This window comes from Eschrichtius robustus, chromosome 3, assembly GCF_028021215.1.
Source record: "Eschrichtius robustus isolate mEscRob2 chromosome 3, mEscRob2.pri, whole genome shotgun sequence".
Taxonomy (NCBI): Eukaryota; Metazoa; Chordata; class Mammalia; order Artiodactyla; family Eschrichtiidae; genus Eschrichtius; species Eschrichtius robustus.
This window is the reverse complement of record NC_090826.1, coordinates 99,683,546-99,755,634: the sequence shown is the minus strand read 5'-3', so window position 1 is coordinate 99,755,634 and position 72,089 is coordinate 99,683,546. Positions and strand designations below refer to the sequence as shown.

General features: G+C 39.9%; 1 protein-coding gene across 1 annotated transcript; it reads left to right on the top strand.

The window, feature by feature from the left end:
• Positions 1-29,737: 29,737 nt before the first annotated feature.
• SLC16A1 (solute carrier family 16 member 1) lies at positions 29,738-68,695 on the top strand. Its single transcript, XM_068540529.1, has 5 exons — positions 29,738-29,997; positions 49,564-49,824; positions 54,602-54,745; positions 60,023-60,874; positions 63,143-68,695. Exons 2-5 carry the CDS (start codon positions 49,608-49,610, stop codon positions 63,418-63,420), a joined length of 1,491 nt encoding a protein of 496 aa, XP_068396630.1. The 5' UTR covers positions 29,738-29,997; positions 49,564-49,607; the 3' UTR covers positions 63,421-68,695.
• The last annotated feature ends 3,394 nt before the right edge of the window (positions 68,696-72,089 follow it).

Below are 72,089 nucleotides of genomic sequence, written 5' to 3'. Positions count from 1 at the left end.
TCCACATTGTCTGATAAAGAGCATAAAGAACTATGTAATATGTTTTAGGACATTATAAATCTAATATGTATAAACTTGTTGGTATTTTAAAAGTAAGCTTCATATATCTAGAAATTTCAGTTATATGGAAGAGAAAGGACAATGCCTTCACTTGTTCATGTGTCGGTTCAAGGAAGGTTTGATTGCATATCTTTTATGTTTGTCTTAACCATTCCTTAAAGGACCCACTTTATGTAAGATTCCTTCACCTCTGGGGTGATTAACTCATCGAGGTTTGCATGAGACTTTTCCTAGTTTAGCACCCTTAAGTCCTGCACCCCAGGAAACCCTTCCCTCAGTCCTGGGAAAATCAGGATAGTTGGTCACTTTACCTTCACAATACATGTGGGTGCTTTAAGGTTGCTTTTGGATGATGGTGATGATTATAAATAGGATCTGATAGGTTTGAGTCCTCTCTTGGGGAGAAAGACATAAGTTGTTGAGTTTCTTTTTCTCTGGAGCACCTCAAGTGATGGGGAAACTTTTTCCTGAAACCTCATTTCATTTTTAGTTTTTTGTCACTTTTATACATTTCTTTTGCATCCTGAACTAAAAATCTATCTCAGTGAAGCTTCCACTCACATCCCCATGTGATTACACATTAAATATTTAAAGAAATCAATCATGCCCCCCAATCTTTCACCTTCAAACAACACGTCTCCTAACAATTCAACATTTCTCATATTCTTTTACCATAATGATTACTCTCTTCTGAATATAGTTCAGTTTTTTTGTTTGTTTGTTTCATTTTGGTTTTGTTTTTTTTGACTGCGCCAAGTAGCAAGCAGGATCTTAGTTCCCTGACCAGGGATTGAACCCGTGCCCCCTGCACTGGAAGGGTGGAGTCTCAACCACTGGACCACCAGGAAAGTCCCTGAATACAGTTCAGTTTGACCCTAAACCCTCTTATATTGTCGTTTCTAGGAAGCTGATCAGCAGAGTATGTCACCTCCTTTGTCTAGAATCTATGCTTCCTTAATTCAGCTTAATATCTTAGTATTTTTCTTGTCAGTCATTAACTTAGGTTGAGTTCCTGTCTACTAAAACTTCCAAGCATTTTTCTTATGTGCTTTTGCTATGCTATATTTCTTATCCTGTACACGCAGTTAATTTTTTCTAGCTCAAAGTAAAGCACCTTACATTTTACTCTGTTAAATTTTCAATCCCCTTCCCCTTTTCTAAAATCACCCATTCCCAGCTTTGATTTCCAGGTTTGATGAGCATACTTTTATGTCAATAATAGAACTGTTAAAAGGACAAGGCCTTCACTGGGGATCCTTCCTTATTTTATATTAATCCACCAATTAGTCTTCAGTTACAATAATTCAACCATGTGAAATTAATCTAATTTGTTAATAACAATACATATTTACTAACTTCACCCCATACAAAACCAATGTGGCAGGAGAGTGAAGTCAGCAACAACAGAAAACGCTCTGTGATGATGAAGTATTTGCTGCTTCTGACAAAACTGTAGAATTGCTTTCTAGACTGCATGTTTTTCGACCAAAGAAGGCATTTCTCATTGTAATTTTCCGCTTTATTTACTGGGCTTGGCACTGAGTAAGTTTTGTTATTAAGGAAGACCAAATCTTCTCTTTTTTTTTTTTAAAACACATTTGTTTATTTATTTATTTATTTATTTTTGGCTGTGTTGGGTCTTTGTTGCTGCGCGCGGGCTTTCTCTAGTTGTGGTGAGCAGGGGCTACTGTTCGTTGCGGTACACAGGCTTCTCATTGAGGTGGCTTCTTTTGTTGTGGAGCATGGGCTCTAGGCGCACGGGCTTCAGTAGTTGTGGCATGCGAGCTCAGTAGTTGTGGCTCACGGGCCCAGTTGCTCCGCGGCATGTGGAGTCTTCCCAGGCCAGGGCTCGAACCCATGTCCCCTGCATTGGCGGGCGGATTCTTAACCACTGCACCACCAGGGAAGTCCAGGAAGACCAAATCTTCTCTTAAAGAACAAAGATTTGCCCTTGTTAAGGGTGTTCCAAAAATATATCACAGATTTCTCAGGTAAGTCCAAAAGAGGAGTTCCGAATAGGCTTAGGAAAACATATACAGTCTTCCAAATGTATTCCTCTCAAGGAGAGGACACTTTTCGGAAGGGTAAGTTTTGCTGTGTTTGTTAAGCCATCAAAGACAGTTTAACCTAGTAATCAAATACATTAGCTTTGGCCTGGTTCAATGCCCAGTTCTACCACTTTCCAGCTGTTTGACTTTGGGCAAATATATCAGCGCTTAGCATAGTGCCTGGCATCTAGTGAGAGCTATAAAAATAAAAGTAACTACTATTTATTAAGCATCACTTTATGTTAGGTACTGCATGAAGTGCTTAACATGCTGTCTCATTTTTTTCCAAACAATTCTGTGTTGAGGACACTTTTGTTATCCCCAAATCACAAGTGAGAAAAATTGAAACAGAAAGATTACACAATTTGCTTAATTTAAAAATGGAAGAAAGGATATATACCAAGTCTCTCTGACTCCAGACCAGGATCTCAAACACAATTTTATCCTGCCAGTCCCTGAATATAGATAAAATGTTCACTAGGTCTTATAACTTTAGGAGTATGAGTAGGAAGGATACTGACCACCAACCAGTCAGGGAGCTTCCAGGGACCCCAAAAGGTCCTCCACGGCATAGTTTTACTTTGATGACTCACCAGGGTGCAGTTCTGGTCCTCAGTCCTATAAGCTTAGAAATTCAATCAATTAACACATAGACTGTGGATTCATCTCCCAGAGCAGACTCAAGCTTCCAGAAACTGGTATTCAAAATCAGAGCACCAGTTTATTCATAATGAAAATTATGAATAGAAACAGAAATATAATAGCCAAGGGCTAAAACATTCATGTCCTGTGACCAGCACCTGAGAATCAGATTGTAAGAGTAGGTTGCTTGCAGAGCATGGAATCAGAAACAAGGGTGTCTGTTTTATGTATGAATGTTTGATAGAACCAAACTCATCCAACTCCAAAGCAGCAATTTACTTGCCTGTAGAACTGAACAGATAACCCAAACACCTAGGATGTACCTGCACAGAATAGGTGTTTAATAAGTATGTGCCAAATAAATGAATGAATGAAGTATTAGCTATATGTTGGGAAGCACTCCAATCACTTTTTTTTTTTTAAAGAGTTACATTTTTTTTTGTTTTTTAATTTACTTATGCTGTGTTGGGTCTTCGTTTCTGTGCAAGGGCTTTCTCTAGTTGTGGCAAGCGGGGGCCACTCTTCATCGCGGTGCACGGGCCTCTCACTATCGCGGTCTCTCTTGTTGCGGAGCACAGGCTCCAGACGCGCAGGCTCAGTAGTTGTGGCTCATGGGCCCGGTTGCTCCGCGGCATGTGGGATCCTCCCAGACCAGGGCTCGAACCCGTATCCCCTGCATTAGCAGGCAGATTCTCAACCACTGCGCCACCAGGGAAGCCCTCCAATCACTTTTATATACAGCATTTCACTTAATTCTCACCCCCAATCTTTCTTTTTTTTTTTTTCACCCCCAATCTTTGAGCTAATTCCTCTTATTACTTTCTTTTAAAAATGAAGAAATTGGGCACAGAGAGGTTAAGTAATATACCCTTCATCACATAGCAAATGAACTAGGATTTGAGTCCAGGTGGTATCATTCCAAAGCCAACAATTACTACTATATATATAAATACTATATATAAAACAGGCAAACAATAAGGACCTGCTGTATAGCACCGGGAACTATACTCAGTATCTTTTAATAACATATAATGGAAAAGACTCTGAAAAAGGATATATATTATATATATACCTATATATTATATATGTATAACTGAATCACTTTGCTGTACGCGTGAAACTAACACACTATAAATTAACTATACCTCAATAAAAAAAGAAATGATAAAAAATTAAAAAAAGAAAAAAAAAAAGAATTGAACAGGCCATTGTAACCTCTCACCTAAAAACACTTGGATAAACACCGCCAGCATTTGCTTCTTTTTTTTTAATTTTATTTATTTATTTTTGGCTGCATTGTGTCCTTGCTGTGCGTGGGCTTTCTCCAGTTGCAGCGAGCGGGGGCTACTCTTCATTGTGGTGCACGGGTTTCTCATTGCGGTGGCCTCTCCTTCCTGCAGAGCACAGGCTCCAGGCACACAGGCTTCAGTAGTTGTGGCACGGGGGCTCAGCAGTTGTGGTGCATGGGCTTAGTTGCTCTGTGGCATGTGGGATCTTCCTGGACCAGGGCTCGAACCCGTGTCCCCTGCATTGGCAGGTGGATTCTTAACAACTGTGCCACCAGGGAAGCCCCAGCGTTTGCTTCTTAGACCCTATTTTCTTCCTGTTTTTAGGGATGACCAATTCTTTCCTGAATTTAGGTTAATTTTTTTTTCAGGTTACAGCATAATTCTTCTTTTACTAAGATTTTGATTGATTGATTGGATTGATTGATTGCCGCACGGCTCCCTGACCAGGGATTGAAGCTGAGCCCTTGGTGGCGAAAGCGCCGGAGTCCTAACCACTGGGCCACCAGGGAATCCCCAGATTTTGAACGACTATACTTTGATCCATTATGCATTGATTTGAAGGTTTAAATCTAAAAGGGCAAATTTAGTTCCTGGTTCTTAGGGGAAAGTCCTCTCACTGAGGCCCAAAAGTACTGACAGCGACAATAAGAGACAAGACCCCTCTGGCGGAAGCTGCCTTCTCCTTCCTGAAGGTTTTGTTGGTTGGCTCTCTAGCTTCAGAAACAGAGACTGTTGCTATCCATTTTCGTCCATCTACTGAAAACTAAAATGTAACAAAAACACTGTTCTGCAGCTACTGTAGAGATAGACTGCTTGGAGGAAGATTTACGTGGCTCTGCAGACTCCTTCGGCTGTGCCAGCTCTGGGGGAGTCGGGTGCACACGGTGTTAAGTGACTTTTTTCCTTGGCTCTTTGCTGTAGGTCCAGGCAGCTACAGCAGCAGCAGCCATTCCTACTCTCATGTAGAGCTTCCAGAATGCCTGGGAGTCTCCTGCTGATAACAACGTGGAATTTGTGAATTCCTTGCAACTACTGAAGAGAAGGCTGGAAGCCCTACTGGCTAGAGCAGTCAAGACTTAAAGGAGGGAGCGACTTCCCTGGCGGTCCAGCGGTTAAGACTTTGCCTTCCAACGCAGGGGGTGCGGGTTCAATCCCTGGTCGGGGAGCTAAGATCCCACATGCCTCCTGGCCAAAAAAGCAAAACATAAAACAGGAGCGATATTGTAACAAATTCAATAAAGACTTTAAAAATGGTCCACATCCAAAAAAAAACCCACAAAATCTTAAAAAAAACAAAAGAAAGACTTAGAGGAGGGGAGCTGCCCCCGGAACCTTTGGGCCCAGGGTAATTGCAGAGTTTAAAGTCAAGTAATGGGTGCCTCACTGCCTACATGTGCTATGCAGCAGCTCTGAACGGCAGGTGATGACAGGGAAAGAATGGTGTGGACAAACTCCTCTCTCTTCTCCTTCTGCAGGTGAGGGTTTTACACATCTTCAGGGTACAAGGAAAAGGAAGAGGGTCCTGCCAGAGCAATATTTTACCAGCACTACTGGGCTGCCACATTGGAAAGGTCAAGAACGGAAGCCCTTTCGAGGCCTACCATTCCCAGCTCCGTTCTGCCGGATGGAAAGAATTTCAGGTAGACCCAGAGCTCCTGGTGCATAAACGCAGGACACTGGGTAGACTCGATAATAGCCACAGCCTCTCCCTGGAGAGATCTCTAGATGGTGCTGGGAGAGGGGTAGGGTGAATCAGGGAAGTCAAGCCACTGGTACTGATTCTCTTCACTGAAGGCCAACCAGGGGACCAGACTGTCAGGTCCACCCCCTCGAAGTATCATGATTTACCATATCCCACCTTTCCCCAACAATCATACGTTAAAATGACGCTCCCAACAGTGACTGGGGGTTAACTGAGTAGAAGACTTGGCCCCTTTATGACTCCAGATTCTTGCATGGAGTTTGTTTTCTGAACATTCGTCTCTGTACGCTCCCCTCCCTACCCACTGAGGTATATTCCCGAGCTTTCTCCTGTATATTTGGCTTGGCTCAAGCCTCTGATCCCTCCACTGTGGAGACTAAAAGCAGGGAGACGGCCAAAATAGGCAGTCAGGGAAGAGCACAGGCATTCCTATGGCATCTGCTCAGTCTCTCAGCAATCCTCGTGTCAGGGAACCGCTCAAGTCTCCAGGCTGGGGACAGAGAGAGACGCTCCCCTTCTTCACTCCCGGTGTGAGACATGGAGCAAGGTATCTCAGGGTCTGTCTCCTGAGTGCGGAAAGTCATAGATACTGGTGTTGAATGTGGGTGTTCTCCGGCGCCTGCCTTCTGGATGTAATCCCTCAAAGCTGTTCCCTGGGTCTGTTTGAGGCAGGGTCGAATGACTGTGCTCCCAGCGTGACTCCTTGCCCTTTCTCTCATTGTCATTGGCTCTCATGGGAGTTGTTGCTCATGGTTGCACAGGTAACACCTATTATTGTTGTTGTTGTTATTTTTAACACTCCAAAGAACCAACACGCAGGGCTGAAAGATTTCCACAAAGCCAGGCAGTAACGACAGGCGACCACTTTGGCAAGGCTTGCTGGACTGACTGATTTATCAAAAATACTTGTTGAGTATTGGCATGTGCAATGTGGATGTACAATGTGATGATGTGGAGGGAAACAAAGATGGGTGAGAAAACAAGATTCTCTTCTCCAGGAGGCTGCATTATAATGGAGGCTTAGCTGCACATATAGATCACTGAAATATAAGGTGAGGACAGAAAGGCAGGTCACAGTTAACCCTCTCCACACCTGGAAAAGTTGAAGGAGAGCATTTTCAACTGTCAGGCCACCAGGCAGATGCCTGTTCATCTCCTGGGGTAGTCTGATTCTGTTTTTGCCTAAGAAGCCAACACTAAGGCTAATAAAGTCAATTGTAACATGTTAAGCACCATAAAGTAAATACTTCGTAATGCCCTATGTGCATATAACAGGAGCTCAGTGTGTTATCACTTTCTTTTAAATGGATCTCTTTCAAATTAATGAAATAGGTTGACCGCCATTCACTTCCTTTTTATGAAAGGGAAAGAGAACTAGAAAAATAGAAGTGAGAAGTAGAAGCTGCACTTCCCTTCCCTGTTCCTCAGGGCAACTAACAAGAGAACAAAAAGGATTCAGTACCAGGAATAACGTTGACTCATACTCTTAGGCTTTCTCTCCTTTTAGAACACATTGATTGAAGACTTGGAATGGGATAACATTCATTCTCATAGGGAAACAGATGAAGTCGCCAGGGAAGAGAGGGTAAGGAGGGAACAGGGAAAATGAGGTGAAGGAACAGGAGGCAGCGGCTGCTGCACCGCTTTTGACAGTCTCTTCATCTCAGAAGAAAAGGCTGCCCCCGGGAAAATTATATTCCAGGCAGAGTGATGAGGATGAGTAGAAATCATATATATTCTGGCCCAACATCCTAGGGGAAGAAAGTAAGTCTTGGGACAACGTGAATAAATACATCTTTGTGGCCTGGTACCAGCCCAAGGTCCACAGGTCTAGAAAACTGAAAAACAAAATCAACAAGAGTATAGGCCCTAACATACAGAACTAGTAGTAAAGAGAGGAGGTGGACATTTCCCAAGGCAGGAATCACAGTGAGTGCCATTGAGTAACCTTAGGTCAAGAGATGAGAACCAAACATCCAGGAGATGGCCCAAGGTACATGGAAGACTAATATAGGACAAGGACATCATACCTCTTCCACAAGTGCATCTCAAAATAGTAACATGAAGGAAAACAGGGCATGGGGAACTCTGACACTGGGATCTGGCTTTCTAGATAAAGCGGTAAAAATGATGTCTTATCCTCCAGTAAACTCATTTTTTCTGTAACATCTGTCAGTTGCCTTTACACTATTTAAATATTGATGTTTATTTTTATATAAACTATAAACTACTTGAGGGCAGTGATCATATATTTGTACCTTTGATGGTAACTAGCTCAGTGCCTGTTCTTATTAGGTCACTAAGAAACTTTGTTTGATTTAATGTTATAGGAGAATTGGACTTCAAGGGTCAACAGCTGCAAGGGCCAACAATCCATAGGTCTGGCCAAGAATTTCCATGAGGCAAGGCAACGTTTGGCAATTACAAGGGCATTCCAGTGAAGTGAAGAGGAGTGCCAGATTTTGCAATAGTTCTGCAAATAAGATAGATCTTCTGGAGTGGCTGGTTTCTCGGAAAATTATGTGCTGAATGGCAAAAAGTAATCTAGGTTCTCATCTTTAGAGAGATCATATGTAATCTGCACCAGATTCAAATAGGAAAGGGTGACATTAATAAGTTTTCTTAGATCTATATAGCATTATGCTAGGTACTGCACATGTAGAACATTTTATTTTATTTATTTTTGGCTGCATTGGGTCTTTGTTGCTGCTCACGGGCTTTTCTCTAGTTGCGGCGAGCGGGGGCTACTCTTTGTTGCGGTGCTCGGGCTTCTCGTTGCGGTGGCTTTTCTTGTTGTGGAGCACGGGCTCTAGGTGCACGGGCTTCGATAGTTGTGGCTCGCAGGCTCTAGAGCGCAGGCTCAGTAGTTGTGGCGCACGGGCTTAACTGCTCCGCGGCACGTGGGATCTTCCCGGACCAGGGCTCGAACCCGTGTCCCCTGCATTGGCAGGCGGATTCTCAACCACTGTGCCACCAGGGAAGCCCTGTAGAACATTTTAAAAAGTAAGATGCTATTACTACCCTCAAGCTTAAAACCTTAATGTAGAGTCAATGTAAATATAAACTAATCAGAGAACAATATGAGCGTTACACTGAGTTATAAATTAAACATTACAGCACTGCTGTTGGAGGTGTCCTAAGATGGTGGCCTTGATATGGGTCTTCAAGACCCCCCAGTTTTTGTGGCTCTTTGCCCCTTTGAGGCTTTAAAAGTTATCCTGTGGACATCTGAAATATAATAAAGTTTATTGCTTTAGACCCCACCCCACTCCACCTCACTCCCGCCTATTTGTATTTCAAGATAGCATTTCATGTACCTGGTGTAACAATGTGCTTAGCTCTTAACTTTGTAACGCTCTAGGCTTTGAGCTTGAATCTATAACCCTAACTTGTAGTTTCAGCTTCACTCAATTCAAGGACTCAAAGTCTTCCTGCTAGAAGAACATGAGGCGACTAGGTCACTAGTTCAATGATTCAGTCTCAAAGGTAATCGAGCTTTCAGGGGATTCCGGTCTTATACTTCTATTCCCCAGAACTAGATTTCTTGCTGGTAACTTCTCCTCCCATGAATAGAGTTACAGCCCCCAAAACTATATTCTTGTCACTGGGGGCTCTGTTTTCTATGGTTTTTTGGATGCCAACTTTATGCACATCTGAATCGGTTCACATTGTCTAATGCTCGCTTAGATTAACACCCTGAATCTTGGATCCATTTTGGACTTTTACCATAAGTAAAAACTTTCTGCATGGTCCTCGGGGGCTAGTTTTGGCACCAGAGTCACAGAGAAGGCAGTACACTGGTAGCACAAGGGTCTCTTACTTCAAGTGTTTCTGGCTACAAGGCAAGAAGAGCAAGTAAGAGGCTGCAGTTCTGTGACAGGCTCACAGTCATCAACTTGTTTGTGATCCAAACAGTAGCACAGATGATTTCTGCTTTAAGGCATGAGACAAGGAAAAGAGGTATTTTAGGAAAAAAACTTAATACAGCATTAAGTGGATTAGATAGCAAGATGATCAAGATACTACATGCCTCAGCATTTACATCAGATCAAACGAGATACTGCAAGCAAAGTACCCAGCACAGTTCCTGGCCCTCAACAAACATTAGTTCTTTGTCCTCTGCATATAAATTTTACAGTTAAAGTGCTTTTGCATACATTAAATCCCCTCCTAAAACCTTCGGAATTAGGTATTTCCCCAAAGAGTAGTGACTTGACCCCTGGAGCAGCTCACCTGAAAAACCACAGGGCTGAGAGTCAGACTCAGGTCTTCAGACACTAAAGCCAGTTCTCTTTCCTCTTAGCCCCAGACCCTTCTTAACGCATTGCCCTAGATTTAAGATTGTGAAGGCTTGGACTGGAGTGCTAACAATGGGATGGAGATCAGAGAATGATGTGAGCTCCTGGGTAGCTGAGCTTTTTGGGGACTTATTATTATATATCCTTATCTGTAAAAAAAACAATACCTTATCTCTTCCAAGATACATCTATTTTCACATTTTAACATCTCTGAAATTGAGACAATTGGTCTTTTTCAGTTGTTTTCACTGCTCAGCAGTTTCAGTGTAGTTGCTATTGTCTGCTCATCCACAAACTTGGTCGTTATTCCTGATGGTGTGACTGGATAACTGAAACCCATGGACGTTTTAGTCAAAAAACCATTTAAGCACCATTAACACAAGAAATACAAATCTTAGTTGTTGCCTGAAAACCTTCCCTTGACACCTTCCAGTAAGATCAAGAAAGCACCAGCATCAGAACATGTAGAATGGATGTCAGAAGCTTGGAACAAAGTCTCAGAAGAAAAATGGTGGAGCCCTGCTTAAGGAATGCTGCATCACCAGTGCTCTTGATGGCACAGAGGGTGATACTGTATTGAAAATACAGACATCAGTGGCTCAGAGTTGAAAAGTGATTCAGAAGAGAGACTCTGGGGCTCCCCTGGTGGCGCAGTGGTTAAGAATCCGCCTGCCAATGCAGGGGACACGGGTTCGAGCCCTGGTCCGGGAAGATCCCACATGCCGTGGAGCAACTAAGCCCATGTGCCACAACTGCTGAGCCCGCTCTCTAGAGCCCGTGAGCCACAACTACTGAGCCCACGTGCTGCAAATACTGAAGCCCGCGTGCCTGGAGCCCGTGCTCTGCAACAAGAGAAGCCACCACAATGAGAAACCCACGCACCACAACAAAGAGTAGCCCCTGCTCGCCACAACACCTAGAGTCAACGAGAAGGTATTTGGGTAAGAATGTATTTGAAGTTGGCAAACTCTTTCTCAAAGTAATTAGATCACATGAAATCTTTTCTATGGGAGCTTAATGATTCTTTAAATTTACGAAAATATTAGGAAACACAGTACTCAACTCTAAAGCCGGTTTGGATTCTAAGTTTTACTGAAAAATGAACACAGACTGCAATCTTCCTAAAAATGATTGCTTAGGGAGTTGGAGATAATTTGCCATGATGATAAGAATTCAGATTGTGATATGAAAAGGCAAACCGTAGTCAGGTATGGGGAAGAGAACATTGTTTAACAAACAACTTGATTAGGACCACAGGCCATATTCCTTACCTTTCAGGGCAGAGCACACAATTGTCTCTTTCCTGACTCAAAACAGTAGCTGAGCCAGTCACCCTTTGTTTTTGTTTTTTTTTAAACTAATCAATTAATTAATTATTTTTTTGGCTGCATTGGGTCTTTGTTGCTGCACACGGGCTTTTCTCTAGTTGCGGCGAGTGGGGGCTACTCTTTGTTGCAGTGAGTGGGGGCTACTCTTCATTGCAGTGTGCGGGCTTCTCATTGTGGTGGCTTCTCTTGTTGCAGAGCGTGGGCTCTAGGCGCACGGGCTTCAGTAGTTGTGGCACATGGGCTCAGGAGTTGTGGCTTGCAGGCTCTAGTTGTGGCGCACGGGCTTAGTTGCTCCGCGGCATGTGGGATCTTCCCCAACCAGGGCTCGAACCCGTGTGCCCTGCATTGGCAGGCGGATTCTTAACCACTGCGCCACCAGGGAAGCCCGAGCCAGTCACTCTTATAACCCACCAGGCACATCAACCAGCCATGAACTAGACTGATTTAATAGATATAAATTTATAGCCTGTTTCACAGTGTGCAGGATGAGAACTAAAGAGCCCTAAATGGCTTTCATGCAGGAAGAGGGTAGAGTGTAGTGGCCGAGAGGGAAGCTTCATTGGTGAGAGCCAACTGCTAAAAGCAGCTGCTTGTGACATTTCCATCAGCAGTCCTCCCTCCTTCATTGTGTATGAGATACACATCAGATGTTTTGGTTTATGATTTCAGCTTCAGAGGACATACCCTTTGAGATCTAAGCTCATGTATCTCTCCCTGGCATGGTTCCTGTTCATTAACTGAATACTAAGCCCATCTGAGACTGATAACTAAATGCTGAGAATACTGGAACCCCTTTCTCCTACCTTCAAGGAGGTCTGGGATCTTGTGGAGTGGTTAAGTCTTTGGCCCAGGTACCTAGTTGCTGTACTTGCTAGAAAGTGACAAAGCACAGGCTACCAAAAAGATTCTGTCCAGATGCCAGAACCATGTCAGACACAAGGTCACATACAGCTGCTGTCTTCTGTTTACATCAGCCAGAGGACAGTGTATTTTGTTTCCTTTGGAAGACACAGTAGAGACTAACTCATGGAGGTCCCAGGTAAGCCCCACTTTATCTGTTAGGTAGACCAGACCTATGGAGGGCAAGTCTGTGCCTTTTCATATTGTGTACACCTCTCCAGGTAAATAAAGTATAAAAAAATCTATTATTTACAGGGGAGATAACAGAGGAAAGCCCTTACAGGCTTTTGCATCTTTGATTTAAGAGCACAGATCCTGATTTAACTGAGATGTCAGCAAATGAAATGATAAGTTTGCATACCACCTAAGAATCTCCAAAAATTTAAAAGTTCCTGATATTCTGATCATTTAAAAATATATTACTTTAGAGACTTCCATTAAGTATTGGTGTTGAAAACTGTTACTTGCTTCCAAAAACACTGGGTCAGATAATCGCTTGGATTACTTCCCCAAATTATCTCATGCGACTATGAAAACCATTGTAAAGTAAATGACAAAGGGTTTTCTTTATAAAGAACAAAGATTACATAATGTTGACAATAATCTGTTCTGATCTAAATGACAGCAGTCTCTGAGCACCAAGGCTGCTTGCTTTATCGTTAGGAAGCCACATTTAAATGAGTTTTGTGTCAGAAATCTTTTCATAGCCAGATATTAGACCCAATTTGAGGTGACTTGAATGATGGATTTGCTTTGAAAGGAGGGTGTTAAAGTGAGTAGTGAGGTGATATCAGGGCTTCTTAGTCCACGTTATTACCTCTTATAATCAGTCTGTGGCCTTGAGGAAGGTAGCTGGGTAAAAAGGGAGGATGTGAGAGATATTTAAATCAGCATCATGAAGTTGTATTTATAGGTGTTGTTTCAAATGGGCTACTCTGAAGATAACTAGAGGGTATGGGTATTTTTTTGGGTGGGGGAGGCAAGTGCCAATTCAAAAACAGGAAGAAAAGCTACGTTACTATGTTATTTAAGATACAGTAAAATCTTAAAATTTTTCCATCTCTTTTCTCAGACTTAAAAGAACACAGTTGCCGACTATTACATTATACAATAAGTAGAAAAGCAGAAAGATGAGATAAAGATTCTAGGAATTAGAAAATCCAATTATTGTTTGGATTCTAAACACTATCTCTGTGCCCTTGGGTAAGTTTAGACTGTATTTTTTCATCTATAAAATAAAGGGAGTTGGATTAATTATTTCTAACTCATCCCCCAGTTTGAATAGTCTATGGTTTCATCTGACAGGCAAACTCTCCCCCTTTGTCATCCTTGTTGTGGTATATGGAATGCTCAGTCTTTTCCAGTTTAAAAAAAAAAAAAAATCACTTACCACAGGTGCTTAAAACAAAATAGCTCCCTTATATAAAGTGTATTCCTTTTTTTTTTCAGGTAGTCATGGCACAACTTAAAAATTATAAAAAATATCCAAATAAAGATATAAAGAAAATAAATACCACCCTATAATCCCACCACTGAGTAACATTCTTAACATTTTGAGTTATAATCTTCTAATGTTACTTTTGTGCTCATACTTTACTTAAAAAATAAAATCGTGATAGATTTGTACTTAAGTGTTTTGCAGCCTTCATTCTTTAATAATACATCATAAATATTCCCTATATTTTTCTAAAGCATGATTGTTTTTCACGGCTACATTTGTAATCCAACATTTAGAAAAACCAGTTTTTTAGAAAAATATTTATTTATTTATTTTGGCTGTACCAGGTCTTAGTTGTGGCACGCGGGCTCCTAGCTGTGGCTTGCGAGATCTAGTTCCTTGACGAGGCATCGAACCCAGGGATCCTGCATTGGGAGCATGGAGTCTTAACCACTGGACCACCAGGGAAGTCCCAAGAAAAACCACAATTTAACTCACCTATTATCGTTAAACATCTAGGTTATGTATAGTCTTTATTATAAATAACTCTGCACTGAAAAAACTTGTACAAGAATATATGATTATTTCCTAAGGATAAATGCTCATAACTAGAATTACTCCTACTAACAATGTATGGGAGTGCTGGTTTCCAGATACCCTTGCGAGTTATAAAACTGGTTTTATAATTTAAATACATCTTTGCCAATATGTCTTGTGAAAAACTCTTACATAATTTATTTATTTTTTAATACAGCAGGTTTTTATTAGTTATCTGTTTTATACATATTAGTGTATATGTGTCAATCCCAATCTCCCAGTTCATCCTCCCCCACCCCCGCTTTCCCCCTTTGGTCTGGACTTTGTAATTCAAAGAAATCCCTGTCGATATCCATATCTGATTATTATTGAATACTTTTCTGTATTTTGCTTTGGTCATTTGCATTTCTTTCTTTGGTTAAATGTCTATTCCCATTCTTTTGCCCATTTTCCCACTTGCTCACCACTTTTCTTTTTGAGATATCCTCAAATGCCTCATTATTTTTGATGGGGTAGAGTTTAGAAGGTGCCCTGCAGATTCAGGGAGATTCAGGTTTTTAAATTTTATTCATTTTTTATTAAAGTATAGTTGATTTACAATGTTGTGTTAGTTTCAGGTGTACAGCAAAGTGATTCCCAACTAACACAATCGGCTATGTAGTACTGTACTGCAATAGGTTTATATTACTTTTAGCACAAATAATACATAAAAAACAAACACAAAAAAATAAAGAAAACGTTTTCAATCTTACAGTACAGTATCTTGAAAAGTACAGTAGTACCATCTACATCACTGCTGCTTTTAAGCTTGCTTCCAAACATCCTGGGCTTGAAATAAAGATACTGTACTCTTGTATTCTATATGGTACTGTACAGTAAAGTACACAAAAGCACAACTACTTGTAGAGGGTGAACATGTGACAATGTACGCCAGACACGTGAACCAACTTATGTGATTGGACATGGGAACGTATGTTCCCATCTTTGAAAGTTCGCAACTTGAAGGTTCGTACGTATGGGACTTACTGTATGTACACTTTTTCAGATTCTTTTCCATTATAGGTTATTACAAGATACTGAATATAGTTTCCTAAGCTATACAGCATCTTTCATTGCAGCGCACAGGCTCTTCGTTGCGGTGCGCAAGCCTCTCTCTAGCTGTGGTGCATAGGCTTTGCCCTGTGGCATGTGGGATCTTAGTTCCCCGACCAGGGATCGAATCCATGTCCCCTGCATTGGAAGGCGGATTCTTAACTACTGGACCACAAGGGAAGTCCCAATAATGAAATATTTTTAATCTTATTTATTTTTTTGTTTTTGGCTGTGTTGGGTCTTCGTTGCTGCTCATGGGCTTTCTCTAGTTATGGCGGGCGGGGGCTACTCTTTGTTGTGGTGCGCGGGCTTCTCCTTGCGGTGGCTTCTCTTGTTGCGGAGCATGGGCTCTGGGCGCGCGGGCTTCAGTAGCTGTGGCTCGCAGGCTCAGTAGTTGTGGCACATGGACTTAGTGGCTCCACGGCATGTGGGATCTTCCTGGACCGGGGATTGAACCTGTGTCCCCTGCATTGGCAGGCAGATTCTTATCCACTGCACCACCAGGGAAGTCCCTGAAATACTTTTAGTAAGATATTAAGACTTCATTAATTTTTTGCATTGAACATTAATAAATCTTAAACATCAGTAAGCCAATACTGGATAAACTGGAGGAACACACATTGCAGGTATTCAATTTTTAAATGTACAACTTCCTAGACTGTATCAAAATTATGATGGCAGAAAAATTTACATTCAGATATTTGACAATTTGACTCATCAGATTATGTGGGTGGACTGGCTAGATAAATAAAAAGGCAAAAACCTTGTAAGTCGCTACCTTCGTTAGAACTTTCTAAAAAACAAAACAAGACAAAAAGCTTTCAGTAATCCTGACAAATGCGGTGCTCTTTAGACCCCTTAGAAAAAACACTAAGCTAGGAACAATGGAAACCCACAGAACCTCCTTGCTGGACTCTGACTTACTGGCTGAGCAGGTTATTGTTGATAGCTGATAATTCAAAAGAACAACCTGTAACACGTACAGAATCACAAAGCACATTCACATAGCTTATTGCCCCTTTACCTTTTTCTGAGCCTATACAGATTCTTTTCTGAGCATGTATTTATTATTATTCTCTTTCCTCTTTTTTTATTTTTGTTTTTTGTTTTTTTGTTTTTTGGTTGTTTCATGTGTATAACTATATTTACAATTTATTTTTTAGAAAAGGTAGAAGTTTGTGATAACTTTTTGATTCTGTAACAAACACTGTCCTATTGACTTAAGGAAATCATTTCACGGTCTTTTCTGGGGCATCGTTTTACTAAAACTTTAATATTGAAATGTGCTCGTCATGATATTGAAATTAATCTAATGTACCCAAAGAGCAAAAATCTTATCCATTAGAAACTGTTAAGTGAAAAAAGGAGAGGAACAGAATAGTATATACAGTATGCTACCATTATATATATATATATAAATCTATGTATATACTTATATATACATAGAATATCTCTAGAAGCATATAAAAGTAACATTAATAAAAATGCTACTGGTAATATTAGTTGACTGTGGGGAGGTGAGGTGAATGGCTGAGGAACTGGGATGTAAGATTTCTTTTTCGCTATATATTCCTTTGTATTATTAAAATTTTGTCCCATGTACAGGAATTAACAAATTTTTACAAATAATTTAATTATAAAAATCTTATTACACATAGTAGGTATTCAATAAACATGGAATGAATGAATAAATGGATGAATTAAGTACAACGAATGAATGTCTTAAACATGCACTTGGATTACTAAAGCCTTGTGGAATCCATAAGTATAGCAGTGGTATTGCTGAAATGGATGTGCCAAAACGGTAGCAAACTTTCTGTAAACACCTTCAGAAATGGCAGAAGTGTGGTGCAGCTAGGAAAAGTGCTTTGGTTAATAGAACAACAACATTTTTATAATTGGTTCTAGGCTAGTGCTTTAAAAATTCCTAAGTTGGGACTTTCCTGGTGGTGTAGTGGTTAAGAATCCGCCTTCCAATGCAAGGGACACAGGTTCGAGCCCTGGTCCAGGAAGATCCCACAAGCCAAGGAGCAACTAAGCCCATGCACCACAACTACTGAGCCTGCACTCTAGAGCCCACGAACCACAACTGGTGAGCCCACGCACCACAACTACTGAAGTCAGCGCGTGCTAGAGCCCGTGCTCTGCAACAAGAGAAGGCACTGCAATGAGAAGCCCGCGCACCACAACGAAGAGTAGCCCCTGCTCACCACAGCTAGTGAAAGTCCGTGAGCAGCAACAAAGACCCAACACAACCAAAAATAAATAAATAAAATAAATAAATAAATAAAAAATTCCTAAGTAAACAAAGCCAGATTATCTTCCATCCCCTAAATCTACGGAAGAATTACTAATTGGCAAAAACACCTCTTGTTTTTGTCAGGTGTCAGGTCCCGGGACTTCCCTGGTGGTCCGGTGGGTAAGACTCAGCACTCCCAATGCAAGGGGCCTGGGTTCAATCCCTGGTCAGGGAACTAGATCCTGCATGCATGCCACACTAAGAGTTCACATGCTGCAACTAAAGATCCCGCATGCTGCAACGAAGATCCTGCGTGCCACAACTAAGACCTGGCACAGACAAAATAAATAAATATAATTTTTTAAAAAAAGGTCCAAGCTTGTCTAATGGCAGTTTTATCAAACTTCTTCTCACTGCTAAACAGTGAAATTTCATAATTGCATGAAACTAAATGTCTTAGGAAGAGAAATAAAGTCTGAATTGGAAGAAAAAAACTAGTCATTTTGTTAGATACTAAATTGAACCAATCCATTACTCTTTATTACATTACCAGGGAGTAAGGAACTTTCACATATATATATATATATATGGCATATATTTGCTGACCTGGCCAATATTTTTCCGAAAAATTATGAAAGGTAGAGCAAGCAAACTTCAAATCAACATTTTTACTGCATCTTTTACTTCAGTGAAGCTAATCAAGGATTTATACCAAGAGCAAAGTTACTTGAGGCTTTGTTTGCTGCTTTCTATGCTAAGATAAGCAAACCAACTACCAGCTGTGTCCTCAGGTCAAGTCTTGAGGGCAAGCGTGGATCTAAAAAGTGATAGTTTATTGGAGTCAAAATAATAAAGAGACGACACTGGAATTCTAGTTATTCTTGTTGGGGAGGTGAAGGCTGAATTGCGGAATTTACTGCAGCACAGATTTTTAAAGCGTTTTGCCAGAAAAGTAAAGACAATCAGATAAAAGTGGCTTTACATTAAGCAACTCCACACAAAATGCTTACAACAGTGCCTGGCACAGAGGCTGTGCTATATAAATGTTAGTTGTTATTTACCATCATTATTATGCTGACACCACTTTGAAATAATCAACCAAGTTGTATTAGCATATACGTAGGTTTATATAAAGCAAAATGTATGATACCAGGAGAAGAAACAGTCCTTGTTTGTAAGAAGCTTAGAGCGATACATTGGGAAGGAGAAAAGATAGAAAGTTAAATTGTTAAAGAAAAAAATATTTAAGTTTCTTTGAGGTAATGTCCTTTGCTAGTTCAGCTGGAGTCCTGCATCAAAGGTTGAGAGAAGTTCATAGCCTATTCTTTTTTTTTTTTTTAACGTTTTTTTCGGAGTATAATTGCTTTACAATGGTGCGTTAGTTTCTGCTTTGTAACAAAGTGAATCAGTTATACATATACATATATCCCCATCTCTCTTCCCTCTTGCATCTCCCTCCCACCCTCCCTATCCCACCCTTCTAGCTGGTCACAAAGCACCGAGCTGATCTCCCTGTGCTATGCAACTGCTTCTCACTAGCTATCTATTTTACATTTGGTAGTGTTTATATGTCCATATATACACTACCACTCTCTCACTTTGTCCCAGCTTACCCTTCCCCCTCCCCGTGTCCTCAAGTCCATTCTCTACGAGGTCTGCGTCTTTATTCCTGTCTTGTCCCTAGGTTCTTCAGAACCATTATTTTCTTTTTTTAGATTCCATATATATGTGTTAGCATATGGTATTTGTTTTTCTCTTTCTTACTTCACTCTGTACGACAAACTCTAGGTCCATCCACCTCACTACAAATAACTCAATTTCGTTTCTTTTTATGGCTGAGTAATATTCCATTGTATATATGTGCCACATCTTCTTTATCCATTCATCTGTCGATGGGCACTTAGGTTGCTTCCATGTCCTGCCATAGCCTATTCTTTCTCAAACGAGTTTAAAACAGAGATCACTGATATTTAAAATAAACAGAAAATACACAGTAATAATTTATTGCTTTTCAACAATTTTCATGTCATAAAATTTTTTTTTTTAACTAGCATCTATCTAGTCTTTTTTTTAATATAAATTTATTTATTTATTAATTTTTAAACTTTTGGCTGCATTGGGTCTTCGTTGCTACGCACGGGCTTTCTCTAGTTGCGGCGAGCGGGGGCTACTCTTGGTTGTGATGCGCGGGCTTCTCATTGCGGTGGCTTCTCTTGTTGTGGAGCATGGGCTCTAGGCGCACGGGCTTCAGTAGTTGTGGCGTGCGGGCTCAGTAGTTGTGGCTTGTGGGCTCTAGAGCACAGGCTCAGTAGTTGTGGCACACGGGCTTAGTTGCTCCGCAGCATGTGGGATCTTCCTGGGCCAGGGCTCGAACCCGTGTCCCCTGCATTGGCAGGCAGATTCTTAACCACTGTGCCACCAGGGAAGTCCCCATGTCATAAAACTTAACTGAATGAAACTCCATATGTATTTTGAATATAGGAATAAAAATTCCCAGAGAGGGGCTTCCCTGGTGGCGCAGTGGTTGAGAATCCGCCTGCCAATGCAGGGGACACAGGTTCGAGCCCTGGTCCCGGAAGATCCTACATGCCGCGGAGCAGCTGGGCCCGTGAGCCACAATTATACTGAGCCTGTGCATCTGGAGCCTGTGCTCCGCAACAAGAGAGGCCGTGATAGTGAGAGGCCCGCGCACCGTGATGAAGAGTGGCCCCCGCTTGCCACAACTAGAGAAAGCCCTCACACAGAAACGAAGACCCAACACAGCCATAAATAAAAAATAATAAATAAAATTTAAAAGAGATAAACAAAACATTCTCTCTATAAATTTGATCTTTAAAAAAAAAAAAATCTAATTTGTTTAAAAAAAAAAAAAAATTCCCAGGGAAGTCAGGTCCTTGAGTGGGGGCCTACAGAGTAATTTTTTTTTTTTCCTGATAAGGATAGAATGCCAAGAGGAAGAGGCCAGGAGGAAGGCTGCTAGAGACCTGGATACGTGGGAATGTCTTTAGGCTTCATCTATGTTTGCCTCCATTTCTGGACACCTTTTACCTTTTGATACCTTCCAGTCTAAAAGACAAAGGGAGGAGGGATAAAAGGAACTGTACTATAGCTGTATTGGATAATCAAGAGGTGGAAAATGTGCTTCAGTGAGTTAAAATTATCTTGCAATCTCTTTGAAAAGAAGCAAGCAAAAATCTTTTTGAAGAGGAAGTCCCAATTTCTAGTACAGACTGTCCTAGAAAGGTTAACTTTCCAAGTTGACAGAAAGTCATACCAAATGCTAACAAAGAATTTAAATGTCCCTCCAATACATAGATAGAAAATTCTTGGGGCATTAGGCCTTTTTAATCTACCTTAAAAACATAACCTTTCCTTCTCTCTCCCCAGCTTTCTCCCCTCATGTGAAAATAAAGGAGAAACTTAATTTGCTTTGCTGACCTGAGGAAAAGCTTTCTATATGAAAAATGTATAAATTAGATCATAAAATTTTTATATGGCTATCTAATACTCTTAAGATATTTTCTGAATTCTATGACTTGCATTCTTGTTAGCTGACAACACATTAGAAGTTTGGAATGCCTGAATTTTAAAGTACAAAGACTGCAGCCATTTTTGCTTGAAGTCCTTAAACCTTCGGGAGATCCACTAACAGCCTAGCAGAGCCCTTCTCTTGGATTGGCAAGGCTTATGAATATGTAATGTTTTAGAGAGAGCGAGATATGGAATTTAATTATCAAGCCAAAGCTTTTTCCAAAATAATCATGTGCCCACCGGCAGGAAATAGGAAATGAAACACATTACATTTAATTTGGATTTGGAGGTGGCCTTCCTAAGCAATTTATTAAAGTGTAAACAGTAATTATGTAGAAAGAACCTGGTGAGTAAATATGATAATTATGAAACTTATTAATTCACATTAATTAGTGGGGCAGCTAAACTGGATTACAAAGAGGTTTGAATTATACAATAGAATTACTAAAACTACTCCCTAGTTAGTCTGCTTCTCTTTCATCTCCGTGTTATTCTGAATACAGCTCACCTGGTACACGGAGGAAGTGCTTTCTCTGAAGAAACAGCATGTACAAAGGCTAAGGCTCAGGGTTGGGACTATAAAACAGCCATCTATTTCCTGCCTCTTATCCTCCTCATCCCCATCCCTCCCTGTGACCTCAGAGTTTTAGATAAATGAAAATCGTCCAGCATTTAGGAGCACAAGCTATGAGACCTAGGTTTAAATCTCAGCCTTTTAGTAATTATAAGCTAAAAAATACCCACTTTATGACTAAGCCTAAGAATAGCTTAATAACATACCTATAAGTTTGGGGGAATGGGATGAGATTTTCCTAGATTCTTGGTGGAAGGTCTTTGTTAAGAAGCATGGTTGCAGCAACAAGGAACTCCTCCGGAAAGTCCTGGTGTCCATACGTCACTCATCCCATTGGATTTTGTAAGTGGGCTTGGTAATCAACGTAGCCTGCATTATATATTCCCGTTATGGTTGAAGCATATTTGGGCTGTGTTTCATGCATGATGTGGTCTCACCTGGGTTGGTAAATGAAATGACTAGCAAACCAGAGGGGATACATATGAAGTTGGAAGGCTCCAAGATTAATTTATCTTTTCATTGCAAAACAGGAGCAAAAAACCCATTATTTCATTATTATTGTTTTGGCTTGATGCAACATGAAAGGTATACTTAATCTTCTACATGGATGGTTGCCCTGATGTTTGTTGCCTGTTTGCAGTTTATGGCTTTGTGCCTCCTGTTGTTGTTGGCATGTAACTTCTCCAGATTCTGGTTCCTGGTGATGCGGCTATGGCAAGCATACATGAGACAAATCAATGAGGGAGTGGTGAAAAAAAAAAAAAACACCACAGCTGCAGTAGAATGGTATATTCTGAGTTTGGTAAGAGTTACTATGCTTCTGGTTTTGGGGCACTGAATAGACCAGGCATCCCGGAGGTAGGTATCATAGAATAAAGGATATCCTGCTACAAGATATTCCAGTTTCTTTTTTGCTACTAGATTAGAAATGATAAACAGTAAGAGGCATTATGTAGACCTAGAAGACTTAAAGAGGGCTCTCCCAAAGCAGGATAAAATTAAAGCCCTCAGTCTGAGACCATGAGTTTGAGACACTAGGGAGAAAATAACTTGTCTTTAGGCAGTTGGTCTGGAGTCTGGGGCTGGAGGCTGTCCATTGCAAATGATGAAGCAGGCCATTTCAGTTACTGTGGCCATGGTGACCAAAATGGAACCATGGGCCTGGAATGGGAGAAAACTGTGGGTGAAAACGTAAGGCAACCCACAGGGTCTCAAACTTGAATCCTGATCTGCCAAAGGTCGTAATGGAAGGAGAATCTCCTCATAGGGAGGGGACTGCCAAATCTTGTTACTAAGACCTCTGTTCTGAGACTAAGCTTTTCCTTGAAGATCTTTCATAAATCACCACTGACACCATGGGGAGGACTTGGGGGCCAGGAAGGAGCACTCCCCTTTTAGCCTGCTTCTTTTTTTTTTTTTTTTAAAGAAATTCACGTTCTTTTATTTATTTATTTATTTATTTATGACTGTGTTGAGTCTTCGTTTCTGTGCGAGGGCTTTCTCCAGTTGCGGCAAGTGGGGACCACTCTTCATCGCGGTGCGCGGGCCTCTCACCATCGCGGCCTCTCCCGTTGCGGAGCACAGGCTCCAGACGCGCAGGCTCAGTAATTGTGGCCCACGGGCCCAGCTGCTCCGTGGCATGTGGGATCCTCCCAGACCAGGGCTCGAACCCGTGTCCCCTGCATCGGCAGGCAGACTCTCAACCACTGCGCCACCGGGGAAGCCCTAGCCTGCTTCTTAAATCCTTCAGCAGAGACCAATCTGGAAGAGACTAGCCTGCTGCAATATGTTTGCCCTACTCCCCATCTGCCTACCCGTTCCTCACTTTCTAACCCCCACACAATTTCCTGTCGTTGTTTTCCCCTTTATATTGATTAAATATAAAGTGTTAGTAATTTAAAGAATTCTATTTTCTTCTGAATTATCAAATAATGTATTATGCAGAAATGTCGAGCAAACTTGTACTGTTAGTGCTATACGGGAAAGTGCTTCATTTGAAACACGTGAACTTGGATGCCTAGATGGATAGATTAAACTTGACTTAAGTTCAAGGATAAGTAGAGTGATGCATCAATAAGCAGACTAACAAAACATGAATATTTACCTTCATTTTTGGGTCTCCAGGAAAACCTCTTTGCCTGGTTCCTACTAGGCAGCTCTGTGGCAGAGGCCATTTCCCCAGAATCAGTGAGGAGGGCCCTCAACATTTCTTACCTCCTGTAAGTCCAGACCCTAAGAAAGTAAATCCAAAAGTGCCATCTTGCCTCTTCCATGCTGCAAGTTTTCCTGTGTGAGAATTCTCTTCTTCTTTGAATGATCGATGGTGAGAACATTTACCTTATTTAGGGAAATCTTTACACCCTACCCAGAGGGGTATGGCCTTATTCTATGACCACAAAAAATAAGGCTGTCAGGGTAAAATACAATAGGCATGACATCTGAACCCATGATTTGTGCAAAAGGAAAGCGGGTGGAGAGAGGCTTCACTTTATTAATACACAGCTCAGAAGTGAGGTTGACAGCCCTGGACCTCACCTGGGCACAGGTGTCACAGGTGCTGTATGGTGCAGGGCACTGTGGCAGATTCAGCGTTCTCAGAGGTCACCACAGATTGATTTCTGTGCTTTATCCAAGCCTCATCTTGTACACCAGTGCAGCAGTATCAAGGTCCAGTTAGAACACCCAGGCCTGACTCCCCAAGCAAGTGGATACATAAAGTTAGTCATTATGAGCTAAAAGGCTTCCTTTGCTGCATACACCCCTCTTCTGAGTCACACCAGGTTTGAGGTACAGCTGTTCAAGGAGTTCCAACTGCCTGCTGCTGCTGTTGAGTGAGGGCCATAAGGTCCAAGTTCTCACGCTGAAAGATCTCACAGTGTGGAATGTGGGTGCCAGGACACCCAGAACTTCCTGGAATATAGGTGATCTTAAAATTTAGCTGTTGAAAAAGATATCCCAACATCTCCACCCCAACTTAGCTGCCCAGAGGTTCACAACTACCCTGATTCAGATAAGCAAGGGGTAGTTCCTTTTGAACTCTCTAGTTTCAAAGGCAGCTTCCATGGCCAACAGTTTTTTTGTTTTTTGTTTTTTGGCTGCACTGGGTCTTCGTTGCTGCACGCAGGCTTTCTCTAGTTGCGGCGAGCGGGGGCTACTCTTTGTTGTGATGCGCGGCCTCATTGAGGTGACTTCTCTTGTTGTGGAGCATGGGCTCTAGGCGCACGGACTTCAGTAGTTGTGGCACGTGGGCTCAGTAGCTGTGGCTTGCGGGCTCTAGAGCGCAGCTTCAGTAGTTGTGGCGCACAGGCTTAGTTGCTGCGCGGCATGTGGGATCTTCCCGAACCAGGGCTCGAACCCGTGTCCCCTGCATTGGCAGGTGGATTCTTAACCACTGCACCACCAGGGAAGCCCTGGCCAACAGTTTTTGTAATGACTGTTTAGCTTCACCAGGGGTAGAAGCAACCTAGAACATGGTCTTCCGAGGATGGCCTTCAAAGTCTATTGATTAGTCTCCTATGGTATTATCAGTTACAAATGACAATTTCTACTCATATATTTATACTGAAAACTAAATAATGACTACTTCCTGTTAATTCCAGACAATGCTGATTATGTGACTTTGGGCCAGTTACTTAACCTCTCTGTATGTTACCTCTGTAACTCTGTCTGTAAAATAGGGATTATACTAGTACCTAGTCCAGAGACTTCCCTGGTGGTCCAGTGGCTAAGATTCTGCACTCCCAATGCAGGCGGCCCGGGTTTGATCCCTAGTCAGGGAACTAGATCCCCCATGCCGCAACTAAGAGTTTGCATGCTGTAACTAAAGATCCCGCATGCCGCAACTAAAATATCCCACGTGCCACCACTAAGACCCGGCACAGCCAAATAAATATTTTAAAAAATAATTTCAAAAAATAGTACCTAGTCCATAGCATTTTTATGAGGAATCAATGATTTAATATGTGTAAAATGCTTAGATCGGGGCTTCCCTGGTGGCGCAGTGGTTGAGAATCTGCCTGCCAATGCAGGGGACACAGGTTCGAGCCCTGGTCTGGGAGGATCCCACATGCCGTGGAGCAACTAGGCCCGTGAGCCACAATTACTGAGCCTGCGTGTCTGGAGCCTGTGGTCCGCAACAGGAGAGGTCGCGATAGTGAGAGGCCCGCGCACCACGATGAAGAGTGGCCCCCGCTTGCCGCAACTAGAGAAAGCCCTCGCACAGAAACGAAGACCCAACACAGCCAAAAATAAAAATAAATAAATAAATAAGCAAATATGGTTAAGAAAAATATATTAAAAAAACAAACAAAAAAATGCTTAGATCGATGCCTGGCATATACTAAGTATTCCCTAAATCTTAGCCATCATCAATTTATTGTTATTGTTATTCCCCCACCCTCAGCCCACCTGCCTAGAATACTAAAGACAGGAAGGGAGGGAGGGAGGGCGGGAAGAAGGAAGGAAGAAAGGAAGAGACAGGAGAGAGGAAAAAAAGAAGGAAGGGGCGAGCTCAGGGTTAGCCAGGGTCAAGGAAGTAGACAGGCTGGCAAATATGTAGGACCATGCCTAGAAGGAATGCTTGCTAGGAAAGGTCCTAAACAGTGATGTAGGTTACAAACAGCATAGGCCAAAACTAGCCTGTGCTGGCAGAGACAAGAAGCAGGAGACAGAAGCCATATCAAGACCACTAAATGGAATAAGGGTATGGGAACTGGACTGCCATAAAGAGAGCCTTATGCAGTTTGGCTGAAAACAAATTGAATTAGAGAATAAATAGGTCAAAAAGGAATATTCTTGTTACTTGTTCCCCATATGGAGTGTTCTGAAAATTTCATTTTCCACATTCCCAACTGCTATAAATGTTAAATGGGGGAATGTTCTTAATCTATTAAGTATTCTTGTGTTTTAAAAGAATCCTTTCCTGCTATTTCCTACGTCACAGAAATGATGGAATAACTGAGGGAATGTAAATGAAATATGCAGTTGAATTCCAGAGAAAATACACGGTAATTTTATTATTCTCCTTTTCCAGATAAAGCAATTGAGTAACTTTCTCAACTTGAATAGTAACTAGTTGTTACGAACTTTCAAATTTTGCATTTGCATGTCTCATCTCATTACTAATTTCTGAAGTTATAACTCTTACCTTGAAATCTTCAGAAGTTTTGCTCACTTACTAACAAGCTTGCAAATAGTCTATCAACCTTTAAAATAGAAAAGTGTACCTAGAAAATTTTGTGATGAAGCCAAAAGCCACTAGAGAGCACCATACCTTCTCTGATTTTGAAAGACCCCATGATGAAATGTTTTTATCTTAAAGATTGCTTGGAACCATAAGAACCTGGAGCCTAGAGATCTGGTTCTTCTGATCATGCCATTTATTAGATGGGTGGCCTTAGAAAAGTCTTTTGGCTTCCCTAGGCCTTAATTTCGCTTCTGTAAAATGTAGGGGGTTATGCTAGATGGTTATGCTCCAACCTCCTCTCAGCTCTAATTTTCTGATCTTATGCTTACTAGTTTACCTCTTCAGTGCCTCATGGATTAATCAGGAAGAAAACCTGGCAGAAAAGCAAAAATTTTACCTGTGTCATTTCATTATTTTTGCCAGCTCACCCACGCCGTTTCTACTTTTTCAGCTAAGAACCCTGGAGTTGCTTTTTTTTAATCTTTTACTTTGTTTCCTTTATTTATTTTTTGGCAGCGCAGCATGTGGGACCTTCGCTCCCCAACCAGGGATCGAACCTGCGTCCCCGGCATTGGAAGTGCGGAGTCTTAACCACTCCAGGGACAGCCAGGGAAGTCCCACCTTGGGGATGCTTCTGATCTTTGCCTCTTATACACTTTATGGACAAATTATACCAATATTAATTCATAAACATTTGTAGAGCACTTTCCAAGTTTCACTGCTTTTGTGAATACTATCTTATTTGACTCACAACAGCTCAGGCTGGTAGATATTACCTTCAACTTATCTGGTAAGAAAACTGAGGCCAGAATAGGTCAGTGAATTAACTGCCTAAAGTAACAGGGATAGTAAGTTATGGGAACAAGTCTGATTCCAAAGCCTATGTTCTTTTCACAACACTACAGATCCTACTAGGAGCAGATCCAAATTTTATGGGGCTTGAGGTATATATAATTTTGGTGGACAGTTTCAAGAAAAGGAATACGAAAGTACAATACAACACTAAGTATGATCCTGTGATTACACTGTTAGGACCAAGTGAGGGACCTTTAGAGTTAATCTTTAGGATTCAATTTCATGGTTTTCCATGGTTATACATTTATTTAGTGCTTACTATATGCCAGACACTAAAGTAAATACTGACTTTATTATAACAACTCTATGAGGAAGGTACTGTCCTTGTTTTACAGAGCAGAGAATGAGGGAGGCTCAGAGAGGTAAAATGATTTGCTTAGGGACAAAGAGCTAGTTAAGTGCCAAGTATCAAAGTTGGAATTCGGATCTGATCCTGGCTCCATATCGTGAATCTACCACACTATGCTCCTCTATAAGCCTTCTTTTGAGGTTTCCTGGGAATCATCTTATTCTACTACTTCCCACTACATTCCATTGTTCAGGTCCTGATAGTTCACCTCTGAACTAGTCCTAGTTTGTCTCCCTAATTCAACTCTCCTACCATCTACCCTGAATGCTGCTACTACCCTAACAGTCCTTGAAGCACTGCTGTTCTAAATCCTGACCACCCGAAACACCTGAAGAGCCTTCCTTCTCTGCATTTATCAAAGGTAAAAAGCGATTACTGCTTATAAGCAGTACTTGGCTATAGATTCCATACTGTCTTCTAATGTGCTGAACTGTTATTGAAAGCTTTTTGTTGTGTGAAACAGAGGCAGAGTGGGACAGAGGAAGAAAGCACACGGAAGCGTTCAGAATTTTATCCTTCAATCCCCACTCCATCACGATCTAGGTTCCTCACTTGCAAAACAAAAAGCTGAAGGCCAACCTCACAGGGTTGTAGAGGGAATTAAGTAAGGAGAGGGGGAGGGGAGGAGAGGAGGGCAGGGTTAGGGCAGGCTCCAAGTACTTGGCAATGTTGGTGGATTTCTACCTGACTCACCCTCCCCCAAAATTTGTAAGGCAGGGGCCTTGATTCGTACATTCTTGGCACTTCTCAAAAGAAATACCTCTGAGACATCAGAAGCACTCCATGATTATTCAATTTGATCACTTCAACAACACCACAGGGTTGTGAGGATAGTTCAGGTGAACTGCTAAGAATACAATCGGCCCTTCAGAACTGTGAGCTATAATTATACTTTGTCCCAAATCCTCAGCATCCATAAAAAGTTGGCCTCTCTGCAGTCTCATTTCTTCATATTTCCGACACACAGACCCTCCCTTGGGACCAGTGTCGCCACCGTCAGACGTGCTCTTCTCTCCCGACTTCTGCCTTTATACCCACCATTCACCAAATGCTACAGACCAGGCTCTGTACGAAGAAGGTTCCATAAATTCTCTCATCAAAGCCACCAAAAGCCCTTCTGAGGTCGCTTCTACTACTGTTGCCATTTTAGGGAGCAGGAAACAGGCCCTGAGGGTTTGAGCGACTTCCCCGAGGTCACGGAACTCAAGCAGCGAGCCCACAGCCCACGCTCTTAACCTCTAGCCCTCGGCCTCTTCCCGGGTCGGAGGTGCACCCGCGTCCACTCAAACCCCGCCCAGTCCCCCACTTCAGTCACTTCCCCGCTCTTCCGCGCGCCCATCTCCCCCCACACCTGAGTCAGGCCCCGGGGGGCACGCCCCATCCGTCCTTAGCGGTTTCCCTCTTTTCTCTCGCAGAGACTGAGGGCGAGGTCGACGTTGGTGTCCCAGATGCGAGGAGGTCACCCCGAGGTCCTCCGACGGCTGGCCGAAAGGGCGAGTCCCTCACAGCAGTGCGGCAACGCAGTCGGCGTTGCAGAGCGGGGCGCAGCTTTCGGGTCTTGCCGGGCCGCCGGTCACGTGGCGGGGAGGGGGCGCCAGTGCGCGCGAGAGAGTGAGCGGGCGCGCGCCTGAGAGCTGTGGAGGCGGGAGCCGCGGTTCGGGTGTAAGTGTAGGGGGGAGGGGGCGGCGGCCGGGAGGGCCGACTCCGCCCCCTGTGCGCATGCTCCGGCCCCGGCCAGTTATAAGGCAGCCTCAAGGTCCCTGCCCGACAAAGTGCTGGCGAGCTGCGACGTGACTACCCGGGCGCGTGGGTTCCCGGGCGAGCAGACGAGGCAGCCGGTGAAGGACGCTACCTGGACCCTGGGCCCTGCGGGACTCCAGCCGCGCCGCCGCGTCACGTTCACGCTCGGCGCCGCGAGCCGCGCATAACGGTTAGTTGGTAACTGGCGGCCGCGCGCTCGGCCGGGACCCCGCGGTGCCCTTGCTTCCTCGGCTGGGTCGGAGGGAGCCTTGGGGGAGTGGAGAGCTTGGTCTCCGGGGGAGGGGGCGGGGCGGCCGGGCGGGGGCATCTTGGCCGCAGCAGCCACGTGGCCTCGGAGCGCAGCGTTGGTGAAGGAGACCCTGAGGCGCTGGGGACAGCGCTTCTCCCAGCAGAGCTGCAGCCCCGTTGTCAGGTGCGGGCCACCGGCCTGGTCGAGGAGTTGGGTCGAGGTGTCGGTGACCTTGGGGAAGTCGCTTCCCCTCTAGTCTTAAGTAGGCTGCTCCGGAGATGCTTTTGATCTGGGAAAGGATCGACGTGGGGCCGATTCACGTGGTGCCTCGAGACTGCTGGCGGCTTTCTCCCGGGGTAGGGACTCGGGGCGGGAGTTATTTTGGACTCGTGGCACGCCCGCCCCAACCTCCTCGGCCAGCCAATCCTTGTCCCACCTGGCGACTTGGCGGTAGTGGCCTGAGGGAGCTGCAGTCCCCGCAGCCAAGGCGTGACTGCAGTGTCTGAGAGGACTTTGACGAGGGGACGTTGCAACTGGCAGACGCCCGGAGTGGTGCTGACGGTAACTCTTTGTCATTCAACCTGTAGCTGCAGAACGTCCGCCGCAGCGCCCTCGCTCTGGGGGTTTAAGGCGGCCCCGTCGGGAGGAATCTGAAGCATAGCGTTACACTTGGTCTGATGCACCCTTTTTGTTCCAAATACATCCTTTTTTTCCACGTGCGTTTTAACATTTCATTTATTTGTCATGACTTATTTGGTGCGACAAGCAGTTAGTTGCCAAAACTAGTTTGTAATTAATATTAATCAAAAAAACAAACATTACTCCCCAGAAAACAAACGTTACTACTTTAGTTGAGTTTCCAGTTTGCTTATAAACTAGGCATCTACTGATAACAGTAAAATGTTGACAAGCTACTTTATTTGTCAGAACTAGTTTTGAAATTTTTTTTTCAAAAATTATTCTGGTTTCGAAATAAAATGTGTACACTTCAGTGCCCTGATAAAACAAATGTGGGTATAGTTACTAGAGGAATGTCGTGATAGGGTGAACTCTGAATTGTGAGAGAGTTTGAAAGAGTGTTTAAGTAGGAATTAGCGATTAATAAGCAGTTTTGATGTCAGCTACCAGACCAGTGAGGTGATGCAGAGAGTATGTATTTTAGTGTAGTTTTTTAGTTAGGCACTAAATATACCTATAAATCCGAGTTTTATACCGTAGGGTATAATTTTGCCTTCAAATTACCATAGATATAATAAAGAATTTAAGACATCTAGCCCTTAAAACAGGTATTGGGTAAGTATTAAAACAAAAGTTGCACTTCAGTAATTCAGGGATTAGATAGATGCTGTTCTTTCATTGGATTGCAGTGATCCTTGTTAAAAATGCAAGTTAATGGTCTGGGGAACATTACCTGAGATCTTTATAGCTGAATAGGTTCAAAGGTTTAGTTGTAAGCTTAACGTAATAGGCTATAGCATACCTAAACAGATTAAAAAGGAAAAAGGATCATGCCACCATAGGATGAACCAACTGATCAATGTTTCAATAGTTTACATATTTTTAACCTTTTAAATATTAATGCATATAACTCTGGAAAAGATGTTAATGACCAGCTAGTCAGTTTCCCTTATTTTATAGATTAGTAAATTAAGGTTGGAGAGGGTAAGTGACTTCTCATCTTAGTTCTGGAAACTTTTTAATGGTTGGGTGGAGATTATGTGTCTTTTGACTCCCATTTAGTGAGTTCAGCGCTCCTGTGCGTTCTCTAAAATATAGATATGAATTATCTCATGCCAAAAAACAGTTATTTTGAATAATAACTTCCCAACTTCTTACGTCCTTCATTCCCACTATATTTTACATCCACTTCATGATACGCATTCCTATGCAGGATTTAGGTCCCTGTAAATGCCTACATGGCCAATCTCATTTTGTTAGAGGACTAGGGAGATGCGACTTGATTTATTATTGGCTGCCAGGCACTAGGATTCAGAGAGAGCTGGGATTCAGCAATGAACAAGTTCTAGCCCTGTCACTCCCAGAGTTTATGGTGTAACTGGAAAACAAATAATATATATAATTACCAGAACAAGTACTCTTTACAAACAAGTATTGAGTATATGATCGAGGAAGTACAGGTTCCTTTGGGAACAAATACTGTATTATGTAGGTGTGAGAAAACTCCCAATTTAGTATAGAAGCAAAGGTAGGCCTCTCCGAGGAAATGCTATTTAACCCGAGAATTGAAGGATGAATAGGAGCTAGATAGGCAGGGAGTGATAGTGGAAAGAACATTACAGACATGTACTAAAGCTACAGTCGGAGTACAGGGTACATTAGAAAAACGTAAAGAATTTCACCAAAGCTAAAGCATGAAGAGGGAGCAGAGAGAATGGGGAAAGATGGAGGTAGACAATATCAGATAATGAAAGGCCTTATTAGTCATCTTAAGGAAATAGGGAAGGGACTAGGTAAAAAAAAACTTAAGGAAGTGCTCCTGTCTTGAAGCTAAATGAAGCAGTTTAATGGTTTTAAATGGGGCTCGGAATAGCATGATCAGATTTTGAATTTTAGGAATATCACTCTGGATACAAAGTGGAGAATAGGTTGGAGGGAGGCTGTTGGAGTTTTGTGAGACCACAGTGATGGACAAGATGGACAGTAGTGGGAAGACGGAAGAGAGAGGGGAACAGACAGGAGTCAGTGATAGAGCAGATGTGGGAGACTGGGGAAGCCAGAGAAGTTAAAAATATCTCCCAGGTTTCTAGCTTGAGCCAATGAGTTTATTATTTTTCTCCATTTAACCAATATGGACATTAAGAGGTTGTGTGACTAGCCCAGGGCTGTTCAATTTGTAAGGGTTGGAAACAAGACTCAAATCCATTTTTGTCCTTTCTGTGTTTTTGCTGTTATTGATAGTGATTTTTTTCCCTTCTAAATAATTCATTATGGAAAGTTTCAAACCCAATTGAAGTTTCAAACAGCCATTACTGTTTCATCTGTACTCCTACTTACTCCCTGCTGCCCCCTACTGGATTATTGTGAAGCAAAACATTGATATGCATTTCATCTGTAAATATTTCAGTGCATCTCTAGAAGATATGACTCTTAAAAAACCATAACCACAATACCATTATCCCACCTTTAAGCATTAACATCACCAAATAACCAGGCAGTATTCAAATTTTCCTAAATTGTTTCAAAGTAAGTGGTCTGTTTGATTTGGGATCCAAATAAGGTCACACATTACATTTGGTTGGTATGTCTTTTAAACTACAGGTTCCCCTTTTCTCATTTTCCTCGTAAGTTATTTGTTGATGGAACTGGGTTATTTTTTCTGCAGTTTCCCTCATTCTGGATTTTGTTGAATGTCCCTCTGGTATAGATTTAACATGTCCTAGTTTAACATGTTCTCCTATCCCTCATATTTTCTGTAAATTTGTAGCTAGATTGAGGTTGGATTTCTGAGAGGAGGCATGGTGTAGTGGAGAGGGCAAATATAATTCATAGGTGGTGGTGTGTATTTTTCCATCAGGAGGCATATTATGTTTGGTTGTCCCTCATTCTGCTATATTGATGGCCTAGTTCCGTTATTTCATTAGTGGTTTGCAAATGGCAATAATTTAATTGTGCCTTTAATTCTAACATTCCTTCATAATTGATTAGCTAGAATACCTCTATAAAAGAGAGGTAGTTGGAATAGGAAGGACAAGTTAAAAGTTTGTGTGCTTTAATACAATATCATATATGATCACAACACTTTCTTTTTGGAGAAATGTATTTAAATGTATCAAGGTACATCCTCTTTAAAAAGCCAGTACATATTTTGTTAGGTTGTTTTTTAGCACTTGATGTTAATGTTTCGAATAGCTTTTAGTATTTGGGATATTTAGAATTTCTGTTCTTAAATTGGTAGGGATTCTTTTGGTCTTTGTTCTTTCTTGAAGAGCTTATCTGTTCCCATAGCTTTGGGGGAATTTCTGGTAGAATCACTCCCTACCAAATCTAAATCTCTAGCTGTAACCAGATTACAGATTTTAAATTCCTGGAGGACAGGGATTGACTACTCCAGGTAGCCAGACTTAAAATCTGAGTCATTTTAATAGTTCTCCAGTGGGCCCCCACTCTACCAAATGCAATTAAGTGCCAGCCCCTTTTCCCCTTTGTTGTCTCGTGTCCACTCCTTCCCACCCCATTCTGCTCCCCTTTTTCATTCTTATTACTGCTACCTAATTTAGGCTGCTGTCATTATTAGATTGGTACAGTGGCCTTTTAAGTTGTATGTTACTCATTCTTTTTTTTTTTTTTTTAAATGTTTGTTTATTTATTTTTATTTTTGGTTGTGTTGGGTCTTCGTTTCTGTGGGAGGGCTTACTAGTTGCGGCAAGCAGGGGCCACTCTTCATCTCGGTGCGCGGGCCTCTCACTATCGCGGCCTCTCTTGTTGTGGAGCACAGGCTCCAGACGCGCAGGCTCAGTAGTTGTGGCTCACGGGCCTAGTTGCTCCGCGGCATGTGGGATCTTCCCAGACCAGGGCTCGAACCCGTGTCCCCTGCATTGGCAGGCAGATTCTCAACCACTGCGCCACCAGGGAAGCCCTGTTACTCATTCTTTAATTTGCCCTGACAAATTTTTCTCCATGCTTTTTTTCCTCTAATTTTTTTCTTTTACCTCTCCCTCTCTCTCCTCTCCCTCTTCTCCCTCCTCTTCCTCCTCTTCCCCTTTCCCTTCCCCTTCTCCTTCCCCCCACCTCTTTCTCCCTCTCTGTTCTTGGTTGTAGGATCCATTTTATAATGGATTTATGGCAGGAAGACTAGTGTAGGTGACCTGTTTGAGCCATAGTGTCTTGAAGACAAGTGATTAAAAGAGCAATAATGATCTTATAGAAATGGTGATTTCTCTCCTGGGGTCACAGTATACACAATAACTACATGAGTTCACATCCAGGACAGTGTGACTGGCTGCATGGGCTAAGCCATTGAAGACTGCTACTGACCTTTTATGCAGAAACAGTAGGATCCAGCTCCTTTGGTTGTCCACACTCCCTTATTGCTGATCACAACTACTCATAATGTTGAATCCGACTTGATTACAATGATTTAGTCTTCATATAAAGGAGAAATTCCTCAAAATATACAGGCATTGTAAGCTGCATATTTGATTATTTGTTGAAAAATATTTCTTCCCTGTGATTTTGCTCTTATATAAATCTTCTGAAGATTATTGAGTGAAGGCCTGATGATACTGTTCTGGTGTGTTCAACTATCTTGGATACTAACAGAGCTTAACAGAGCTTTTGTGAATTGCCTTATTGAGCTTTTGAGAATGAAAGCTAAGTTTTTACTTTATTAACTTTCTCTTCTGTTCCCCAATCAGAGGTTTTAACCTGGGATCTGCAGATTGATACTCCATGTTGGATGGAATTCAGGGAGTCTGTGAACTTGGTTGGGGAAAAAAATTACATCTTTTCATTAACCTCTAAGTAAAATTTAGAATTTATTTCAACTATGAATGCAAGCAACAAACCATAGTAGTATTGGCAGTACCTGTGACTTTGTCACCAATAGAAATCACATATTTTCGTATCATGATACAGTGGCTGCAGCTATCTTGAAATTGTTCCAATTCATCACTACTTCGAAATTACTGTGGTTATTAGACCCACTGCTAGATCTTACCTAATTTCTTACTTTAAAAATCACATTATTATATCCAATTTTAAATGTTTTGACAATAATACCTTTGTATACATTTAAAAACATTCTGATAAAGGCTTCATAGGTTTTATCACACTGCTAAAGGAATCTGTGGCACCAAAAAAGCTAAGAACTGCTGCTCCTAACTCCTGTACTTCTGTTCCTATGTGAGAGTAAAGTTAGCCAGAACCTGTGATGCAACACAGCCCACAACTCATGATGTCACAGTTATGTAAATTTTTTGGCCATTGACTTTTATGTACTAAATCATAAATTCTGACCTCACAAATCAGAGGGAACAAAATGCTTGTGTATATGCTAAGGGAGAGTAAAATGATTTTCACAAATTAAGGCAGAATAGTTTTCCCTTGTATTTAGGAAGTATATGTTTAAAATTACTGTTTCCAAAGGGAGTTCTATTTTAAGGGCCATAACTTAAATAGGATAATGCGTGTCGTCATTGACTTGGGGGATTTTCTTGCCCTCTTTTGGGTGCTTCAGCAAATGTGCTTAAAATTGCTTCAAATCTTGTCTTCAACAGCTCACTATATTAGATTCAGGCCTTTATTTTGCTCAACTGGAGGAACCCCTAAAGATGTTGATGAATCTCAGGTTTGAAATACCTACTCTGTAGGTTAGAAATACACTTACTATTATTATTACACTTGTTATCTATTGTGATTGTGTAATGATGTTATTTGTATTTACTGTATTACCTAGAGAACTACTTACTTGATGTAGTAGAGGGAAGAGGAGTGGTTTAACAAATTACCTGTTTCCAGGAAAGTAAAACATTCATTTGAAACTTAAGTATTTTTTATATATATATATTTGTTTATTTATTTATTTATTTATGGCTGCGTTGGGTCTTCGTTGCTGCGCGCGGGCTTTTTCTCTAGTTGGGGCGAGCGGGGGCTACTCTTCGTGGCCGAGCACGAGCTTCTCATTGCGGTGGCTTCTCTTGTTGCAGAGCAGGGTCTCTAGGAGTGTGGGCTTCGGTAGTTGTGGCTCGCAGGCTCTAGAGCGCAGGCTCAGTAGTGGCGCAGGGGCTTATTTGCTCCGCGGCATGTGGGATCTTCCTGGACCAGGGCTCTAACCCGTGTCCCCTGCATTGGCAGGCTGATTCTCAACCGCTGCACCACCGGGGAGGCCCCTGAAACTTATGTATTTCTAATAAAGGAACTGATTATTATCTTAACGAGAACACAGATTTATATTGTCAGCAATTAAAAAGGCTATTTAAGTTTAATTACAGTATATTTTGAGGTAATAATGCCGACTTCTTTTTGGTACATCTTTAGTCTCTATTCTTAAAACGCTTTGCAAGTAAACATTTGAGAATGGTGGATAATGCTTTAATTCCAGACGAACAGTACTCAGTTTTTTTTCTTTTTTTTTTAAATTTTATTTATTTATTTATGGCTGTGTTGGGTCTTTGTTTCTGTACGAGGGCTTTCTCTAGTTGCGGCAAGTGGGGGCCACTCTTAATCGCGGTGCGCGGGCCTCTCACTGTCGTGGTCTCTCTTGTTGCGGAGCACAGGCTTCAGACGCACAGGCTCAGCAATTGTGGCTCACGGGCCTAGTCGCTCTGCAGCATATGGGATTTTCCCAGCCCAGGGCTCGAACCCGTGTCCCCTGCATTGGCAGGCAGATTCTCAACCACTGTGCCACCAGGGAAGCCCCAGTACTCAGTTTTAATACTTACTCTTTTGTGGTTTGTCTGTTACTAATAAAACAAACAAGAAAACAAAACAATTTAGTTCTTTGAGATAATGAGGGTCAAAGGTAGCGCAATAATGAAGTTCAGGCTCATTCAAAGGATATTTATTAAACCATTATGTGTATAAGAAATTATTAGAAAGGGATGAAGAAATATATATTTTAAAATATGGTTTGAAACTTTTAGGAAGAGAATTAAGCTTTGAAATGAAATGTCAGCATATTACTATGTTGCCTCTAGTCTTCAAAACTTAAAAGTTTTTCATGTGAAACTAAGTATAGTGTTAATTATTTCTGAGTTCAACTCAGCCTTTTGCAAGAAAAGGAAAAGCTTTCTTTGTCGTTTGTCTTTTAATGAATTGTAATTCTCCCCATCAATCTTCAGAATACTGGTAGTGAAGTAGATTCTAATAGAAATACCACCAATTATATTCAAGTATTGATTTATATTCAAAGTAACATAAATGACACAGTTTTGACATCACATCTATTTTAATTCAGCCTATTATATTTCTTCTTTAGGTTTTGGAAGAGGGTAGGTCATGTATTAATGAATTGAAATGGTAGGTCATATATTAAATTGAAATGGCCCACTTAGATCTTGATTTGTTGAATATCTATTTGCATTGCTGTAGAAAACAACATATACAGGTATTCCAAAATATAGCCTGGAATTCTGCCAAGCAAAACCTGCTTTTGGAGGACACAGCCTCCAACTTCCCTTTCTTCATTCACTACTACTCACATTCTTATGTTTTATATAAATTTGAAATGGTTTTACATTTGGAAACTCTTGCCCAAGCAAGAAATAAATTAACATGTGAAAGGGAACAGGACTTGGTCTCAACATGGACAATAGCTAGTTTTTTAATCTGCTAGAATCAGGCAAAAATGAAGCATTAAAGAAGGCAAAATCTGCTGGTGTAGTAATAACTCAAAATGAGACTGATCAGATAAGTTCTGTGTCAAAAGTTGTATTCCATAATTTTTTTCTTTTATTAAAACAAAACAAAACAAAATACCTTTCTGCCTGTGTTTCTTAGAGTTCCAGAAAGCGTAACATCACTGGAGGGTTTTTTCTGGTTTCATGTTTTTCCACACTTCTCAAAAACTGGGAGAGTCAGATTCTTTGAATCCTAACATTTGGTCATGGGGGAGGGGTTAGTTGGTTGTTACTTTTTTTTGGCCTCCCCGCACAGCTTGTGGGATCATAGTTCCCTGACCAGGGATCGAACCCGGCCCACTGCAGTGAAAGCATGGGGTCCTAGCCAAGGGACTGTCAGGGAATTCCCTAGCTTGCTGTTGTTGTTGTTGAAACAATACAATAGCCTCTGTCCTTAATTCATGATCTAAAAGCACACACCTAAGCTAATTAGGGAGTTACTTACAAAGGAAGAAAGAAATATACAACTTATTATCTTAAGAGTTTTCAGAATGCTACCCAAGAAGCATTGAGCTAAAATGTCATGGAAGGGATTAATTCCATGTGGCAAGGTATATTCAGAAAAACAGTAGTGATATTGGTGGGCTAGAACAGAATCTTAGCATTAGATAAATTTCTAATTATGGTATTGTTAGTTAATGAAAAAATAATTTCATTTTTGCAAATTACTAAATGCTTGTGTCACATCAATATGTGGATTTGGAAGAAAATTATACTGTTTTTGCTTTTGTTAGTTTCTGAATTGATCTTTAACACTAAGGTATCCTAAAGCATTGTTGCCTCTTGTAAGTATACAGTTGTGTCTGATGTAATAAAGAATTGGTTCTACTAACTTGTCTTAAAGCTTTGATAAAGCAACTATACTCCAATTTTTTAAAAAAAGCTTTGAAATATCCATAGAAGTTATTTTTTTTTAATGAGCAAACAACTTTGTTTGTCTGTTTAGGCCGCACAGCACGGCTTGTGGGATCTTAGTTCCCCGACCAGGGATTGAACCCGGGCCACGGGCCACGGAAGTGAAAGCACCTAGTCCTAACCACTGGACCACCAGGGAATTCCCCCATGGACGTTATTTTCTAATCTTTGGACATCTTCATTTGCCTCCTTATCCCCATATGCAAGCCCCAGTATTAAAGAGCACTTTAACTAGATCTCATGGTTTTTGTTTTAGTTAATTATGCTGCTATTCCCTAAAATGTATTATAGATGTACAGTACTTTAGCTTCTCTGTTGTGTGACTTTGAGGGTAGCCTAAGTGCCTAACCACACACATTGAGGTGGGGTAGTGCCCTGGAAGTTAGGGATTTGCAGTGAAAAGGAAAAATGAATTTGCCACTTTGACTAGGTGTCCACCTTTTACCCAAGGATTTTAATTAATGCTCAGCCCTAAATAATCCACAGACTTGTTATATTGGAGTATTAGCTGCTTTTTAATGTAGAAAAAAATGTAATGTTATTGTCTGTCTTAAAATAAACCTTACCATTGTTGACATACACTGTTCTCAGAGTTCTGAATATTGGTATGATTCTTAGTTTTTTTGCCACAAAATACAATGAAAGAGGAAAAATAGGCTCTTTTTATTTTTTATAATATGAATCAAAAGCCTTTGAATTTTGCAGAAATTCCATATCTAAAAATCTGTCCTAAATTTCTAGTTCACTGCAGTAGCTTTTCTTTTTGTTTTTTTGATGTGGACCATTTTTAAAGTCTTTATTGAATTTGTTACAATATTGCTTCCGTTTTATGTTTTGGTTTTTGACCGCGAGGCATGTGGGATCTTAGCTCCCTGACCAGGGATTGAACCCACACCCCCCCGCATTGGAAGGCAAAGTCTGAACCACTGGACTGCCAAGGAAGTCCCACCATGGTAGTTTTTATAGAAGAAAAAAAAGTAATAACCCATATGTGCAACAATAGGCGATTTTTTTTCTTTTTTTTTTTTAAGTATGGTACATCCATAGAGTATTTAGCAAATAGTTCATCTCTCTTCAAGGGTAGTATGTATAATTTCTTGTAATGTTGGTTGGATTTACCCTGAATGATAAGGGAGATTCAAACTGTTGGAAATTTACAAAATCAAGTTTACATTTTTTTTTTTTTAAGTTCTTCATATGCCATTTGATCAGAGTCATGCATTTTAAAACTGCCGAGTGTTTGCCTAACCAGTGAGAGTAGTTATATTTCTCCTTTTAAACTGCACACCTCAGATTGGGACTCGAACCCGATCGTACCTCTCAGCTGGGACTTGAACCCACAAGTTCTGGCTCAGGAGAGTACTCAAATCCACAGTCTCTCAGCTGAAACCACACACCTGGTCCCAGGACTTAATGAAGCTGAGGTTCTTTATGTCTCAGTGCAGAAGGAATTCAGCGAGAGGCAAAGCAATAGGCAAGAAGTAGATTTATTAAATATAGAATGCTTGGAAGGACACAAGCAGGCAGGCGAGAGGCTCTGCTCCAGAACTAAGTGGGAAAGCAGGTTTATTTAAGGAGATACACGTTCCGTAGACAGAGTGTGGGCCATCTCAGAAGGTGAGAAGCCCTGGGAGACACACATTCCATAGACAGAATGTGGTCCATCTTAAAAGGCAAGAGCAGCCCTGGGAGATACACACTCTACAACACACTCCACAGAGTGTGGGCCATCTCAGAAGATGAGAGCAGCACTGGGTTATGGGGTTGTTAGTTTTTATGGGCTGGGTAATGTCATAGGCTAACCAGTGGGAGGATTATTCCAATTATTTGGGTGAGAAGGAGCAGGGATTTCCGGGAATTGGGCCACTGCCCATTTTTTGGCCTTTTATGGTCGGCCTCAGAACTGTCATGGTGCCTGTGGGTGTGTCATGTAGCTTGTGCTAACGTGTTACAGTGAGCGTATAATGATGCTGCAGGTCCACTGGCAGTTGAATCTTCCGCCATCTTGGGCCTAATCAGTTTTTGTCCTGAATGGCTATGACATTCTTTTAAAAGTTGTGCCCTGGGAATTCCCTGGTGGTCCAGTGGTTAGGACTCGGGGCTTTCACTGCTAGTACCCAGGTTTCATCCTTGGTCAGGAAACTTAGATCTTACAGCAAAAAAAAAAAAAGGTTGTGCCCTGCCACCTTCCCTCCTGTCTCATTTTCATTAGTACCTTCTGCTTGTTTGTGGGGTTTTTTTTTTTTTTTAATTTGTTTTTTGTTTTCTTCATTTTATTCAATTTCAAAATGGAAAAGAAGGCAAAAGAAGGAGTTTTCCTAGACCTTGAGTCATGTGATTTACCTTGGGGCAAGTGGTTCTGAAAGCCATGAAGCTGGACTAAGGCCAGTTATAAAGAGCAGTAAATTAGCTACTTCAGCACCAATAGCTTCAGTAAATCAGCCTTTCTGGATTTGAATGTGTCCATGTGAGTTTTTTTTTTTAATTTATTTATTTATTTTTGGCTGCATTGGGTCTTCGTTGCTATGCTCGGGCTTTCTCTAGTTGCGGCGACCGGGGACTACTCTTCGTTGTGGTGCGCAGGCTTCTCATTGCGGGTGGCTTCTCTGTTACAGAGCATGGGCTCTAGGTGCGCGGGCTTCAGAAATTTTGGCTCACGGGCTCAGTAGTTGTGGCACGTGAGCTCTAGAGCGCAGGCTCAGTAGTTGTGGCGCACGGGCTTAGTTGCTCCGCGGCATGTGGGATATTCCCGGACCAAGGCTCGAACCTGTGTCCCCTGTGTTGGCAGATGGATTCCTAACCACTGCGCCACCAGGGAAGTACCTCCATGTGAATTTGAAACCTAAAACTGGTTTACACTTAGTAACAAATTCTTTTCAGATGATTGATTTTAGATGCTTTCTGCTTCTTTTAAGTTCACGTACTGGCCATTGTCATTTTAGGAAATGACAGTGGCTTTGTTTTAAATGTTGATGGAGAAAAGTGTAGAGAACATAATGAATACTATTTCCAGGGGCTTTTCTAACTATTCTGGAGTAGGGGCAGAGCATGAGGGGTAGGGAGCTCAACTTTGGTTTTCCAGATGTTTACTTGCACAATTCCTGAGAGTTATGAGAAAGGGAGAGAAACCAGAAAATCTAGAAGGTGGTTCTTGTCACCACCATCATTGCTAAGAAAAGTTAGGGTTATTTATTGTTTCCCATTGTTCTTTACCCTATCACTTTTTTTCTTTTGACAGTCACTGTACCTCCTTTAATTCTTTTTTTTAAAATATCTTTATTGGAGTATAATTGCTTTACAATGTTGTGTTAGTTTCTGCTGTACAACAAAGTGAATTAGCTATATGTATACAATATATCCCCATATCCCCTCCCTCTTGAGCCTCCCTCCCACCCTCCCTGTCCCAGCCCTCTAGGTGGACACAAAGCACCAAGCTGATCTCCCTGTGCTATGAGGCTGCTTCCCACTAGCTATCTATTTTACATTTGGTAGTGACAAAGGAGGCAAGAATATACAGTGGAGAAAAGACAGCCTCTTCAACAAGTGGTGCTGGGAAAACTGGACAGCTACATGTAAAAGAATGAAATTAGAACACTCCCTAACACCATACACAGAAACAAACTCAAAATGGATTAAAGACCTAAATGTAAGGCCAGACACTGTAATACTCTTAGAGGAAAACATAGGCACAGCACTATGACATAAATCACAGCAAGATCCTTTTTGACCCACCTCCTAGAGTACTGGAAATAAAATCAAAAATAAACAAATGGGACCTAGTGAAACTTAAAAGCTTTTGCACAGCAAAGGAAAACCATAAAAAAGACAACCCTCAGAATGGGAGAAAATATTTGCAAACAAAGCAACTGACAAAGGATTAATTTCCAAAATATACAAGCAGGTCATGCAGCTCAACATCAAAAAACAAACAACCCAATCCAAAAATTGGCGGAGGACCTAAACAGACATTTCTCCAAAGTAGACATACAGATTGCCAACAAACACATGAAAAGATGCTCAACATCACTAATCATTAGAGAAATGCAAATCAAAACTACAATGAGGTATCATCTCACACCGGTCAGAATGGCCATCATCAAAAAATCTACAAACAAGAAATGCTGGAGAGGGTGTGGAGAAAAGGGAACCCTCCTGCACTGTTGGTGGGAATGTAAATTGATACAACCACTATGGAGAAGAGTATGGAGGGTCCTTAAAAAACTAAAAGTAGAACCACCATATGATCCAGCAATCCCACTACTGGGCAAATATACCCTGAGAAAACCGTAATTCAAAAAGATACATATACCACAATGTTCATTGCAGCAGTATTTACAATAGCCAGGACATGGAAGCAACCTAAGTGTCCGTTGACAGATGAATAGATAAAGAAGATGTGGCACATATATACAGTGGAATATTACTCAGCCATAGAAAGGAACAAAATTGACTTATTTGTAATGAGGTGGATGGACTTAAGAGTCTGTCATACGGAGTGAAAGTAAGTCAGAAAGAGAAAAACAAATACCATATGCTAACGCACATATATGGAATCTAAAAAAACGGTACTGATGAACCTAGTGGCAGGACAGGAATAAAGACGCAGACGTAGAGAACGGACTTGAGGACACAGTGGGGGAAGGGGAAGCTGGGACTAAGAGAGTAGCATTGACATATATACCCTATCACTTTTTAAAAAAATCTTCCTGTCGCTTTCAGGCAAACACTAGAGAGTCATAAAATAATAGCTAAGCTAATAGGAAGGCTACTGTGCACATTGTAAGGTTTAAAATATTAAACTTTAATCTCTTTTAGCCTCTGGACTTGAGTATTCCTTCTTCTCAGTGGGGCTCTGAATACTGCGCCAGGGGGCCTGCTCACATAAATTTACTTTCTGAATGAGCCCTTTTGTTTATAGCTGAGATTTGGTCAGTTTGAAAGAAAATAGTGTGTTTAGATAATGATATTACACACTTTCTATTAGGTACCATCAGAATTTTTAAGTTAGGAAGGACAGCCATTGGTTGGATGGTGGCAGAACTGTGTTGAATCCACATCTGGTTTTTTGAAGTGTTCTTTTGAAATTTGGATACTCTTCTTATACTTCTTATTTCCTAATGAATCTTTTTCAAGCTTCTTGAAGTTTTAAATCTTAAGTTTTATACTATGGAATAGGGTATTATTAACTTGATAAGGCAAGTTTTAGAGACTAAAAATTGTAACTGCTGTAACTAACTGGGACAAATCATAGCTGGCAACGAAGCTCAAAGTTTAATCACGTCCAGCACGTATTAGCCGTTGGAGTCAGAGCTTGATGTGTTAAGCAGCTCTACCGTCTGTGTGTGGGTGTCTCTCTCTGTGTGTGCAAACATTCTGAGGCAAAGTAATCCTTTTAGTGGTTCTTTGATTGAAAAATTTCAAGTGCTTTTCTCTTTTCATAATTAGATGAAGGAAAAACTCAAAATTAATGCCCGGAGCCGTTCTGTTTAACATAATTTTAGAATCCAGACTGTTCCCTTCAGCAGAACTGAGCTGTTAAATAGCTTTTATTTATATTCATTCCAGTAGAAATTTAAGGAAGCTTCAACATGTAAATATTTTTGTCCCACCTGAATCATAGGTAAGTGAAATGCCCTAGGATGAGGTCTTTACTCTTTCACCTGGGTTATATTTTTAATGGAATTATTCGCCAGATTCTCAGATTCAGATACCCTTAACTAAAAATCATCTCTCCTGAGAATAGAGGCCTGAGATCTTCTGCTTCTCCTTTTCTAATTTGCTTTATCCAAAAGCCCTTAGATCCACTACACAAGGAAAGTGTAACTGTCATTTATCCCAGTTCTTACTGTGGTTCACTGCCACAGGCTGTAAAAATCTCTGGGGCCCCCAAAGAAGGGAACATTCCAGAATACATAGTCCCAGAGAGAAAGAGTCTCGTGACAGGGCTTAAGCAGAAATATTGGAAGAGGCAGGACCTTATTCCATCTGGACAACCCACATCCAGTTGGAGTCTCAGAGGAGTGGAAAGAGGGAATGGTGAAGAAGCAATATTTGAATATATGGTGGCTGAGAGTTTTTCAAAATTGATGGGAATTCTGTTTTGTCGGTGTGATTATCTGTTAGTTTTATAATCTGTATTTTCTCAATAGTGTTTTTTTAAGATTTTTCTCTGGCTTGTTAGATTTCCTTAAACTGTAGGTTCATGTTATTCATGAAGTCTGGAATATACTTAGCCATTAACTCTTGAAAATTGTCTCTTCCCTACTTTCTCTATTCTCTTCTTCCAAAGTCCCATTAGATGTTTGCCAGATCCTCCCATTCTAAACTCCATGTTTCTAAACCTTTCTCATAGCTTCAGAATAAAGGTCTCCCTGAATTTTATTTTCTTTAAACCCATCCTCCAGTTCATTGTGTTTCTTCCCAGCTATGTTCAGTCTGCTTGTTAACCTGTTAATTTTGTTGAATATACTTTTCATTTCCAGAAGTTCTGTTTCAAATTAACTAGTCTTTTTATAGTATTTTGTGTGTGTGTGTGTTTTCTTTTAATGCGTTATTTCATGCTTTTAACCATTTTAAGTATCCGTATCCAATGTCTATAGTTCTGGCTGCGTTGGATTGCTTTTACTTCACTCATGGTTAATTGATTCTTGGTGTGTTTTGAAAATTTAGATTGTCAGCTTATACTTGGCAGAGCTTTGTCTGTGGGAAATCTTTGCTAGCAAAATCAAACATAATATATCTCTGGAAGAACAATGGAGGTTTCCCACAGATGTTCCCGTGCCAAGCATTAAGCTCACACAGGCCTGTAGTTGTGAATTCTCAGAAGAGAGTCTTCTCTCCTCTTCTTTGTCCTCTTCCTTTTCCTATTCTTTCTTTTAACCATCCAGATAGGCAAGACAGAGGAATTTGCCTGCCATCTTCTTTTCCTTCTGTATTATCTCCCTGTGCCACCAGAGTTTATCCTCCTTGCCACTGTCCTTGATTATATTTTTTGTTTTGATCAGCTGTATTGAGGTATGATTCACATACAATAAAATGTGCCAATTTAAGATGTACAATTTGATGAATAATTACTGCCACAACCATAATAATAGAGCATTTCCATGACCAAAATCAAGTTCTCTTGAAACCCCTTTGCAGTCAGCCTCCTCTCTCCAACCCCCGATCTGTTTTCTAGTACTATAATTTTGCCTTTCCTAGAACTTAATGTAGGCTCATGTCTAGCTTTTTTTCACTTAACATAATGCATTTGTGATTTATCCATGTTCTTGCATGTGTTGGTAGTTGGTTCCTTTTTATTGCTGAGTAATGTTCCATTGTATGGCTATACCATGATTTGTTTATCCATTCACTTGTTTATGGACATTTGGGTTTTCAGTTTGGGCCATTATGAATGAAGCTACTAGAGAATTCTTATATACATCTTTGTGAAGATCTATATTTTCATTTCTCTTGGATAATACCTAGAAATGACTGGGTCACATGTTAAATGTATATTTAACTTCATAAGGAGCTGCCAAAATGTTTTCCAACTTGGCTGTATCATTTTGATTTACCACCAGCAATATAGAAGTTCCGTTTGCTTCATATCCTTACCTAGTCTTGGTATTATCAGTCTGAAATTTGGTCATTTTAGTAGAGATATATTAGTATCTCTATTAGGATTTTAATTTATATTTCACAAACGAATAACAATTTTTAGCATTTTTTCATGTACTTCTTAGGTAAAGTATCTTTTCAAATCTTTTGCACATTTTTTAATTCTGTTGTTTGTCTTTTTGCTATTAAGCCATAAAAGTTCTTTTCATATTCTGGACATGTCTTTTCTTGGATATATGATTTGTATATATTTTCTCCCAATCTGTAGCTTGAAATTCAATTTATAAACTTTTTGTGTGTGTGTGGTTGTGTTGGGTCTTTGTTGCTGCACGCAGGCGTTCTCTAGTTGTGGCTAGCGGGGGCTACTCTTCATTGCAGTGCGCGGGCTTCTCATTGCGGTGGCTTCTCTTGTTGCAGAGCACGGGCTGTAGGCAGGCGGGCTTCAGTAGTTGTGGCGCACACGCTCTAGAGCGCAGGCTCAGTAGCTGTGGTGCACGGGCTTAGTTGCTCTAGGGCATGCGGGATCTTCCAGGACCAGGGCTCAAGCCTGTGTCCCCTGCATTGGCAGGTGGATTCTTAACCACTGTGCCACCAGGGAAACCCCAATTTATAAACTTTTTTTTATTTTTAACTATTATTTTTGGCTGTGTTGGGTCTTCGTTTCTGTGCGAGGGCTTTCTCTAGTTGTGGCAAGCGGGGGCCGCTCTTCATCACAGTGCGCGGGCCTCTAACTATCGTGGCCTCTCTTGTTGCGGAGCACAGGCTCCAGACGCGCAGGCTCAGTAGTTGTGGCTCACGGGCCTAGTTGCTCCGTGGCATGTAGGATCTTCCCAGACCAGGGCTCAAACCCGTGTCCCCTGCATTGGCAGGCAGATTCTCAACCACTGCGCCACCAGGGAAGCCCTAAACTTTTTAATTAAAATGTTGCCATGTGCCTTCAGAAATCTTTGCCTAAATTTTGATTTTTTCATATCATAGGGGTGGGTTATCTATTTAGTTGTTTAATTTCTCAGTAATATTTTGTAGTTTTCAGTGTACACATCTTATATATAGTTTATCAGATTTACCCCTGTTCAGTTTTTTGGTCCTGTTGTAAATGTTTTGTTCGGTTTTTTTTTTTTTATTTCAAATTCTGATTGTTCTTTGCTGGCTTATAGAGTTGATTTCTATTTATTGGTCTTGTATCCTGAGATCTAGTTAAGTTCATTTTTAGTTCTAGTACTTTTTTTTGTATATTTCTTAGAATTACCTACATAGACAGTTATGTCTTCTGTGAATGAAGACAGCTTTACTTCTTCCTTTCTAGTCTTTATGCCTTTTATTTCTTTTTCTTGCCTGCACAAACTGACTAGAACCTTTAGTACAATGTTGAGTAGAAGCGATGAAACCTATATCCTTGCCTTTAGGGAAACGTCCTTTGGGACTGTCTTCTTCCTACCCCTAGAATGTCCATTGTCTTAAGTCATATTTGAAGTGTTCAGATGGATTGGAAGGAACAGTATTTAGGAGATGACTTGTACACTACTCCTGCACTATGAAGTTAAGATTTGTGTTTTAGACTAAATGCTGTAGCCAAGAGTGAGTTTGTCATCTGTGACCTGTATTTATTTATTGTGTAATACAGTCTGAGTGGAGATAATTTGAAATGACATGCTAACATACTGTTGTAGGATGAGTTATAGTATAGGGTGGAAGTTGGCTTTAAATAAATTAAAGGAGACCTTCATGAGAAAATAGGTAAGCCTACTATCAAACAAACACTCCCATCTTCTCCCTATTCATAATCTAACAGGAAGTTTCATTTTCTAACCTTGCTATTCATTAGTACTAGGTGGCTTCAAGAAAACGGGATAATCTTTGATTTGAAACTACGATCTTTTGACATTATAGTTCAACTTGTGAGTTTAACTGTGTTGTATTAGTTTCGTTGTTTAGGAGTTTAACCAAGGAAGTTAGATAAAAGGAAACTTTTCTGAAATAATTTTCCAGGTCATTAAATGAAATTCTTATGTGTTCAGAATGATCTTTTATTTTGCAAATTGCTACATATCTAGTGAGTCAGGTACCTACTTCCTATCACTTTTAAGTCAGCATATTAGTAAGAGAAAGTCAGTATTGAAGAATACATGGGCAAAGGGAAAAACTTATAAAGCCTGTATTAAAACCTGAAACTTTTGTAGGGTATGTGTTATGTGAATTTTGCAAGCAGATAGTCAAATAAGACATTTATTTACTTTTTTAGTTATTAGTAATTTGAGGAATTATATTAACTGCTAAGACAAGAAGGCTTATTTGAAATACAAAGGCTACATTTACTGAAAAGGATTTGTTTCAGTTATGGTTTCTTAAATGGTGAGGAGCTGTTTTCCTTTAAGCTACTAAAAAATGTGGACAATATTGTGGCTCTGAAGTCTCTTTTTCTGATAACGTCCTTAGAAGATAATGTATATTGGCCAAGTAATGTTGAAAAATAGTTCAGTTACTTGAGAGCTAGGTGTAAAGGGTGCTTTGTTGTTGGGAATGCTAGGTGGGAGTGCTTTATTGCTGACATTTTATTTAAATTTTGTATCGTTTAGATATTTGGATTTGGGAGTGCTTTATTGCTGACATTTTATTTAAATTTTGTATCGTTTAGATATTTGGACTTGAACTGCATTTTGGGATTTATCTACACCAAAAATGCCACCAGCAGTTGGAGGTCCAGTTGGATACACCCCCCCAGATGGAGGCTGGGGATGGGCAGTGGTAGTTGGAGCTTTCATTTCCATCGGCTTCTCCTATGCGTTTCCCAAATCTATTACTGTGTTCTTCAAAGAAATTGAAGGTATATTCAATGCCACCACCAGTGAAGTGTCATGGATATCTTCCATCATGTTGGCTGTCATGTATGGTGGAGGTAAGTACCCACTAAGGCCTGCTGTTTTAATTTTCATTAAGCAACCAGATGCTCTGTTTAGGTAACTTTAAAAAAATGTTTTATTCGGTGAGGTGTTTTGAAATGGTATTTCTCAAAGCTTTATGTTTAGAGTCACATTTTTTATTCTTGTTAACAATGACAACTCTTGCTTTGTTTGTTGCACTATAGTATTCTGAAACAGAAATAAGAAATTGTGAGGATTTGTTCCAATTCGGTATCATTGAACTTAAAAAAGCTCTCAGAGGGAAAAAATTTTTTTTAAACTCTCAGAAAAATGACATGTGCACAACTTATTTTTCTTATTGCTCTCTGCTAGACTCTTGAGGTATAAATGTAAATAAAGATTTTTAAAAATTAATGTTGGGAGAATTAAAGTAAATCGGGCTAACCTGAATAGCACAGTTCAAAGTCTGAGGTAAAATCTTTTCATAGTGTTAGAATTAAAGAACTGGATAAAATCCTCCTTGTTTTGTTCCTTGTGATGTAATTAGTCCTAAAGCATTTCAGCTTCATCTTAAACTTAAGTTTTATCATTTTTTCCCTTTCTGTTTTCTTTGACATGTTGTGAAGAAAATGTGGAGAGTGAGTTGCTTGCCTTAATATCATTTAAAATACTGTGGGTTGGTTTGTTTGTTTGTTTGCCTTGGAACATCAAAACACAATTTAACATGTAAAAGTCAAAACCTCCCATAGTAATAAAATATGTAGTTGCTTAGTTAGCAGAGATTCGAAAGTTAAGTGTATTTATTTTTTGGGATTGACAGGGTTTCATGTTGCTTATTTAGCCAAGCTTTCACTTTTTTAATCATAATTTAGTGCCTCAGATTATTTTCACATGAGCTCTTTAATAGCCCAATATAAAGATTCTGCATTTCAACTGTAAAACCTTAGCTTAGGCTTCTAATCTGGTGGCAGAGTCACCCGATATTTACCAAGCCCTATGCACCTAGTCCTCACTAGGCTAGGTGTGAATGATAGAGAACACTGATCTTGATCCCTGCCCTTGGGAAGTTTGTAATCCTCTTGAGACAATAATGTAATCTCATGAAACAGGAATAAGTATTTGAAGTCCGTAAATTAGTTCAGTACTTAATCTCATTGCACAGAAAAACGGGTAAGTTTTTTGTGCCTTTTAAATTTTGAACGTATGCCTGTTTTGTCTCTTTTAAAATTAAGTACTTTTTAAAAGAACGTTAAGTGCTAAATTATAGTACTTACCTTTTTTTCATGAGCCCAGAGAAATCAAAAGGGATTTTGGACCAATAATTTTGGAGGCTCTGAACTTGATCTGCCAGGATTTCTAATCAGGTTTTGTTTTTTTTTTTTTTTTTTAATTTATTTATTTATTTATTTTTGGCTGTGTTGGGTCTTCGTTTCTGTGCGAGGGCTTTCTCTAGTTGCGGCGAGCGGGGGCCGCTCTTCATCGCGGTGCGCGGGCCTCTCACTGTCGCGGCCTCTCGTTGCGGAGCACAGGCTCCAGACGCGCAGGCTCAGTAGTTGTGGCTCACGGGCCTAGTTGCTCCGCGGCATGTGGGATCTTCCCAGACCAGGGCTTGAACCCATGTCCCCTGCATTGGCAGGCAGATTCTCAACCACTGCACCACCAGGGAAGCCCTCTAATCAGGTTTTTACTGATGGCTTGAAGAAATTGGCGTAAATATTATCCAGAGGTACTCCAGGTGCTCAGTGTATCTTTAAGCTGATTACAAACAAGAGGTTCACTGATAACAAACAAGAGGTTCACATGTTGCAATTCTAAGAGCAAGAGCTTGAGAGCTGCTTGCCTTTTGCATCTGAAGTAAGTGATGTCAGTTGTGCTAATTGCACATGACACTTTCTTTTGGGAAAACAGTTCCTTCTTTGTCCTCACCCAGAGATAACTAACACGTTTCTCTGAATTTGTGTTATAATAGGCCTACAAACTGTACCCCTCTCTATTTTTAATGATAGCTAATTGGGGCCATTCTTCCTGAAATAACTCTGAAAGATAAATTGCATATCAAGAGCCTTGTGGCATAATTTTTACTAAATGGGTTATTTTGTTTTGTTTGGCTCCTAGGTGGTATGACCCCATAAGAATTATATTTAAAACTGCCTTAATTCTTTAACTTGTACATTTCGGCCACACCCTCAACACTAATATGTTTTGAGTTGTGAGTGGTTTAGGGTTCAGTTTTCCTCCCTCCCTCCCTCCCTCCCTCCCTCCTTCCCTCCCTCCCTCTCTCCTTTCCTTCCTTCCTTCCTTCCTTGCTTCCTTCCTTCCTTCCTTCTTCCCTCCCTCCCTCCCTCCATGTGCTTTGGTTCACAGATACATACTGATACTTGTTAAAGTATATTTTTAAAGGAGAAGATCTTAGTTACTTACTCTTGGTTTTTGTTTGAGTTTTTCCTTTTTTTTAACATGAAAGAAAAGTATGGGGGGGTGTGGGAGGAATTGGGAGATTGGGATTGACACATATACACTATTGAAACTGTGTATAAAATAGATAACTAATGAGAACCTACTGTATGGCACAGGGAACTCACTCTACTCTGTGCTCTATGATGACCTAAATGGGAAGGAAATCCAAAAAAGAGGGGATATATGTATACGTATAGCTGATTCGTTTTGCTGTACAGTATTGTAAAGCAACTATACTCCAATAAAAATTAATTTTAAAAAATGAAAGTATAAATTCACATATTTTCCGTTTCACAGTAATGTCATCGTAACATTCCTAGTTTAGAACTTAAAATACTGCAACCTTACAGCATTAACTTCTACTTCACAGAGTCAACAGTGTGGCAGTATTTTTTTATCTTTGTAATTCTGACTATACAAAAATCTGTTTAATGACTAATTTATATGGACATATTTCATGAATATTCTTTCAATATTTAATTCTTTCATCATACACAAGCCGTAAATTCAAATTATTTCCAAAGCAGCTGTGGCCTAATATTTTCATGAAGTGACTTAGAAGTTTGATGAGAACTTGTTTATACACATCCTTGGTTGAGCCTGTAGTCTCTCCCGCAGCCATTTCTTGACCCAGCCCCTTAGAGAGAATTGGTCCTCCAAAATACTAGGGTATCAAAAGCTTTCATTCCTTCTTGCATGTTTATTATATGTATGTATACATGTATACATACGACATTTTGAATATACATACCATAATTTGAAATTGGGTTCCCTGGGGCCAGAGCCTGTCCTTTTAATCATAGTGCACCATACTGCAATTCTGAATATAGTTCCATTAGAATATGAGTAATGCAGAATTTTTCATAAGTGTTTATGGAAATAAAATATGTCAGCGTATGATCAGTAGTATATTCTGAATATGTGCATTCTGTGTCTTTAAAAATAGACTTACTATCTTCTAGGGAGGTAAGTATAGAATAAACAGAATAAAGTCAGAATTTACCATGCTAATAGAAGAAAAACTTGATTTGTATGTCTTCTGCTTTATAACTTTGGAACTGTAGTTTCAAAAATACATATGTAATGGGGAGAAAATGGGCTGGATTCGAAACTTGGTTCTCACTAGCTGCAAGTTCAAATATTAGTTCTTCTTGTGGTCCCCTTCCCTACTGATGCATTGCAGTGACTCTTTCTTATTTGCAGTCATCTGCCTTAACAAGGCAGACATGTTATGGTGTCATGTAAACAAAGTTGTTATCTCCGAAGTCCAGAGCCATGAAGTAGGGACATAAGTATTATAAATAAATGAAATTCAGAGAATGTCAAATGTCATTCATTTGTAATCAGCAAATATTGTTAGTCTAAGAGTTGTGTTACAGCTCTTAAAACATTGTTTGCTTTAGATAAGACTCATAATTAAGACTTAAAATTTTGGAAAAGGGGAATTACAGTTTATACCTATTTGTAGCAAGTAAGGAGAGGCCATTTGATTTTTTTGTATTTGAAAACTGATACATGAAACGCATAAAATCTTTTTATTTGTGATCCTTATAACACTACACTTTTGTTTGGTTTCTTCTCTCACGTTAAAGAAAAACTGATTTTTTGGTATGCATCTCTTTAGCTGAGGAAATTTAATCTGGTTTATGTTGTTAAACCTGAGAATGTTTTGACCATTATCTGACTTAATCTTCTACAAACATTTTTTCATAGTTTTGCTGTCACAAAACAGCAGTATAGGCATGGAACCCGGTTAACCCTAGAAGACATTCCATTCAATTTAATACCTGAGATATCTAGGTGTAAATGGGAACAGTTTTGTTTTGTTTTGTTTTAAATTTAGATGTCCTAATTGCAAAACTACTGAACTTGGGGGAAAAAATATGTATTTTGCCTTTGTTTTTTCTTCTTTTTAAAAAATATGACACAAACTACACTTATGATGATTTGTAAAGAATACTCTTAAAATCTCTCATCAGTCTGCCTATCCCAAAAATTAATATAGAGCAAACTTACTAAATATGTGTTGATCATATCCTAGATAGATCAAGAAGCCTATGAACGTCTGTTACCAAGGCTTTCAGCCTATTATGCCTTATAAGAGAAAGATTAAGGAAAGACTAGAGTCTTCTATATTTTAGTAAAATTCCATCCAAGATTTCAAGATAGAGAAGATACACAATTAATGATTCTTCTAGCATCTTTATTTTCCAGCACACATACCTATGATTATGAAGTAATTATAGATAACAGTATTCTTACCATTGCCTTTTGTTGTATCTGCTTATTTGGAAGGACTTGTCATTTAGTGCCATCAATGCCTTGTGTACCACTAAATTTTTGATTATCTCTTAGGTCCTATCAGCAGTATCCTGGTGAATAAATATGGCAGTCGTCCAATCATGATTGTTGGCGGTTGCTTGTCAGGCTGTGGCTTGATCGCAGCTTCCTTCTGTAACACTGTGCAGGAACTTTACTTGTGTGTCGGAGTCATTGGAGGTGAGTTGATTCATTTTCAAGCATTAATATATTGCTGGCTATTTGGTATTCACCTGCATTGGTCTTTCAGATCTTTTGAGTGAAAGTCCCTCCTTATAGAAATTATCATTTTGACAACCTGTTAATTTAAGAGCAATAGAAAATCAAGTTTTAAAAGAAATTGCTGTCATACAGTAGGTGTACATTGTTGAATAAATGAATTGAAAGAAATGATTGTATCCCTTGTCCTAAGAATAGTCAGTGGTTTGTAGATAAAATGTGTCCGGCAGTCATTGCAAGGGTGGTCATTGGTTACTATCTCTGTCTCGCTCTCTCTTTTTAAAAAAATTTTATTTATTTATTTGTTTGTTTGTTTGTTTATGGCTGCGTTAGGTCTTTATTGCTGTGCGCAGGCTTTCTCTAGTTGTGGCGAGTGGCAGCTACTCTTTGTTTGCGGTGTGAGGGCTTCTCATTGCGGTGGCTTCTCTTGTTGCAGGACACGGGCTACTCTTCATTGCGGTGTGAGGGCTTCTCATTGCGGTGGCTTCTCGTGTTGCAGAGCACGGACTCTAGGCGCACGGGCTTCAGTAGTTTTGGCTAGCGGGCTCTAGAGTGCAGGCTCAGTAGTTGTGGCGCATGGGCTTAGTTGCTCCGTGGCATGTGGGATCTTCCCAAACCAGGCAGGGCTCGAAACCACGTCCCCTCTGTTGGCAGGCGGATGGATTCTTAACCCCTGTGCCACCAGGGAAGTCCTTTCCCCTTATTTTAATAGCCAAATTAAGATAATGAACTGCTGATGAGTATGATAAAAAAAGATTATGTGTAACTTCACAGTCCAGAGACTTTGACTACTAACATTTTGATGTATATATATCCTTCCCAACTTTTTTCTATACACAAACATAACTTTTTTCAGAACAAAAAGGGATACGGTTACATAAAGTATTTTGTAACCAGTTTTTGTCACTTAAGAGCATATCATGAACAACAACAATATTTATGTCGGGCACTGTCTACGTGCTGTGGGCATAGGGCAACAAGTCCAGCAAAGTCGTGCTCTTTCATGGGAGGAGGCAGGCACTGCTACTCACAAATAAATAAGAAAAATCAGGGAGTGATAAATTCTATACAAAGACCTTGCTGAAGAGATGACCTTAATAGAGTAACATCAGGGAACTAGCTTTGTGAAAATCTAGGGGAACATAGGCCCTAAATCAGCAGCATGCTTGTTAGCACTGGTGAGAATGGTCTGGTATGAGATCAGGGAGGTAAGGCCAGGGTAAAGGTTATGGACAGAAAGCCAATAGCAGGTTTGCAACAGGGGAGTGACCTAGTTTGGTATACTGGTTTAAGTCTCTGTGAATAGCTTAGACATAAATGGTAGGGAGAAAGAAGGGGCCAGGGAGAGAGCATCTCCAAGTTATTTGAATATTTACTTATACTAGCACCATTTATTGAATACTTCTTGTTGCAGTAATTTAAAATATTACTTTTATCATACATTAAATGTTTATATATATTTTAGGTATATTCCTGGACTTTATGTCCACTTTCTTGGTTCAGTGTTTACCTATTCCTGAGTCAGAGTCACACTATTCTATTGATTGTAGCTTTTAAAAGTCTGTTTTAAATATCTGTTCTGTTTAGTCCCATCCTGCATCACCCGAAAGTTTCTGGTTGACTCCCATGTATTCTCTAGTATGTTTTAGAATCATTTTACCTCATCTCCAAAATGAAATGCACTGATACTGTCATTGGAATCACGTCAAGTTAGCACTTTCATTTGGGGAGTATTGACATCTTGGCAATGTTGTGTTTAATTATACAAAAACTTTGTGTGTTGGTTTTAATTCTCTGTCCCTTCAGGAAAGTTATACAATTTAGCCATTATAAATTGCACACTTTAAAGTTTTTGGTGCTGTTGTAAAAGGAATAATTTTGTATTGCCTACTTTATTTTAAAAACTGTTTTTAAAACTCTATTTGATAACCGTCTCCTTAATTACCGTCTTTGCTTATAATGATCCTTCACGTGACTTGCCAGATGACAGTTAATCACCTTCAAATAATATAAATAACAATTATAAAAATAACTACTAACATTTATTGAGTGGTTACTACATGCCAGGCACTAAGTTCTTTAGTCACAGCAGTGCTGTGCGCCTGTTTTACATACCAGGCAACAGTCACAGGAGGGTCAACATGTCTGACATTACACAGCCAATAAGTGATGATGACGAGATTTGAACCTACAGAGTCTGGTTTTATTTATTTATTTTTTCACCACGCAGTTGATCCCCTTACTCATTTCGCCCTCTGCCCCTTTTTCTTTGGTGACCACTACTCTGTTCTCTATATCTACATAATTGTTTGGTTTGGTTTGTTCATTTATTTTGTTTTTGTTTGTTGGTTTTGTATATTCCACATATGACTGAAATCATTATGGTATTTGTCTTTCTCCATCTGACTTATTTTACTTGGCATAATGCCCTCAAGCTCCATCCACGTTGTCGGAAATAGCAACATTTCATCTTTTTTTTATGGCTGAGTAGTATTTCGTTATGTGTGTGTGTGAGGGGGGTATGTATACATATACATCAACGATCTTTATCCATTCGATCGTTGACGGGCACTTAGGTTGTTTCCATATCTTGGCTATTGTAAATAATGCTGTGATGAACATGGGTGGGTGCTGTTATCTTTTCAAATTAGTGTTCTTTTGTATTCTTTGGATAAATACACAGAAGCGGGATACCTGGATCATATGGTCGTTCAAGTCTTAATTTTTTTAGGAATCTCCATACTGTGTGTGTAGTGGCTGTACCAGTTTATTCCCACCAACAGTGTATGAGTGTGCCCTTTTCTCCACATCCTCGCCAACAGTTGTCATTTCTTGTTTTTGATAATAGCCATTCTGACAGGTATGAGGTGATCTCACTGTGGTTTTGATTTGCATTTCCCTAATAGTTAGTGATGTTGAATATCTTTTCATGTGCCTGTTGGCCATCTGTATGTCTTCTTTGGGAAAATGTCTATTCAACTGCTCTGCCTTTTTTTTTTTTTTGGCCACTCCTCACAGCATGCGGGATCTTAGATCCCTAACCAGGGATTGAACCCATGCCCCCTGCAGTGGAAGCGTTGAGTCTTAACCACTGGACTGACAGGGAAGTCCCAACTCTGCCCATTTTATAATTGGAGTTTTTTGTTGTTGTTGAATTGTATGAGTTCTTTATATATTTTGGACATTACCCCTTATCAGATATAGCATTTGCAAATAACTTCTCCCATTCAGTAGGTTCTCTTTTCATTTTATTGATCCACTTCCTTTGCTATGCAGAAGCAATTTGACGTAATCCCATTTGTTTATTTTTGCTTTGGTTTTCTTTGCCTGAGGAGGAGACATATCTAGAAATATATTGCTAAGACCATACTGCCTGTATTTTCTTCTAGGAATTTTATGGTTTCAGATCTTATATTCAAGTCTTTAATCCATTTTGAATTAATTTTTGTGTTTGGTGTGAGATAGTGGTCTAGGTTTTTTGTTTCTTGGGTTTTTTTGGCATTGGCTGTCTGGTTTTCCCAACACCATTTACTGAGGAGACTATCCTTTCTTACTATATGTTCTTTGTTCCTTTGTTGTAAATTAATTGTCCATGTATGCATGGGTTTATTTCTGGGCTCTCAATTCTGTTCCATAGATCTATGTATCTATTTCTCTGCCACTACAATGCTGTTTTGATTACTATGGCTTTGTAGTATAGTTTGAAATCAGGGAGTGTGCTACCTCCATCTTTGTTCGTTTTTCTCAGGATTGCTTTGGCTATTCGGGGTCTTTTGTGGTTCCATATAAATTTTAGAATTTTTTATTCTATTTCTGTGAATAATGTCCTTGGGATTTTGATATGGATTGCGTTGAACCTGTAGATTGCTTTAGGTAATAAGGACATTTTGACAATGTTGATTCTTCCAATCCATGAGCACGAAATATCTTTCCATTGATTTGTGTCTTCAATTTCTTTGAACAGTGTCTTATAGTTTTCAGGGTGCAAGTCTTTAACCTCCTTGGTTAAATTTATTCCTAGATATTTTATTCTTTTTCTTAGGATTATAAATGGGATTGTTAATTTCTGATAGCTCATTGTTAGCATATAGAAATGCAACAGATTTTGATTTATACTGATTTTGTATGCTGCAATCTTATTGTATTTGTTTATTATTTCTAATAATTTCTTGGTGGAGTCTTCAGGGTTTTCTATACATAAAATCATGACAGTGTACAAACAGTGACAGTTTTACTTCCTTTCCAATTTGGATGCCTTTTATTTGTTTTTCTTGCCAAATTACTCTGGCTAGTCCACATAGCCTGGCTTTAGAGCTCACACTTTAAACCGCTATACAATATTATGTCCTACTTTCCATTACTTATATCTTTTTTTAAGTTTATTTTTCATTTTATTTTTTATTGAGGTATAGTTGGTTTACAGTATTAAGTTTCAGGTGTATAGCACAGTGATTCACAATTTTTAAAGGTTATATTCCATTTATAGTTATTATAAAATATTGGCTATATTCTCTGTGTGGTACAGTAGATCCTTGTAGCTTATTTTATATATAATACTTTGTACCTCCTAATTCCCTACCACAATCTTACCCCTCACCCCTTCCCTCTCTCCACTGTTAACCACCAATTTGTTCTCTATGAGTCTGTTTCTTTTCTGTTACATTTGCTAGTTTGTTTTATTTTTTAGATTCCACATATAAGTGGTAACATACAGTATTTGCATTACTCTCTCTCTAACTTATCTTATTTCACTTAGCATAATACCCTCCAAGTCCATCCATGTTGTTCCAAATGGCAAATTTTTGTTCCTTTTTTATGGCTGAGTAGTATTCCATTGGGGGGGAATTTTATTTTTATATATATCTATCTACATCTTTATTCATTCTTCTGTTGGTGGACACTTAGGTTGCTTCCATATCTTGGCAACTGTAAATAATGCTGTTACGAACATTGGGTCTTTTGTAGTTTCATGTAAATTTTAGAATTTTTTGTTCTATTTCTGTGAAAAATGTCCTTGGGATTTTGATAGGGATTGCACTGAACATGTAGGTTGCTTTAGGTAATAAGGACATTTTGACAATGTTAATTCTTCTAATCCATGAGCACAGAGTATCTTTCCATTTATTTGTATCTTTTTGAATTATATACCTCTTAATTTCTTTGTCTGGTTAAGTAATGCCAAATATGTTTCTGACATTTATTGGAGTATGTGATTCTTTTTTCCCCCCCTCTCCCCAGGTCTTGGGCTTGCCTTCAACTTGAATCCAGCTTTAACCATGATTGGCAAGTATTTCTACAAGAGGCGACCGTTGGCAAATGGACTGGCCATGGCAGGCAGCCCTGTGTTCCTCTCTACCCTTGCCCCACTCAATCAGGCTTTCTTTGGTATCTATGGCTGGAGAGGAAGCTTCCTAATTCTTGGGGGCTTACTATTAAACTGCTGTGTGGCTGGAGCTCTGATGAGACCAATAGGGCCCAAGCCAACCACTGCAGGGAAACATAAGTCTAAAGAATCCCTTCAGGAAGCAAAAAAGGGGGCAGGTGATGCAAATACAGATCTCATTGGAGGAAATCCGAAAGAAGAGAAAAGATCAGTCTTCCAAACACTTAATAAATTCCTGGACTTATCCCTGTTCAAGCACAGAGGCTTTTTACTCTACCTGTCTGGAAATGTGCTCATGTTTTTTGGACTATTTACACCTTTGGTCTTTCTTAGTAATTATGGCAAGAGTCAGCATTACTCTAGTGAGAAGTCTGCCTTCCTTCTTTCCATTCTGGCTTTTGTTGACATGGTAGCCAGACCTTCTATGGGACTTGTAGCCAACACAAAGTGGATAAGACCTCGAGTTCAGTATTTTTTTGCTGCTTCTATTATTGCAAATGGAGTTTGCCATCTGGCAGCACCTTTGTCCTCTAGCTATATAGGATTCTGTGTCTATGCGGGATTCTTCGGATTTGCATTTGGGTGGCTCAGCTCAGTATTGTTTGAAACGCTGATGGACCTTGTTGGACCCCAGAGGTTCTCCAGTGCTGTGGGATTGGTGACCATTGTGGAATGCTGTCCTGTCCTGCTGGGGCCACCACTTTTAGGTATAGTATGTCTCTTTATTTCTGTGGTTCTAATAACATAAAACAGAAGATTAGGAAGGTGATAGAAAGCAGAAATCAGTGAGCTGCTTGATAGTCTTTCTTCGCTTCTGTACCCTCAGTGCTGGCACAATGCTTGGTACAGCGTAATTGCTCAAATACTTAATAGAACTGAATTAAAGTGAATCATCAAGCTGAAAGAGGAATAAAAAACTATTACAAACTTAAGTATGTATAATATTTTTTCCTGATAAAAAACCTAACCTGTTTATTGTAGAAAAATGTATGTATAACCACCTTTAACATACTGTTGGTGATTTCTTTTTAATTGTGGAATTTATCTCAGCAGTAATATTTAAAATAATAACAGTAGGTACCAGGTGAGGGCTCACAGTATACCAGGGACTGTCCTAATCTTTTTCTATTATTTGTCATGTATTATAAGTCTGTGATGTAGGACTATTATTGTTCCCGCTTTATAAATAAAGAAATAGAGGCTTCTAAAAGTGAAATAACTTGCCTAAGATCACACAGCTAGTAAGTGACAATAAAACCTGATGTATTATTCTCTTAAGAATGCTAAATGGTTTACATTTTAAAATTATTATTAATACAGAATGCAACAATAATTTGGACTTCTGGATGTGACTCATGCTTTTGAGATTATGCACTATAAAGTAAGGAGGGATACATAACAGAAGGTCCACTAGTGACCTGTCCACCCTCTCTCCTCCCTATATACACCCCAGGAGAGTCCAAATCCTGTCCATTTTCGCTTCCTAAATCTCTTTCTAATCTGCCTGTTTTCTCTCCATCACAACTACCACTCTTATCTAAATCTCCTATCTTCTATCAGTAGCCTTCTAACTTTACCCATATCCACTCTAGCTGTTCTTCGTCTCTTAGAACACTCCAGTTGCTTCCCACATTCTCGGGGTGAAGATCAAATTCCCTGTTGTGGCCTATTAGGTCCTGCGTGGCCTGGCCCACCTGTGTCTCCAGCCTCATTTCCCACCACTCAGTTTGCTCTCTGTGCTCCTCTCACACCCTGTGCTTCCTCTTACCACCTGCCTTTGCACTGGCTGTTCTCTGCCCTGAGCCTTTTCCCATCTCCCTTCTCCTTGATAACTCCTATCCTGTAAGTCTTGGCTAAGGTTACACTTTAAGAAAAGGCTTCCTGACCCTAATTGCTGATCTAAAACCCCTATTTTCTGCCTTCAAACCTTCCTTGTAGCACTTGTCACAGTCTGTGTAGTTATTGGATTAACATTTCTCTTCTCCACTGAGCTGTGGACGTTACCTCCTTTGCACACCCTTAACTCAGGGCCTAGCAGACCCAGGGCCGTGTGTATATTTAGAGAATCAGTAAGTATTGCCGAGTGCGTGGTGCCCTATGTTGGAAAACCGTATGGAATTATATTTGAATTGGCTAATATGTCCATTATATGTGTAGGGTTTTCCATAGTTTAATAAATACTAGTTTGAGATGCTAACAAATTTTACTATAACAAGGAATTCATGGCCGAAAAATGTTTGGCAACGCCAAAGTAAATAAGTTTCTTTACTATCAGGCCTAATAAAGCCTTTAATAGAAAAGACTATGTGTCATTTCCAAATTTACTTGACTTTGGAAACACTAGGGAGTAATCCTGTAGCACAGAAGTTATGGTGCAGGCCTCAAGAGTCAGACTTGCTGTGGGTTGAAAGCCAACCTGTTTCATTTACAAGCTTTGTGACCTTGGACGAGTTACTTAAGGTTTTTCTGTTATACAATGGGGATGATGATAGAACCTTCCTGTTGTGAGGATTAAGCACTTAGAATGGTGGAAAGGTGTTGCTGTTAGTTAATGTTTTAGCAGAGGATGAGTGTTCACAGGAACGCCCTTTGGGAAATGCTGATGTCAGAGAAAGTACTTTGGCCTGGGAGACTGGAATTAGCTCTATGGCCTTGGGCAAGACTACTAAACCTCTTTTGAGCAACAAATTTTTCCATTGAATATTGAGAGAATTGACTCTAGGTGATCTCTAGGACTTTCCCAATTCAAATTTGCCAAGATTTAATTATTTTCAAGTTCCTAAAGTTAACAGACTACGAAGGGCCATCCAAAATCAGTGTGACGTTATAAGTAAAAGATCAGATAATTATGAGCAGTTTCTTTTTAGACTAATTTGTCATTTATGGGCTCTTTGAATGGATTCTTAAGCTTTATTTGGGAAAGGGCATAACTGTCTACCCACATAATTTTTTTTTTTTCTTTTTGACATCTTTAGGTCGTCTCAATGACATATATGGAGACTACAAATACACATACTGGGCATGTGGCATAATCCTTATTGTCGCAGGCATCTATCTTTTCATCGGCATGGGCATCAATTACCAACTTCTTGCAAAAGAACAGAAAGCTGAGCAGCAGCAGAAAAAGGAAAGTAAAGAGGAGGAGACCAGTATAGATGTTGCTGAGAAGCCAAAAGAAGTTACCGATGCAGCAGAATCTCTGGAGCCTAAAAGCATAGAAGGAGGCCCCAAAGAGGAGGAGAGTCCAGTTTGAACCTGTGGGGCTGATGGGTAAATGGAGCAGCTCATGACCCCAAATGTTCTTTTGGCCTGTGATCTACCAGTGGTGCTCAATGCAAATACTGGACATTTCTGTGGGAATCATACCAGGGGTTCACCGATGGAATTTTTGTTTCACTCCTTACCAGAAGCCTGGGCTAAATAAAAATGTCATAGCCTTTGGGAAGGAAGTGGTTGAAAAAGAATGAGAGAAGGAAGTTGGGTTTGTGTGTTTGTTTGTTCGTTTAAATCTTTGCTTTTAACAGTGTCATGATAATGTGCTGTGATAGTGTGATAATAATATGTGCCTTAAGTTTTAGTCTTTAGGGAGCCTTAACTTCTAAAACCATTCTGCTTAATTCATCCATTTTAAGTGTTCCGTTACAAGGAAAAGTAACTAGTTTGAGGCAAATCTAAAATTTAAAATTAATCTTGCTTCATTGTTATCTGTAATAATAGTGTCAGACATTGCCACTAGAAGATTTGAAAGTTGGGGTTTTTATAAAATCCTGACTAAAATATTTTCCTAGCATCATTAGTTCCTTGGCATATGTGCCTGCTAGATATATATTTAGGAAATTTAAGGCATAAAACTTTGCAAACATCTTGGCTGTTCTAGATGCACTGTACTCATCAGTACACCTCCAGTATCTTTTCTTGGTTTGCTTATTAGAAGCCAAGTGCTTGAGAGTTGACTTCATTAAATTACTATTTTTGCTCCCCTTTCCAAAGATAAATTTTGAGTGGTCATAGATCACCGCCCCTTTTGAGATCACATAGTATTTTTTCCCCCCACTGGAAAAATTAGTATTAAAATACACAAAACTGTGTATTTGTGCCTCCTCAGTAAATTAAACATAAGACAGATATTTCAAACAGCAGCTGAATTCAGCTTAGGTTTTTTCAAAACTTCAGTTAAACTGTGAGACTTGGAATCTTTTGTTGTTGTTTTTCCTGGAATTTTCCCCCTTTGATTCATAGTGGTTCCATTTATATCCACATCTAGCTTAGCACTATGTGTGAGATAGTCTTTGTGTGTTCAGTTTTTTGGGGTTTTTTTTTAATGTTTGCTAATTAAGGGGACCCATAGAGATTTGGCCCACACAAACCAATAAGGATAAGATTGGGAGAGAAGTTGCTATGTTTGCTTCAATAAGTAACTCCTTTTCTTTTTCTTATAAGGCCTTAAAGAAAATTATGTTTTGCTTAGAGTTATTGGACACGTTCTTACTCTTTACACAAACCTAAAGATTTTGTGACCCTTTTCACTTATCTGAAAAGTAGAGAAATGGGTTTAGTATAAGGATAGGAAGGAGGATGGACCAGAATGAAAACTGTAAATATTTTTTCACCTAATATCTTTTAAATGGTGGCAGGAGGATAATGATAGACATTCAATAAATTATATTCAGTGCATTTTAAAATATCATTGTAATTGACAGTGTGAAGGTATAGATATAAAACCTTAAGAGGCTGGCTTTTTAAAATAAACCTTTTTTTTTTTTTTAAGAAATGTTTCTTCTTCCATATGCTTATTTTCTTGAGGAAAATATTGTGTGTTTTCATTTTTATTGTCAAGATTCAATTTGGCCCTTCCTAATGTAAATTATTCAGCTTATGTGTGTTGGGATTTGTGTGTATGGCTTATTTTGATTTTTCTCCTTACCTCTTCTTTAAGGCAAGCAGGAGGGGAATTTTTTGAAACGACTTCTCTGAAAGCATTTTGAAACCAGAGCAGTTAATCCTAAGGATACAATGAAAACTCCCTTTCTGTGCCCAAGTATCATGGCAGATGGAGGAGGAATTTTAGTGGAGAAGCCTACTGTGATTGTTTGCAGGCTTGGCTCCAGTTTGGACTCTGCCATTTTCCATGGACTTAACCTCTGTGTGCCTGTTTCCCCTTCTATAAAAATGAGGGTCACCCTTGAGTAAAGTAATACAAGTAAAAAATGTGGGGTGGGGGGAGTAAACCCAGTGTATAAGATTATTTTTCCCCATCCGAGTTGTTAAGCTACATCCACACATAAGACCCTACTTAGTCTTTTTCCGTTAGTTGAATCTTGTTAGTGAAATGAGGGGGTTTTGGTGCAGACTGACCATTTATTAGAAGGAAGTGTTCTGAAGTTACTGTATTCTGAAGCAAAGTTTAAAAACTGGCTCAAAGCTGGACTGAGCAAACCTTTTATCACCCAGTCCAACTCTGACTTTTTCCCATTGAAGATTCAAGCTTAAGGGATTTATTCAAGATCAAGTTTGGTAACAGAGCCAACACTAAAACCCGATATAGGCCTACTCTGCCATCTATTCCTTGTTAACAATCAGCTAATCCTCTCTGTGTTGCAGTGTTGTGTTCAACACTGGATGCATCTGGGCTCTCTGACTGGGCAGTCTGTTGTCCCTTGCTCCATATGAGGATTGACTAGACTTCTTAATTTTATTTCAGTTGACACAGCTTCAGTGGCTGCTTTGGGAAAATAAAGTACCTGCCTACCTTTGTTTGCGTTGTCCCACACTCTCCAAGTCACAGAGAGAACGTACATCTCTCTAAGTAGTTGTGCCCAAAGAGGCTGGGGACTGTTCAAGAGTATATACTCTGAAATAGCCTCCCAATTCAAATCTGGAAAATTATTTAAGAAACTGATAGGTTGGACAGTTGCAGATGATCATGATAATAAGACCATATTATCACATTATAGTCCTCTGTTGAGAACTGAAATTATCTTAAACTATTCAAAATAAATAATTTCTACAAAAAATATTCAGGAAAGGATGATGCTAAAACAAATTATGGAAAATTCAGGGAGGTATTTTTATCCCCGATTTAATCACGTTGATGAATAATCCTCTTATTCTTGGGTTGTGTGAATTTAGTAGTTTGTACCATAGATTATATATGTCAATATTAATCCTGTATTTTAAAAAGGAAAAAAAAATTGTTAACAGCCATTTAATATATGAGCCAATGTTTTATTATATTGAATTTCAGATTGATAAATTGGGTATTGGTTTATATGAAAAACCTCAATGTCTGGGTTTTACACCTTCCCTAGCAAATGGTTCACAGTGTAATAAACTTAATTATCAGGTGTGTGCCCCCTGCCCCCTCCTTATGGTTGGAAAGATGAGGCAAGGTTAACAGTAAATTTCCACCTTTGCAACAACATGGCTTGTTTTGATAATCGGCTCAGGCACTTGAAGAAAGAGGTTAATGATAGACTTCTGTCACTATGAAAACTTGATAAGGAAGTGATGGCCTAAGCTTGCCTGGCTTGCCCAAATGTGAGACATTAAGCCAAACCTCCTTAGATGCTTCTAATCTGAAGCATCTAAGGAGGTTTCAAGTACATCGTTCCTGAAATGTGTTCTAGCTTTTTATCCTTTCCCCCATTTAGTCTGGGCCATAGTGACAATCATTCAATTGAGAGTGATTGGCAGAGTATCTTTCTCCTCAGCTGAACAGCACTGATTTACTTACTTTTTGCTGACTTTTACCTTGACTTGCTAGAGGAGACTGGAATAGCTAGCAAAGGAATCACAGCCTACCGGTTGCCTAACAATATAGACTGCTAGGGTTAAGCATCAGATGTTTTCTTTTGTAAGGTATTAATAATTAGTACCATCCCCCACTAGGGTTGTCATGAAGGTTAGTTGATATGTGACAGCTTGTGTTAATAAGTAAGGGCTTAATAAGGGTAAGCACCTGACTATTAAAAAAAAAATCAAAGAAAAGTGGTACCTGGGAAAAAATTGAGCTCTTCTAATTCCCAAGGTGGGTGGAGCCTTACATGCAGAGGATAGTTCTAAGGGAGTGACTCTTAAAGATAAGACTATTAGCTAAATGATCAAAAACTCTCCTTTTGGATCAGATCCTCCATTTAGTCTTACAAATGTAATGGTCTTTGTTTGGTAATGAATGAAAACTAACAAACACCTCATGAGGTTGTTGCATATATGTCCCGGCTCTTTAAGTAAGGTGGATTTGAATCCCAAAGCCCTTGCTCTTTGTACACTGCCTCCACAAGGAAGACACCTGACTAGTAACTGATAATCTTTTCCCTTCAATATTTGTGATGATTCTTAAAGAGCAGAAATGTAACTAGTAACCAATCATGATTAAAGTCCTTTGTCCCTAGCAATGTTCTTAAAGGTAAACTGAAAGATTGATGAGATTTTTATTTTTCTCCACTATATCAATAACATGACTTAAATTTTAAATTATCATCAGTTGGTGGCTCAATAAATTGGTACAACAAAATTGGCAAAACAATTTCATAATATGTGTCAAATACCATGAGTTCACATCTTTTCCCTAAGAATTTATATAAGAAAATTGTTCCTTTGAAATTATCAGTTTCTTGTATCAATAACTATTTAAATGGATGGTTATGAAGTCCTTATGATACATTCACAGCACAATGTTAAATGAAAAAAGCAGAACATAAACTACCATGGTGTGTGTGTGTGCATAATACATATTGTATTACATATGCACAGGGGATAAAGGACATACACAAATATACTAATTTTGTGAGCATGGTAAATTTAGAGGTAACTTTCTATATTTTTTCCACATTCTAAATTTTCTTGATGTCATGGTTACTTTTATACCAGAAGAAAATATTTAATGGAGCACATAATACTGGTTTACAGAGAGGAAAAAACAGTACCTTTGATCTAGAAGAGTTCTGGCAAGAGACACTTGACTCCTAAGAAAATGAAGCTGATAATTAGTACAAACAGGTTTTATTTTTCTGCTTCAAGAATTGCATCTGGTGAAAGGAAGGTGAATGAGATGGAAGTCACGAGCACAGTGGTCTCTAGCCGTGATTTCGCTGGTGCTGGACCAGAGCTGTAGAGTGTAGAGTCCACAGGCTGCCTGTGTCAACCACCAGTGTCTCCTTCCTGAGACAGTGCTCTCGGGGACAGCATTCCTGTGGTTCCCCTTCCAGTCATCATTCAGCTGCAAGTGAATGTTTAACTCAGGAAGCCAGAGCATTCTGCGCTTACCCACATTACAGTGCTAACAGTTGTTGAACGTTATCTTACTGAGATCAGCATCAGAAAACAATACTATGATGTCACAAAAAAGTAGAATTTGCTTGTCCGAGCAGCTATTTTAGTTTATTTACTAACAGGTATTTATTGGACCCTTACTAGTTCCCCAAGCATTGTTCTAGGCTTTGAGAATCCAGTCATGAACAAAATGTCTTTCTATGCATCTTCTAGTAGGGGAAAGCAGACAGTGAGCAAACAGTAAGTTATAAGGAAAACAGCAATATTCAGAAAAGAGCAGTGGATATAAGATCAGCCTTCATTAATTCACCTAAATAGTATCTTTTGGAGCATCATCTATGTGCCTATTTCCTAGATAGAAGGGAGAACAGTGATCAGAATGCAGTTGCTGGCACCCCCAGCTCCTAGTCTAGTGGGGGACACTGCATAGTAAGTGCTGTGATGGGACAGCACATGGAGAAGTCTCTAACCCAATCTCAGGAGGGCCTGAAAAGGACAAAAAAAAAAAAAAAAAAGAGCAAGTTAATTTCTCTGAGCTTCTTGGGTAAGTTAAACATAATGAAATTATTATTATTTTTTTTTTATTCTTCAATTTGTTAATATGGTGTATCACATTGATTGATTTGCGTATACTGAAGAATCCTTGCATCCCTGGGATAAATCCCACTTGATCGTGGTGTATGATCCTTTTAATGTGTTGTTGGATTCTGTTTGCTAGTATTTTGTTGAGGATTTTTGCATCTATATTCATCAGTGATATTGGTCTGTGATTTTCTTTTTTTGTAGTGTCTTTGTCTGGTTTTGGTATCAGGGTGATGGTGGCCTCATAGAATGAGTTTGGGAGTGTTCCTTCCTCTGCAATTTTTTGGAAGAGTTTGAGAAGGATAGGTGTTAGCTCTTCTTTAAATGTTTGATAGGATTCACCTGTGAAGCCATCTGGTCCTGGACTTTTGTTTGTTGGAAGAGTTTTAATCACAGTTTCAATTTCATTAATTGTGATTGGTCTGTTCATATTTTCTGTTTCTTCCTGGTTCCGTCTTGGAAGGTTATACCTTTCTAAAAATGTGTCCATTTCTTCCAGGTTGTCCATTTTATTGGCATAAAGTTGCTTGTAGTAGTCTCTTAAGATGCTTTGTATTTCTGCGGTGTCTGTTGTAACTTCTCCTTTTTCATTTCTGATTTTATTGATTTGAGTCCTCTCCCTCTTTTTCTTGATGAGTCTGGCCTAATGGCTTATCAATTTTGTTTATCTTCTCAAAGAACCAACTTTTAGTTTTATTGATCTTTGCTATTGTTTTCTTTGTTTCTACTTCATTTATTTCTGCTCTGATCTTTATGATTTCTTTCCTTCTGCTAACTTTGGGTTTTGTTTGTTCTTCTTTCTCTAGTTTCTTTAGGTGTAAGGTTAGATTGTTTACTGGAGATTTTTCTTGTTTCTTGAGATAGGCTTGTATAGCTATAAACTTCCCTCTTAGAACTGCTTTTGCTGCATCCCGTAGGTTTTGGGTCATCGTGTTTTCATTGTCATTTGTCTCTAGGTATTTTTTGATTTCCTCTCTGATTTCTTCAGTGATCTCTTGGTTATTTAGTAACGTATGGTTTAGCCTCCATGTGTTTGTCTGTTTTACGTTTTTTTTCCCTGTAATTCATTTCTAATCTCATAGCGTTGTGGTCCGAAAAGATGCTTGATATGATTTCAATTTTCTTAAATTTACTGAGGCTTGATTTGTGACCCAAGATGTGATCTATCCTGGAGAATGTTCTCTGCGCACTTGAGAAGAGAGTGTAATCTGCTGTTTTTGGATGGAATGTCCTATAAACATCAATTAAATCTATCTGGTCTATTGTGTCATTTAAAGCTTCTGTTTCCTTATTCATTTTCATTTTGGATGATCTGTCCATTGGTGTAAGTGAGGTGTTGAAGTCCCCCACTATTATTGTGTTACTGTCGATCTCCTCTTTTATAGCTGTTAGCAGTTGCCTTATGTATTGAGGTGCTCCTATGGTGGGTGCATATATATTTATAATTGTTATATCTTCTTCTTGGATTGATCCCTTGATCATTATGTAGTGTCCTTCCTTGTCTCTTGTAACATTCTTTAGTTTAAAGTCTATTTTATCTGATATGAGTATAGCTACTCCAGCTTTCTTTTGATTTCCATTTGCATGGAATATCTTTTTCCATCCCCTCACTTTCAGTCTGTATGTGTCCCTAGGTCTAAAGTGGGTCTCTTGTAGACAGCATATATATGGGTCTTGTTTTTGTATCCATTCAGCCAGTCTTTGTCTTTTGGTTGGGGCATTTAATCCATTCACGTTTAAGGTAATTATCGATATGTATGTTCCTATGACCATTTTCTTAATTGTTTTGGGTTTGTTTTTGTAGGTCCTTTTCTTCTCTTGTGTTTCCCACTTAGAGAAGTTCCTTTAGCATTTGTTGTAGAGCTGGTTTGGTGGTGCTGAATTCTCGTAGCTTTTGCTTGTCTGTAAAGCTTTTGATTTCTCCATCAAATCTAAATGAGATCCTTGCCGGGCAGAGTAATCTTGGTTGTAGGTTCTTCCCTTTCATTACTTTAAGTATATCATGCCACTCCCTTCTGGCTTGTAGAGTTTCTGCTGAGAAATCAGCTGTTAACCTTATGGGAGTTCCCTTGTATGTTATTTGTCGTTTTTCCCTTGCTGCTTTCAATAATTTTTCTTTGTCTTTAATTTTTGCCACTTTGATTACTATGTGTCTCGGCGTGTTTCTCCTTGGGTTTATCCTGTATGGGACTCTCTGCGCTTCCTGGACTTGGGTGGCTATTTCCTTTCCCATGTTAGGGAAGTTTTCGACTATAATCTCTTCAAATGTGTTCTCTGGTCCTTTCTCTCTCTCTTCTCCTTCTGGGACCCCTATAATGCGAATGTTGTTGCGTTGAATGTTGTCCCAGAGGTCTCTTAGGCTGTCTTCATTTCTTTTCATTCTTTTTTCTTTATTCTGTTCCGCAGCAGTGAATTCCACCATTCTGTCTTCCAGGTCACTTATCCGTTCTTCTGCCTCAGTTATTCTGCTATTGATTCCTTCTAGTGTAGTTTTCATTTCAGTTATTGTATTGGTCATCTCTGTTTGTTTGTTCTTCAATTCTTCTAGGTCTTTGTTAAACATCTCTTGCATCTTCTCGATCTTTGCCTCCATTCTTATTCCGAGGTCCTGGATCATCTTCACTATCATTATTCTGAATTCTTTTTCTGGAAGGTTGCCTATCTCCACTTCATTTAGTTGTTTTTCTGGGGGTTTTTCTTGTTCTTTCATCTGGTACATAGCCCTCTGCCTTTTCATCTTGTCTATCTTTCTGTAACTGTGGTTTTTGGTCCACAGGCTGCAGGATTGTAGTTTTTCTTGCTTCTGCTGTCTGCCCTCTGGTGGTTGAGGCTATCTAAGAGGCTTGATGGGAGGCGCTGGTGGTGGGTAGAGCTGACTGTTGCTGTCCATAATGAAATTATTGTGCGGATTGTGAATGTACACTGCATACAGTTGAGTGCATAGTAGTATTAGTTGAGCTCATAGTGGTTTTAAAAATTAAGTAGTGTCAGTTGTCATCAGCCAGAACAAAAAAGAACATGTGGTAATATTTGTATAGCTCATCAGAGTGTACAAAGGCCTTTCAAGTA

What these genes read in the sequence shown, in the direction of transcription:
- SLC16A1 (XM_068540529.1), top strand. Translation starts at nt 49,608, where the DNA reads ATGCCACCAGCAGTTGGAGGTCCAGTTGGATACACCCCCCCAGATGGA. An exon ending in GGCTGTCATGTATGGTGGAG is followed by an intron (nt 49,825 to 54,601) that starts GTAAGTACCCAC and finishes ATTATCTCTTAG; the next exon opens with GTCCTATCAGCAGTATCCTG. An exon ending in GCTGGGGCCACCACTTTTAG is followed by an intron (nt 60,875 to 63,142) that starts GTATAGTATGTC and finishes TGACATCTTTAG; the next exon opens with GTCGTCTCAATGACATATAT.